The sequence below is a fragment of the Macrosteles quadrilineatus genome, unplaced genomic scaffold, assembly GCF_028750875.1.
Source record: "Macrosteles quadrilineatus isolate MER2022 unplaced genomic scaffold, UCM_ALF_1.0 Scaffold_1__1_contigs__length_201487025, whole genome shotgun sequence".
NCBI classification, from domain to species: Eukaryota; Metazoa; Arthropoda; class Insecta; order Hemiptera; family Cicadellidae; genus Macrosteles; species Macrosteles quadrilineatus.
In genome coordinates this window covers 141,388,034-141,445,805 of record NW_026542594.1, presented here as the reverse complement: position 1 = coordinate 141,445,805, position 57,772 = coordinate 141,388,034, and the positions used below count along the sequence as shown (strand labels likewise).

The window sequence follows — 57,772 nt, the reverse complement described above, 5'->3', positions numbered from 1 at the left end:
GCTATCGCAAAACTTTGACGATCACGTTTTTGTGATCGCAGGAGACGATTATGATGTCTTCACGGCCGCAAGAGATGTTCATGATTTTGCCACCATCGCGCCAGAAATGACTGGGGTCATTTTCAGCGTGCCACGCTCAGGACTCACACCGTACAGATGGCAGGAAAACTTAAGTCCGGCGTGATCGTTCGTGCTTGGAAACCGCACCCATATAAAAACATGGCTTCAATTTAAACTTGATTACGTAATCACGCTTGTCCACGCTCACGCTGTCCGCCCGGCGTGATCTTAGAAACCGTAGCTTAAAGCATGAAATTTTGCAATTTCTTTTCAAACTACAGAACTTAAAAAAACAAATAATTTTGTACAGCGAAGCGTTGTTGTAGGCATAATGGTTGCAATGAAAATTCCATAAAACTTAAAGTTTAAAATTCTCATGTTATTCTTATGGAAAATAAATAAACTGTTGTAGTTTGCCTGTTAAGGATTTATTTTGATTAAATTTGTTTATATCATACCAAGCTACTAACATTTCAATGAAAAAATGTTGTTTCCCTGTTGCAGCAAACCTAACTAGGTACTAATTAAAATTAATGTTATCTAAACTAGCTGTTACCCACGGGCTTTACCCGTTTGACTTCATAATTATTAATAAAACCGCATTGATTGGTTAACTTAAGCTGAAATAAACAAAGCAGAATACAGTAATAAACAAATAATCACACCTGATTTTAATCTTACTAATATTATAAATGTGAAAGTTTGTGTGTTTGTTTGTTTGTGTGTTTGAAGTTCAATCACGCATAAACCACTGGACGGATTGGGCTGAAATTCGGCATGATGATAGCTTACATTCCCGATTAACATATAGGCATATTCTTATCTCAAAAATCCTTTCGGGCTCCGCCCCAGTGGCTCTGTAATTCCCCATGTTAACCTTATGAGTATTTATATTTAAAGGGAATTAAAGAATTTAGTCAGCTGTTTCAACTAAAAAAGTTGGTTCTATGATATGGAAAAGCATTAAAAAGTTATAAGATTTACCAACAGGGTGCAGCACTATATTTTTTTGCATTTATGAAAACAGCTAATTTGAACTAAGCAACAACAAAAAAACTGTGATTCGCAATGAGAACTGTCAAAGTAGGATTGTTTACAGTTATGTTTATGTTTTTCATTTAATGAATAATTTGTGATATTTTGCGAATTGTTGATAATTTATTTTTCTCTATTGTTTAGGTGAAGTGGTAGAACATTATGGCTATGGTAGATGTGTAATACTAAGGAATACTGTAAATTTAAAAAAAGAAAATTTTATCAAACTGTGTCCTCCCTTATTGCAAACGCAAAGCTTGAGTATAACTGCAATAAGCATTTTATACTTATATTCCAACCCCGTACTCTGCTAGTAAGGTAATAAATTAAAAGAATAACATACAAATAAGTACAGCTGAGGTATTTTTAACATAAAGTATATGGAAAGTTCCCTTTAGAAAGGAATTACGACCTTAAAGGGCAATTTATGAAATAATCGATAGTTTTTTGTGCAAGGTTTATCGTCATGCCGAACATTTTAAGTATATGGTTTATGGGAATGTGACTTGTAGTTTTCTCAAAAGTGCATGGGTCCTTTGGGATTCATACATGGATAGAAAATATATCTGACACTTTTAAGGGAATATGTTTGCTAAATGGAAATTCGGATAGTCTGCAGGTTTGCAATCACTAAACTCATTAAAGAAATATATTTAATCTAATTACTTCCAACATCCGTTTCAATAAGAACAATACCCAGGTCCATTGGCAGGCTGGGCTCCGACTCCTCTCCTCTTCATACGACAAACGTGTTCATTGAGTCTTGGAGCTGCAATCTCGATGTTATTGATCTGTACAGCCATGAGAACAGGTTCAAGAATAGGTAATCCTAACAATGGGCTCTAAAAATCAGATATTTGAACAAAGAGAGCCCTATTGGCGAATGAATTAGTGAAGGACTATTCATAATGTTGTCTTACGATGTATAACTTCTTTAATTAAATACGTTGATGTATTGCAAAGGCTACAGTATTTTACTGTAAAGGGATCTTCACTAGATGAAGATACAAAGTCTGAACTACAGTGTGTATACTTTTACCTAACCCGCCATGTTAAACTTCCCTATCCCAAGCGTGATGTATATAACTTCGTTACTTCTCGAGTGATGTAAAGTTGAAAAAAACTCACTCAGTGATGTAATGAAACCCATTTAAATAACATTGAGTGCTTAACTTAAAAAATATACCTCTATGGAGCCAACGACGTTCAACGCTAGAAATCAGCTATGCGCTTGAATTTTATTGTTATGTTTTGAAGAATTTTCCTAACCTAGCTTTTGTTTGTAAATGAACGTTACTGTTAGAAGATGAGTGAAATGGATAATGAAAAATATTGTTCGTAACCTCCTGTATATTGTCGGGTCAGGTAAAATCTTGTACGTTACACGTTACGCAAGAGCGTGTTTACATCACTTCGGTAAATTATGCAACTCGCTTCCGCTCGTTGACCTGCGTGATGTAAAAACGCTCTTACTACACTTGTAAGGTAAATAGCTATTACAAGGGCTGAAAATAAACAAATATTTGTTTCTAATATGTGTGTCACACCTCTACTGGGAATTTTATTTTTATTTTTTCAAGTAGCTACTACAGTCTTGTATCTTTTTTCCTACCGTTTGATAATACTGAATGTATTTCATCTTTACTACCCATTACCCCCCCCCCCCCCCCATTCCCTAAGACGCTAGACACGAACCTGGGATTGTTTTTCATATTATTTCAAGTAAAGCTAGACCTAGGGGTTGTGGCAATATCACTTGGTTAAAATGCATTGGTTATTTTTGGCGGGATTTGAACCCGGGACTGAAGTCCTGCGCTCTAACCACTAGACCAGCTCACTCCCGAATAATAATGAAAACCTAGCAGTAAATAGGCTACTAACCAAGATTTACCTCATTCAACAGCAGATGAGTAATCAAAGTGATTCCATTGAAAACAACACGAGCTCAAGTTTTAAATACACATACAAGGCCAATCTGATGAACTATTTTTTTAATACTGCACCATTTTGTAAACTACTGATTTGCAAACCTCGTATTTAGGCCTAGTGTACTTTTATGGCTCTGCTCCTATTTTAATGAAACTGCTATAAAAGTTTAAAGTAAGTTAAATGATTAGGCTACTCCGTCAACGCATAGAAAAAAAATTGTAATGACTGAAAGTTTATTACATTCATCGATAAAGATGTATTTATTGTTGTGAAATGTACAATGAAATTTTATAGCAAACACAAATAAATTTGAACAGTTATTCAATCATGTATACAGTATATCAATGGGAGCCATCATTTCATTCAGCAAAACTAGCGGACGAGAGAACAATTTACAGGAGATTATTCGAGTCCAGCTAATTCATTGGTACCCAGAGAATAAAAAGAACTTATTTACACTGCTGCTTTTGCTAGTATGACAAAAAATAGGCTATATATTTTCTCCAGGACTAGAAGTACCTCATGATATACCTTTTCTGAGGACCAGAGACGCTCGGCCACTGCGCTTGCTCGGGGCCAAATCCTAGGAACAATGTTGGTTTCGTCCACCATCTCTCCCCACATGCAGGCCTCACCCCCTACCACAAGTTCTTTTTGATGCTGAGTTCCATTGAAGTCTGTTGGGTCCACTTGATAGAAGGTTTGCCATTGATCATTGATATGGTCCAGATACCAACCCTGGGATAGCAGGGCTTGCAGACCATTGTCTGTCACCTGTTGATATCCAAGTGTTGATTAGTTTACCAACAGTCTTGTCAGCTCCTGAACCACATATCCTGGACAGTGACAAAACTTTATATCTTACAACAATTATTTATTTTTCTTTCACTAGTTTAAAAAGTTATTATTTTTAAATTCACCTTGAACACGGCATGGTATAAATTTCCATATTTTATCATCTCGTATATTGATTCTATTAACAGCTTGAAATGTGTTCGAACGCAGCTGTTTTGTTTACAACTATACTAGTAATAGTCTAAAATATAATAATCTATCTATATATTAATAGGCAAGCATGTTTCTTTAAAACCTTTTGTTCTCAGCTCGTGTGCATCGCAGGGAAAATCTACGCATACTGTTGGAAAGAATTTACCTGTAGATGTGCAGGATCCCTTTATAAATTAAAATAGGCTAAAATAAGCACAAAAAATGAATCTAAAATTTTGAAAAAATTAACATGGATCTTATGGGTTGCCATGCCATGCCATTCGGTGATGAAATAACAACGAAATATAAACAGAAAATCAAAACAAATTGAAGAAACTCCAATCACATGTTTTATTCACAGTGTGGGATGAAAATAAAGAAGTCTGTACATTAAATATTTTTGGTCGAGTTTCGACCACTGGACGACCTCTAGTTATTATTAAATAGTAGGAAATAATATCACAACTGGAAAAAATTCTGTTCCATAAAAAATTATGTCTGTGGTTGAGCTTAGATTTCAAACAAGGCCCAGTAAAACTTGACAATTTCCGGACCTTACCAAAATGCCCCAAACAATTGAGAAAATCTGAGTAACAAAAATGTCTACATCTGCAGTGAGTTAGCCAAGAAAACTTAGTATTTTATGTTTTAGCTCAAATAGTAATCTTCAAAACCTCTGTTTATTTTTGTTGCCAAATATTTCAAAAGATATAACTAACCGCTTGAAGTAATTCGGTCCTATTGCCATTCCATATGTGGACTAATGTGTTCTTAGACAGATTGGCATTATGAACAAACACTTCTTGCCAGACGATGCCATTGATTCCAATTTGGTCTAGAATATTAATTATTTCCTTGATATAGTAACCTTCCAGCTCTTCATAGGTGGTAAGATTTTTTTCCTTCATAAATTTCTGAACAGCGGGATTTGATTTCCTACAAAATATGAGTGTTTGAAATCTCAAAAATATGCATCCTATATTTTTGATATTTCAATAACTTTACTGGTACTCTCAAGTGGTATTCACAATCAAGTGTAAATACCCCCGCCGCAGCAAACCTTCAGACTAAGCGAATTTTAACTTGTCTGATTACATTTTTACTCAAATATTTCTATAAATAAGACATACTTATTCCCAATTTAAATAACATTAGATTTAACGAGTGCTTAGGTTTGCTGCTACAGGGAAGGTAAAAAGTGTTTTTTGATGATACGTCAATAGTATAAGATGAAATTAATGAATTTGCCAAATTTAATCAATATATATCCATAAACAAGTAAACTACAACAGTTTTAATTTTCTCCATAAGAATAACATGGGAATTTTAAATTACACTATTTTTGAATTTTCTCCGTGATCGTTAGCATAGATTACACATACTCCCTTAGTAGATTTCTCATCCTAATGGAACAGCTGAAGACAATTTTATTGTTAGTTCTGTACGGTTTATGTAGAGGTCGTGTTTTGTTTAAAATTTGTTTCCCGTTAATACAGTCATTTAAAACCTCGTTTAACCAAATAATACGATCTAATCATAAACAATAAATTGTCCCCTAGTTATTTAACCAAACAGTAAAGCACAAATCAAGAAATTAACCCTAAAATAATAGAAACAAAATTTCGTCGACACTAGCGCCCAGTGTGGCGTACATGAACTAGACATGAAAAACGAGCTTCAAAATTTACAATGGGATGAGAAGTCTACTTGTGTTGGTTAGTCTATGCCGTTAGGCATACAACACAGAGCTTAAATATACTAAATTATTTCTTTTCTTAAGCTCTACAAAACGGTTTAAAAATAAATTGCAAAATCTTTTGTTTTTAGGGTCAAAATGGGAAAAACCCATTTTTACCCCATAAAACCCCCCATAAACCTCCGTTCCCATAAACCTCCGTTCCCATAAACCTCCGATTATGCTGGTTCGCAAACTTGTTCGAATAAACGTAGGTTTACACGTTTGTAGCAAATTTCATCAAAATCGGATCATTTTTGCTAGAGTTATCGTACTAACAGACATATAACTTATATATATATGAATTTGAACGGATGGTATTTTTGGCCTTTAGGGACCTCAAAACGAAAAATAAAATCAGTCCTGGGTCCAGGTCTTACTATGAGTACTGCGGTAATAGATTATTCCCTGTATGGAAAATTCGCTAAAAAGGCTGTTTTCCTACAATGTGTTTATACAAAGACTCTATGGTTTAGAATTTGAATGGAAAAAAATTTGCAAGTCTGATATAAGATATTGTCAATTAAATAGGTAACATTTGTTACAGTCAAATTTTATTATTAATTAAATTGAATTGTCAAGCAAATACGAGCTTATAGTTTACAAGATGGTTTTGACGATACGTTCCAAAGTTGTTTGTATAACCTGCTGCAAGTCATCCTGAATTAATATCCAATATTTTGTAACAAAGTATTATGATTATAAATATGCAAACGTAATCCGGAGGCTAACAACTCTTGGAAATGATATTATATGATTATGTTTATAATAATTTTCATGTAGGTAATTTAGTTCTAGGTAAACTTACTTGATTTATTTTAAAAACATAAAATGTAGTTTGTTAAAAATAATTCCTTTTAATATTTTCTTGCTTAGCACAACACTTTTTAGCAACAATAAAGATGTCAACAAAAACTAAAATAAATAAAATTTTAAATGTTGAAAAGTAGATTAAAAAAGATAATACTGTTTTACCAGCAGGTATAATCGACTTCGTCTCCTCCTATGTGGATATATCTGGATGGGAAAACGTTTTTTACTTCTGTAAGTAAAGATGCCATAAATTTATAGTTTTCTTGTCTGCTGGGATCAACTGGTCCAAAATTACCGTCAAATGATCCATTAACATAACATGCTGTTAAAAGCTTGCTTGTTCCTTTCCCCCATGATTGTGTGTGACCTGTAACATCAAATAATGTAGCGTATCATAGATGAAACACATTGCTTTGGTTCAGCAGAAGAACATTTTAAATATGTCCACCCAGTTGAGTGTATTGATGTCTTTAATATATTTTCAGTTATTTTACTATCATTAAAATTATTATGACTAAATCATCTACCTTATTAGTAAGCTATCACTAATTGTCCTTTGATATTATAACTTAGTAAAAGCATTAAGTGCTCAATCTAAAATTTATCCTCAAATAAAGAGAAACTTTGGAGTCAATATCAACACTCCAAACTTGAGATTTTACAATTTAATTTTAAGTCTACTGGCAATATCAAGAGCAAATCATTTAATTTAATTAATACTAGCTATTAGCCTGTCCTACGTACAGGAATCAAAGGTCGATTAAAACTGAATGTAATTCAAAACTGCTAGCTTACAGGTAAAGTTATTTTTTATTTACAGCACATAATACACAGCAGTAACAAGTTTCATAAAAATACAGTTAAAAATTCAAAGATGATCAAAAAATTTAAGTTTTATAACAAATAAATGCTTTAAATACCTTTATAATGAGTCTTCTTCATTTGAAATGATGAAATGAATTAAATAACCAAGTAATTCAGTATGTTAAATAGAACTATTTCCAAAACCATTTTTCATTACAACATGTTAGTTTGAAATAACTGACTAGATTTTTATTTAATTGCTAAACTTGCTATACAGTGTAAGCTACATTAGGAAGGAATCTATTCACTTGAAAATATATAATAAACCAAATCCTGTATTGCAGACTCTCACTAATCCAGATCCAAAAATTTTAACAGACAAAAGTTAAGAAATTTATGCAACAATCTGTAAAACTAACTCCTTATTTCACATCTTTAAATTTGTAGTCTTGTGTAAATGGCATGCCTCTATATCATTTGTTGACACACTGTTTCACTTTTTTGGTCTTAAAACTTTGGTAAACATCAGGTGCTGGTGAACATTATTTACGGGTACAGTAGGTACCCGTAAATAATGTACACCTGATGTACAGTAGGTACTTTGTTACAGTATCATGTGCATTACACTACAGTGCTCTGAAGTAGTACGTATATATATATATACGTACTGCTATAGTTATAGCATATGTAGTATAACTATAGCTATACTAACTATAGTTCATTAAGGTGCTACATCCAATAGTCAATGGTGCTACGGTATCCAGTTAGATGTAAAGGTTAACCTTACCTGGGGAATCAAACTCAGGAAGAACTCTGATTCCTCGCATTCTAGCAAAAGATATTATTTTCTTAATCACTTCTTGTGAGTAAATTGCCTTCTTGGAATCATATGCACCATTATCACTAAAAGCAAGATCTATAATATTACTCTATTTCACAACTTAATCAGCATTTATTTGACGTATTATAACTTTTTTCACCGCATAAAATACTTAGTGATCGCAAATTGCTGGGTGGCTGAGCAATTGATGACAGTGCTTGCCTACTCATCAGAAGGTTGCTGGTTAGGTCCTCAGAAAAGTCACTAGTTTTTATGTTTCAATGCTAGACTCATCTGTAACTAAGCTTTTAATTCATGGTTTTGGCTAATGATAGAAATACCTGGTCTCAGTGAGTCCACATTGCATCTCACTCCACTCTAGATTCATCCTTCATAAGCTTCCTTCATATCCTACATATACATTTATCCTTCACTCACTACTTGGGTTAAAATGCACCCAGTTGTGTCTCATACACCATACTACCTTAATTGGTAATACTATTTTATGGTAACATGTCTAGTACTGGTACTGTCATGGAAAATATTGCCTGATCGAGTCATTTACTGTTGATTATTATATACAAAAATAACCAAATGTTAATGCAACGTCACATCCATTTTTATATATAGACCTACAGATAGATAGCCATAGTGATAAATTTATCAAAAAAGTTTGTTGAAAACTTTTACTTGCTAAGCGATTAAACGTTAACTCATAATATCATTAATTTCTCACGTAAGGTCTAAGGTGGTTTTTTTTTATTGTACTGTAATGAGATATTTAGATTACCTTAGGTTAGGGAATGTGGTACTCTGATAAGGGAAACTCTGATCATCAACAATGTGCCAGTGGAATACATTCATTTTGTTCATCTCCATGCCAGAGAGGATATTGAGTATCACACTGACAGGCAGATAATGTCGTGAAGTGTCCAGCAACAGTCCTCGGTGACTAAATCGGGGATAGTCCAATATATCCGTGTGATTTACCACCTAATTTACAAAGTTTCATTATTATTACATGATAAATCTATTAAAAACCTACACATCAGTTTACATTAAATTCATATAATTTACTGCTTATATTACAGTATTGTCGCGATCATCCCACCTGCGGATAGCTCGGCTGTGTAAGTTTGAATAACAGAAAAAACTCATTGTAAACATGTGAAAAATAATAAAATAAATAAAGTTTCTCTGTTAAACCTGTAACAAAGGCATCAAGTTTGTCTTTCATTGATAATACTAAAATTCAGAAATTACATTAAAATATAACCAAGAAAAAAACACCATTACACTAAAAAAAATAAAAAAAGTAAATGTCAACCTCCCAGCTCTCCTTTAGATCTTAGACTTAAACATGAGAAGTAGCAGAGAGGTATGGGTCATACGGGTATGAGGAGTGTATATTCTGGCCGAGTAAAGACAGATAAGGCATAAGGCGTTGTCTTAGCATACCCTCTACAAGGAAATATGTAGCATCCGTTTTACAGTACTCAAATGTCCCAATGTCCGCAGGTAGGGCTAATTTTATGTTTATAATTTTATAATGTTCAATAATAGGTATAAAATAAACATACTGCGCTCAACATACCAAGCAGCCTTGTTGTTTGGATGGTACTAACATTTGAGAAAACGTCTCCAATCCTCTCAAGATTCCCCACACAGAGCCACTCTTCAGAACAGCTGACTCAGCATTCACATGAAGTTCATCTGGAGTTTAGAGTAAGAGTGAGATACTGATTTATGTTTTGAGTGGCTTTTAAAGGAGTTGTTTCAATGTAGTACTGCCAGAGTTTCGGGTGTAACAATTAAGTGCTAGCAGTTCTTAATTGCTAAATTATTAATTTTTTTGTTGCTAATTTATTTTATAAATTATTATTAATTGTTTCTAATTACCATTAGAGTACTACACTTTTATTATACTGTAGGTTTTTAATGCACTTGGGAAGGCAATGAAACATTCGTCCTAATAAAATGTTGGTAGGAAATTTTAATAAAATATACCTCCTTTATGACATGATTGATGACCGATGGATTGATGCACGTCCACCTTTAACTCCATTAGGCCGCAGCCTTCAAAGTGGCGTGGCAATGTCGCAGGTATGGTTGTAACAGTTGTTTTGTTTTAAAGCAGCTAATTGAGCGGAGCGAAGCAAAGCTCTTTGGGATCAACTTCAATGCAATCTTTATAACACTTAATCTCAATAACAGCTGAACCAACGTATTTTAGCCAAACTTACGAATGTTGTTTTGTCAAATGATTAGATGGTTTAGACGTAACCAATTTCAATTTTTGATAATGCCTATATAATTTTAAAGTAACTCAAAGTTTTTAAATTTTAACATTGGTCTTATGGGTTGCCATGATGGTTACAAAATAACAACGTAAATGTAAACAAAACAAAGAAATCATAGCTTATGTTCAAATCAAGCCACAACCTAAACACAGTTCAAAGGAAAAAATTGGATGATGACAACTGATTAAACAATACAGAGAAAGTCTTTAGGTTTACATTCAAGCAATTTGGAAACGACCACTGATCGAATAGGTACAGTCATAGATAAATCATACTTTCTTAGGTACAGTATTTAACAGATTTGATTTACGTGGCTAAATAAGGTTATAACATTTTATCTTAAACAATTAGTAGGTGAATCACACTCGTGGATCAATCTCATAAATGGCAAACTTAAACAGGTCCGACGAAGGAAGTGGTGAAGGAAGTTGTAAAAGGCTAAAGGTTCTGAGTGTGGGAACCCTTTGTGGCAGTTAGATTAATATGTATCCGTATCGGCAATCCTAAAATGCTATGGGAAGGGAGGAAAACAGGTCCACAACGTAGGAAGTAGTGAAAAAAGTAGTATAGGTTAGCTGTGCAGATTGTGGGAACATTTGTATTTTGTATTATATCTATAAACATTTTTTAATTTATTACTTTACAACCGTGAAACATGATTGCTCCGCTCAACTGGCTTTCACTGCTCTGAAAGCAATCCTAGTGGTATTTGTGTATTTACAAAACCTTGGTTACTGGACTATGACAATGTTGACTCCCCGTTAAATGTACAGATATAGATTTTCAATTCATATTCTTTTGGTTTTCAATTCCGGACGTTTTATTTTTAATATTTTAATAAATTTATGTTCCTAAATTTCCATTTAAATCGATAAAATGTGAATTAATCAGCTGATGTCACCTGTCTGTCATGTTATACACACGTCTGGCTCTCGCACGGCACTAAACAACACATCGATGAACAACACTACTTGCGGCCCATTCTACCAGGCCGCGGCCTGGAGTTAAAGTCGCCCGATTGATGCCAGCAATCTGATTGACTTCCTAGAATGAGTTTTTGAATAATACTCATAGTTACAAAAAATCTCTCATGAATATTAAAAACATGATGTTAAAAATCACCAAAGAATGATTTAAGCCAAATGGTTATAATTTTATTTTACTGAAATCATTGGTACAGGTATCCATTGTTGAAACAAAATCCAACAACATTCAGTAAAGAAGTGAATTCAAAAATGTCTGTTTTCACAACATTTTATGGTTTTCTAATGTTCTTTATGTTAACAAGAGAGGGTAATTCAGTGTTTGTGATTAAAATGATTTTAAAAGTGCAAGAGCCATATGCCGAACCCAAGGTTGTACAAGTACAACGGAGAAATAAACTGATGACAATGCAGCTATTTAGTTGCAAATGTCTACACACAATATTCAGTCCCACCCACGAATACGGTACTATGGTCCCGCCTAAAGCTGGGTTTTCCTAGACCTAGACGCGGAGTCGGCCAGCGGAGACCGGACAACGGAGAGCGGAATTGAAATTAACATGGCATTCCGCTCCGCTGCTAGGAAAACAGTAACATTAAATTACCTAAGACAAGCTGAGTCCGCTCTCCGCGTTCCTCCTTCCGCTGGCCGACTACGCGCCTAGGAAAACCCGGCTTAACCTCTGCTGTATTATAAGCTTTTGTAGCTTTCGGTGAAAAATTGATGTGAGTGATTTAGTTACAAATATGTGGTAGTAGTAAAATACAAACAGTTTTCCTTCATGTCGGCGTCAGGCCATTGCTGGCACGGACTGGTCAGTTCCAATTGCAGCTGGTGCAGGCTGTGAGGAGAGTCACATTCTGTGCTGAGTGTAGCTTCCTTGGCTTGGCTGATCACTTCCGAGTACCTCTTGATGGCTTCCTCAATAATGTCACATGTTTCTGCAGTCACCTACAATGAGTAGAAAGATCGTTATTTTTTATTTTAAAGGTAGTTTTACAATATAGCCATCAGTATTTAGGCCTATACTTTTAGAATAGGTACAGCATTTCCACAGAATTGTTTTTCTATCACCCACAAATTGGGCTTCCTTGCACTGATTATAGTACAGAAAGTTGCTAAGTGCTGCATTTACTTTACTTTTGCCGCAATATTTTTTGCCGCACTCTTTTTTTCCCGAACCCCTTTTTTGCCTAACTCCAAAATTCCAACCAAACAACACAAAACAGCGTGTTTTTAAAAGGCTCGTAGTTCCAGTTCGTGTACGCTTGGAAATAGGTTGGCAACACTTATTAATTACTACGACTACGATCAGCAGTTATAGTTATAGTGTTTCCCATTTCGTTCAACGAAACGGCACACGGAAGATTTCTCAGGTGCCGTTTGACGTCACTTTGAGGGAACACCAATACCGCAACGATACGGTTTGGAGCCAGCGGCCTCGGTGGTGCAGTCCAGCCCTGGCAGTGGATAGCGTTGCGGGCTGATAATCCGAATGTTCCGGGTTCGAATCCCGCCGGCGGCACTAACTTTTTATCAACATTTTTTTCATATCAGCAAGTTTGGTTGGTTTGGTTAGGTTATGACAGTTTAATTTTATAATTTAAAAATTATAAAATTGAATTTTAGGCTATTATAATTTTATTTTATGAACAAAACTATTTTTTAGATTAGTAAACCTTTATTCGATTTTTCCATTATCAGCACGTTTGGTTAGGTTAAGACAGTTTAATTTAATAATAGAAAATTATAAAATTGTCTGTTTCTTCAGACGCAGCGGTTAGTGACGTCAGCAGTTAGTGACGTCAAACGGCACCTGAGAAATCTTCCGTGTGCCCCACCGTTTCGTTCAACGATTGGATTGGATTTAACCTAAAAACTTGTTGTATAGTTTTTGGAAGACTAATTATTTAGGTATATGCGTTATAGTAACTATGTAGGAAACATATAATGTGTAACACGAGTGCAAAGTGTCCTTGCTGCACTCGAGAAATTTTCCACAATCGCCTGCGTAAACATTTCTCTTCGCACACGCACACTAGTTACACAAATAACTATTTCTAAACGGTTACCTAGTTTTTCAACCTAAAATTGTATTACAGTAATGGTAGCACAATTAAATCAACTGTTGATTGAATAGATCGCAATTTGCACGTATTCAGGTTCCCCATGTCTTTTTAGATTATAGAATCAAGCCCTTTTTGTGGGTCTTAACATTCTTACATTCCATTGTATGTTTTGGCAATAAATCATTTAATTTCATTTCAACACATTTAAAAGAGTGTTAAGGATAATTCTTGGAAATGAATTCGTAGGATACTATGTTTATGTTTATTATCCATCTTTTATAATCACATAGGTCATAATAATTTCATCACTTTAAAAATAAATTTAAAAAATATTTTGATGATGAACTTTTACTGGAGTATATTTAACCTACGAGATTATTATTATATGGTTTTACTCTAGCCCTAGCTAGAAAAATGCCTGAGTTGATGAATAACTTTTGCATTGACTGTCACTTTAGTCCTTTAGTAAAAATTAAAACCCTTTATTTACACAACCTGGAATATCTGTATCATTATAAAATAAACAAAATATGCAAGGTAGTTTGTTAATTTACGATTTTTTTTAATGTTTTGCCTTAACTATGATATAAATAATCTTAATGTACAAGAAGGTTATTACAGTATAGTAGCCACGGTATGCCCTCTGTTTGTTTAATTTGAGAATAATGAATAAATTAAAAACAAATTAACAACCAGACACTATATGTCATGTTATTACGATGATTAAGTACTGTTATATTAAACAATTTGTCTTGTTGAAGCTAACTAAATTAGAATAAGCACAACTATGTGTTGTATACAAAATACTTGTTTCAAATTACCTTTAGTTCAAAGCCTTTTCCGACCGTCCTAGTGTTAACTGATATCCTAACACTTTGCGGCAGCGGCCAAACGGCGCCCTCAGTTGTATTGGGGTTGACAATACAACTGCAAACACTAACGTAAAATGTGACTAGCAAGCAGACGATTGTATAGCGTGATCGTTGCATAACGTGTGTTGGTAGTCAAACTGTGTCCTGCGGAGATAACGAAGTAGACGTAGGATGTGAGGGCACAACACGAGGACCGTCGTCTCCTCCCAGAGATAGCCTACAGCGGACAACGGCGATAGTGACGTTAATTATGTTGGATGACCCCAGACCCCACTCGACCCCAGCAATATCCTCCCTCGGGTCAAACTGTAACACAATCGATTTGTATCCTCTGAGGACTAGGCAGTGGGCGGCATAGGACTACACTATCGGGGGAAAATATGTAGCCTACACTCGAGTTTGATGGATACATTTAAATATTTCCAATACATTTCGCGTGGTGACAATAAACATTTTACCGTTAGATAGACAAATTTAGATGAGTGAAAGACTACAAAAGTACAGTTTGTTTAGGACTAATTTAACTCTAACACTGGAGTTGAAACTTCAATTCCAAAAACAAATTAACCGATCGTTCTGAAATGTTTATGGCTTAATATAAACATAATCATAACCTGAAACTGTTATCCCGCATAATGTTTATACTGTATTGCTGTTATGTACTGTTGCTACTCTTATTGGTGTATTAAAAGTGCCAACCAAGTACGTCATTGCCGCTCGAGAATAGGTACAGTACGTTACAACCCACACACTACACGTGCCAAAAACAGACGAAACGTGCAAGTGTGTGTTCAACGGTGTGCATGGAACGGTGGAAATCAAAACGAGTTTGATTTTTGGCGTGCCGTGGCAAAGCACACCGTTCTCGTTCTGACAGTACGTTTTCTGTGGTTCTGACATGCTAGTGTGTAGGCGGTCCCGTGCCACGTGCTGGTAGTTCAACCACTTTGCCACTTTTGACAGGGTTTGACACTATAATAGTCCTTTCTTATTAGTGAATCGACGGCATTTTGTCTTTGGCAAGACTATCGAGATTATAACACAATGGATCGCGCGCCGTATGTGATGCGTGAGCCGAGACGCATTCATGGATCTTTATATAATATATCATAGAGCAAACATCCTCTACCACAGTATATTGTGAACCAAATGCCCTGCTGGCGTATATATGTACGGGAGTGAGGTGTAAGGTTTGGACTAACCTAAGGCGGCTTAGTGCTGTCTATTGTCTATTTTAATGATTAATTAATTATATCCTTAAAACATGCCATATGTGTGTGTGTTTTGCATTTAATTTGTACGAACTGACGATGTAATTTAGCACTTTGCAGGCTACACTGAAGATCAAGTGTGTGGGCAACAACGTGCCGTGAAAGGGCAAACTGAGCCTTCGTAATGGTTGTCCAGGGTATAGATTTGAGTTGGGTGTACGTTCTTACCGGAGTATTGTAACAAAGTTACTCAATAAATATCGTCCCAAGATTAGGATGTTATACGAAGTATACAGTAGTATCAAAGCATAATCACACTACGGCTGAAAATATGACTTTCAGCCACGTTTTTAATTTTTAATCAAAACACACAGGTAGGTAGTGTTGTATATCAATCTTCTTAGTTTTTCTGTTTCTACTTTACGAATATTATATTTATATGAAGGGATTTAAGAAATAAAAAAAAATACAATTGTTTTGGAGGTGTTCGTTGGTGAATGGAGACTCATCAAGGAAACGGCTTCAAGCGCCGAGGCCGAGGGGAGTGCACTGTGGACCCGGGTAGCTGATACCCCGTTAGGCCCGTGTGCGCCAACTTACTGGTTTAAGGATACGCACTGTAGAGTGTAGATGGCCATACGAAGATGAGAACATTTCGCGAGAGCGGCAGTATGACTGTGTTTGTGGTCGTAATACACACAATATTTACTACCACCACCATTTAACCATAACACACAGAAGAACTTTTATAAAATGCCGTATATAAAATGCAGCAAAATGCTATGTTTGCTTTTCCTCAACCAATCACTTTCATATATGCATTACTGGATGTTCTATTTTATAGAAACGCCAAAAGTGAAATCAGCTGATTTACCGAGCAGGATTGAATAAAGCGGAAATGAGCTATTATGTATACTGTTTACAGATGTGGCAATATGATAATTTACAAAAGTCACTATACTACTAAGACGCTAAAAAACATACCTCGCTAAACATTTCAACGCGACTGTCACTGTCACTACATAAGAAATAACAACAATACATTAATTAGATTTATAATCCGAATAGAGTTGGGTCTATTTACTTCTATATTAAGTTAACACAAATTTCCCCCTTAACTGTCTCAGTCTTGTCTTCTAATTCTTATGACAATTCCCTGCCGAGCGGGAGCGCGCGCGATACGGCGACGTAGCCAAGGGGAAACATCCAAAATACACTTTACCATAGATAAAACATACTTACCTTCTCCGGCAAAGAGTATTTTTTTGTTGACACTTGGCAGTGGTTTAATATGTTTCACAACATGTGCAGCAATTGATTTGTTAACTAAATTAAGCACAATCCGCACTATAGTTCGGCCGCTTAGAAAACGACCTGCGCGCTAATGCTAAACCAATGCTGGAGGAGGTCGCTTTCTAATCGGCCGAACTATAAAAAGTAGGCTATCCTTTTCTATTATTGGAGATGACTCCTAAAAGTATTTCTTAATTTCTTGATGATTACACCTGTTATCTACACAAACTGTCAAATTGAATCTATTATAGACCTAGTTTAAGATTGTTCTAAGCTAAATATTGAATCATCTGGCCCATTAGCTCAGTTGGTTAGAGCGTCGTGCTAATAACGCGAAGGTCGTGGGTTCGATCCCCCCATGGGCCATCTAATATTTTATTCGTGGTTATGTACATGAATGAGTATGGGACAATATTATTTATAATCGATTTAAAATCCACCTTAAAAGATTAATAAATAAGTAGTTTTATTTTCTTAATCATTCTGATGACCCAAAATAAACTGTGTAGTTTGTTGAACTATGCTTTAGTTTAAAGACGGAAAATGGTTTATAAAAAAGCGTAGTCTAATAATAACAGTTGCGTACACACGTCATATACAGAGTGAGGCAATGAAGCGCCCCAATTTATAAATAGGCTAGTACAAATTCAATACTATTTACCCTATACATATTATGTGTAGGGTAAATAGTATTGATTTTATATTATAAATAGCACATCAAAACACAGCTTATATTTTGCCATTTTAACTTAACAAAGTTATTTTTCCATTTCTTGAAAACAAAATCCTCTAAAAGTGACGTCCTTGTCCTAAAATCGATCGCCACTAATCTTTTTTATGTATTCATACCGTCTCAACAGTACAAGTGTAAAAATACTATGTTACAGGTGTTATTAGACGTATACTTTCGGTAAATTTAATAACACGTACGATGCTATGCAATATATGTAGATAAGAGCTTAACTTCCGGGAGGACATATTATCATGATTATGATTATCAGTCAGCAGATTATCGTCAACAATTCCCGGGGCGATTGTGTGGAACTGTCCCATCCCCTTACTAGGGCAAGTTGTCTTTAAATCTTTGATACTGATTGTTCTTGGAGAATTAATAAAACCATGTCTACTGTATAGATGGTATAGGTGTATAGATGGTTGGAATTGTATATAGAAATTGCAACATTTCACAAAGACACAAAACGTGCTCACGATTTTGTTACGGTTAAAGACAATAAGTTATCTAGAATAAATAAATTAGTTAGGTATCTTATATGGTTCTAAGTAACTGTTTTTAAATACTGAAATATATTATAATATAATATTTTTTAACACAATTTCTAGCGGTATATTGCTTGACGCTTACAATTAACTAACTCTGGATAGAAAACGTTTGCATTTTGCAAACGAGCAATCAAACGCCGCTGCGCCGTGTCATATCATCAGACCTACTTTGCATAATCTCATCGGTTTGATTCCACAAGACACAACTGATGATAACTGGTCATCACCAGTTCTATCTATGAGTCACTCAGACCTTATGTGTACAATTATATTTAGTTACTGGGTTTGGATCCAGAGTCAGATGTCCTTGCCCTTAGTAGTATCCCATGAAGCTTTGTGATACATGTATGTGTAAGACAAACTTATATGGTTAAGACCAATTGAATAAATTTAGAATATAGGCTAAACTCGAGAGTATGCATTTTGGTATACGAAGTTGAAAAGCGTTTTCAAGCCGATAAACGATAAGTACCGATAAGTAAGATACATCTCTTATACTGTAATTGTAAAGATAATTGTTCACACATTTGAAATTCCTTATGTATTGGTGTATGGCTTGAACATTATGTCCTCACCAATGAAATAATAATGTATGCAGGGAGTATATTTCAACTCCTTCTGTCAGTCAGGGTTGTCAAGTTATGTTTTTAATGTAGGCATAGTATTGTTTTAAGAAATAACTACTGTACTTTCATAGTTTAATGGTTGGCAATTATTTACCTGCTATATAAGATAAAGATATTGAATCATTGTTGATTTTACTCACGATAAATTACAAAATGCGAACATCAAATGTGACCTTTCCCTAATTTGGGGCTAACTGTTAAAACAAAACTTTCTCTTTATATATTTCTTCCCCGAGGTACAAAAAAACCCTAACAGTCGTACAATCCAATTTCTTCCACTAGACTTACTGTTGTTACAGTATAAATAAAGTTAATAAGTAAGATTTGATAAAATTCTATGCTTACCTTAAAACTGAAGTTAGTAGGATCAAGCGTGATTTGCACATGTTTGTAATTGACAAACCTCGGCTCTGGCCAGACCCGGCCTTTGGTGAGTTGTTGGTCCAGTGTGTGCGAGCGAGAACATGCCGTGTGAACCAACAACAGAAGAACTGCGACAAGACAACGTCGATACTGAACTGATCTCATCGTGCGACTAATCCAAAGAAACAAAACAGTTCTGCCACTCTGCTTAGCTTATCAGTCAGCTGTCAGCTGTAACTACTGTTGTACTTCCCCTCCAAGCCAAACACACTACTAGGCGCGCGGCACGTCATTATAGTCACAGACAAGGAAATGCAAAACAAAGAGGAACGTGTCACTGTTTTGCCAAACTTAAACTTTCTTGAACTGATAAACGGTTAATCAACCGTGTCTATTATCAAGCGGTTAGAGTGTTAATTAAAAACACATGTACTTCACGAAACATATAAAACTGTACACTGTACTCTGTACTCTGCATTCCAATAATATGTCGAGAATTCGAAAAAGGAACACAGGATGTCGGGAACTTGAACTGAGGTTACAATATTTAACACTTGTATAATATACAAGGGGGCCGTGCTCAAATTTGCTAATTATTTTAATAAAGGTCAAATATTGTTTTCTACACAACACGAAAATCTCCACATTTTGATAAAAGCGTTGAATGAACCTACCAAAAGAATATTATTCGCAAATGAAAGGGCAAGATGTTTGAACCTAACAGAATATTATTAAAAAAATCGAGCCGAGTAGAAGCAGAACCGACGTAATTACCGAAAATCGCGCGACCGATTACGACGACTATATGTTTTTGCGATCGTGGGAGAATACGACGTCTCCTCACCGGCTTGATCAGGCCCGTTTTTCACCCTATCAGCGCCCTAGGCACAACTAATAGTAGTGCCCCTTTGCCCTTTGCAATACCGGTATATATGTGTATGTCCACCGACGAGGAAATCCGGAATCATGCGTGTTTTTTTTTTACCGGGAATTGTGAGTGAATTTTGTACTTCCACCTGTAATTTTCAATTTATCGCGATCGATCATGACAACGGTAGCGTTTCTGTAACCGCGGGAGACGATAATATGTCTACACACTGCCACGAGAGATGATCAGAATTTGCCGTGATCGCAGAAGACGATGATAATTTTCACACGACCGCGGGGAAAAGTCAGAATCTTTCCGCGGTATGATCTTCACAAGACTGCGGAATAATATGATTAACATTTTGCCGCGATAGCGAGAGGCGATGTCTTCACGACCGCGGGAGACGATTACGATCTCTACATAACAGAGGGAGATACAAAAATGATATCTTCAGGGCCTCAGGGGATTATCAGAATTTTAACATAATCGCACAAGACAATGATAATCCGCATGACCGAGGGAAAATATCAGAATTTTGCCTCATTCACGGTAGACGACGATAATATCCTCACGAAAGCGGGATATGTTCTTATACAGCCGCGATCATGGAAGACGCTGATAATGTCTACAGGACTGCAGGAAATATTCAGAATTTTGCCGCGATCGTGAGAGACGATAATGATATCTACACGAGCGGGAAATAATTAACATTTTACTGCAATGGCGGGAGACGGTTACGATGTCTATACGGCCACGTGAGACGATAATGATGTCAAAATGGTCACGATGGATTATCAGAGGTTTTCCCTATCGCATGCAAATACAACCATCAAATTATTTTTGTTATTTTCCAATTTTTGGCACCCCCTAGGAATGTGCCCACCGTGCCTATTCGGTAAATCGGCCTTGAGCCTGATAATATGTTTTCCTACAGTTACCTGACAATGGACAATTATTCGGGCTTTCTTGAACTGATTTTAGCACGGAAAGTATCTAATTTCTGCATTTACTTTCTTTTGCCGCTCCCCATAGTATCCCAACCAAACAACACAAAACAGTGTGCTTTTATAAGGCACGTACACTTGACAATAAGTACTACGGTTTCGTGTTTACATTCTATTTTGGTACAACGCTTGGATTTAACCTAACCTAAAAATATGCTCTTTAGTGTTGGAAATACTAATTATTTATATGCTTCATATATAGTACCTGTAGGAAAAATATAATGTGTAACGCGAGCGGTAAGTGCCTTTGCTGCACTCGAGAAACTTATTTCCACACTCAACATTTTCTCTCACATGCAGCAAAGTGCCTCAAATGAATACAAACCCTTTGTCCAGCATCTATAGGGAGTTGAGTATGCACTGAAAGTGTAACACTTTTTGACTTTTGATTGTTGTTGGGGGCATCTTGGAGATGACAAAAAACGATGTTGTTGCCCTCCCAGCAGGTGCACAACTTGGTGTTGAGGGGGGGAAGTAGCTGAGGCGCGTTCTAGAACATCGCTAATAACTCGATAACTAGACTAGACACAATAGAAACAAGCTCTAAACATCATTTTATTACCAACTTCATCTGCTTTAACAGAATTACAAAGAAAAATCCTGTGTCTATGATATTAATTGAGTTTATCATTTAATTTTATAATATATGTAATAAAAACTCCAAATAACGTTAAAATATCCATTTAAATCCCTTTAAACAACAAACAGTACAGTTTGCCATCATGCATTGTATGTTTAATACACTAAAGTCACTTTATATGGTAATTATATCAAAATATTACAAGTTAATGCGAGGTTTCCGATGAAGCGGCATGGTGCCGCGGGTGACGCCGCCGCGTGGCAGAAATCAACGTGTAGTACAGACTTGTAAAAATTGGGTTGTACCAAGCAGCATACCAAAACCTCACTACACTGTAGTGTAGTGGGGTCTTGTATGTACTGAAAGTGTAACGCATATTGATTTTTGATTGTTGTTGGGGCATCTTGGAGATGGAGATGACAAAACCTATGTTGTCGCCCTCCCAGCAAGTGCACAACTTGTGGAGGGATGGGGAAGTAGTACAGGAGGTGCGTTCTAGAACATCGCTCACATCTCGTGAACAAGACACGATAGAACATGTTTTGAACGGCATTGTATTAAAAACCTAATCTGCTTTAAAAATGTTACCATGAAAAATCCCATATACTGATAATAATTTAGTTATTTAACATTTTATTTTAAATTACTAATTTAAAGTCAAAATACCGTTAATCTACCTATTTAAATATAGCTCAACAATGAATCGTAGTGTGTTTGGAGTGGATTGTATGCATAATATACCCAAATCACTTTATATGGTAATTATATCCAAATTTGAGGTTTCCGATAATGTTGTGTAATGTTGACGTGAGCATCGCCGCTAATAAATTTGTCTGCCTTCAAGGACGTAAGTAAAATGCCTTGAACACAGACACCTTCAAATTTTACACCTGCGCGGTGCTTTATACCATTGACTATATAGTCAATGTTTATACCTAGGATCAGATAGAATTATTATGCTGTATGCATAAACTTTGAAATTTTGACTTTGAAAATTGTTTCTTGTAGTAAACAGCAGGTAAGCCATGCTGTGAAGAGCCTCATGTTTGCCCTGGCCCCCTGTACCTCCCCTGTAGCCCCTCCACAGATTGTTTGTGCCCACATGGATATGAATTACATCTAGGTCTTTGTGGTTTACACATTTTAACAACACCTTTTTCAACCTGTGGATACGAGCACCTAGACTACCTACATTCTACAACTGCTCCTTTTTTTACAAATCAGGCGCAGACGGATCATAGAATCACCTATAGCTAAAAAAAAACTACTAAAACAAAACTTTTTTGGATTCTGAACAACTGGATTGTAATTGTGACTAATTCCATCATCCATACTTTCACAGGCCTCTAAAAGACAGTGTGATGGTATGGTCCCAGCTTTCAAATGTGGCACACTTTTCTTTGCTTTGAACACATTTTGTGTAGAACATAAGAATTTGAACAGATGGTGTTTTTGGCTCCTGGTGCAAAAAAACCTGGACAAAAATTGGTCACAGTCAAGGTCATATCATGAGACCTATGGTAATCTTATCCCTACACTAGAAGTTCGCTAAAATAATGAGGGGACATTTAATTTTAACTGAGTTCCTTGTTTCATCATGCTCAAGCAAACTTAAAAAAATCATATTTAACTCTAAGCCTACTTTATTGATATAGCCTAAAGCTTCATTTTGAAAAGAATTTGAAAAAAATATGCTAGCCAAATCTGCACCATATCTTCATGAATTACACTCATAATACTGTGCATTGTATTTTTATTACCTTATAGCAAAGGTTGCCTATAATAGAGAATGATAGCTTTCCATTGCCAGCATTGTTGGAAAACCAACTTGTTGTTACCAAATTGTTACCAAAATATCTCCACAATGAGTTTTCTGTATAAACAACAAACAGGGAATCTAAAATAAAGTTAACACCATTGCTTAACAGCACCTTGTTTAAGGCACCAACAAATAAACTTCTTTAATAGTAAATCCAGTTTTGCTCATATATAATACAAAAAAACTAATCTTCAGCTGAAAACCCTATCCTACAATATCAATTGTTTTTGTCTTTATTTTATAAAATCCACAGTCAAAAGAACTTAACTCCACTGTTTCCATCAAACATTATGAGTTCCGCTTTATTTTGTTTTTCTAACACCTTGATGATTTTGATTAGGACATCAGAATCGATGTTGGTGAATTCTGAAAAAAAAATTGTCATGAGAAAATATACAAACAATGAAACCATTAGCATAGAAGATGACATGGGGTTTAATGTTCGAAATTGGTCATCAGATGTACAAGTAATTTTATTAATCGTGAATGTGTGTATGAGTAGATAAAACGATAAAACATACTCCCTTGGTAGATTTCCCATCCTTATCGAACAGCTGAAGCCAATTTTATCCTTAGTTCTGTCCGGTGCACTGTAGAGGTCGTGTTTTGTTTACAATTTGTTTATTGTTATTTCAGTAATTTAAAAAACTACTGGTGGTGAGTCGGTTGCTCAGTTGGTAGCGTCGCGGACTTCGGGCCCAAGGGAGTAGTGTCGTGCATTCGGATCCTGGTCACTGCCACTAACTTTTATCAGTGCAGTTCACCTTTGTACTGTACCGGCTCACCCCTTGCTTTGCTGGATACGTTCCACGCACAGATCTGTAGTCTATGTGGACAGGCAAATGCAAGGTTAAAAGAGGCCGCCAACCTCTTTAAAAAAAAAAAAAAAATGTAAAACTCCGTTTAACCAAATGAAACTATATAATCATAAACAATAAAGCATCCTCTAGTTTAGTTAGTTATATAACCAAACATGAAATCTATATAAATAAAATTAGAGTTTTGTCTGAACATTGCTCAGAATGATATATTTTTAGGTTTTATACGTTAAAGAAGCCGAAAAAAGTCTTATCTCTATTTCTGTCTGTCTGTCACGGCCATAGAGGAATTTTACGTGGCCTTCTCCTGAAAAATGAGACTATCTATCAAGATCCAAATCGATTGGCGAGAGTGTCTTTAGCCATTAAAATATGGCCTCAATACTTGCACCATAATCAAATTACTTTTGTAAATCAAATTACAGAAGTTCAAAACACCGATTTTGTGTGGTTTTTGTCAAGTTTTCTCCCAATGTTTATCACAAAATCATATCAAGATTATTTATTCTAGCTGTCACTGATAAGTTTAAATTAAATGTTGTTTACGAATACCACAACCATTTCCGACCATGTTTTGAAAGCAAATCCAAACCAAGTGAGATTAAAAACGTTTTTCCTTACATAACGGATTTAATTAATCGCAAGTGCAATAATGTGTAACCATAAATGAAATTAAATAACAAAGCATCATCCAGGTCAGGAACAAGAGATTCTTTGTGTATAAAATTGTTCTTGAGTTTTGATAACCGTGAAGAAGACCTTGAATCAGTGGTGTATATGGCTGGGAAACTTATATTTTTTTAATCATTGTCGCCAATAACTTACAAACAATTAACTCTAAAATATTATAAACAAAATTTCATGGACACTAGCCACCAGTGTCACCGGACATGAACTAGACACGAAAACCGAGCTGCAAAATTTACAATGGGATGGGAAGTCTACTTGTGTTGGTTGGACTATGCAGTGCTCGATTTGCAGGCGAACACGGCAGAACGGAGTTTCGGTACGTCTCTTTCGGAAACATCAAAATTTTAGCTGAAATATATACATAAATAGGTACTAATCACATTAAATAAGTTACAGTTATGCCACCTATTTTTTACAAACCAAGCACCGAGTCTATGGTATTATCTTCTATAGCTTATAATAGAACACTTTATACAATACTGTAAGACTTTTCTCTCCAACATCCCTTTTTCACCCGTCCTACCTAATCAATTATTGTAACGATCAAGGTGTCATTTTAAAGCTTATAATCTAGCAGAGGGACGAATGGTAATTGGAAAGGCAATTTCCTTTAGGGCTTCACCGCCTAACCTTTGATTTATTAATAGTGCGGTTTCAAAAAATCCATTGATGTGGATTAACTTTATTTATAGGCCTAACAGTTTAAATGTAAACTGTGATTTAACAGCTGATCCTTCAGTTTATTGTTAAAAAAGATCACTTATGGCTTTTAGTAGAAGGAGATCCCCAATACTTATAGAATTAATTTTAATCGGCACTATGACAGACTTTTTTACTGTAAATTAGCTATGAATGTTTTTCAATCATGATGTCACATGGTGGAAAGACCCTCCTCAAATACTCCCACCACTGGATTATTTGAGAGGAATCGTCGGTGGCCTAGCGTTTCCTTCATACCGTTCAGCTGTACCGCCTCGCACACTACGTGACACTTTGGCTGTTTGGGGTGGGATGCGCATGCACACACCTTATTTTCTACGCCTTGATAAATTAGTACTATTAGTAGTTTTATTCATCTGAAAACTGTTTCAAACAAACATAATCTTAATGGTAAAATAAGAGTGGTATGTGTATAAAATAAGTGTGCATTATTTTTCTACCCGAGTTTTGAAGCCTATTACAATGTGCAATCTGCGCACGTGGAGAATAATATGACTATGCTACCAGCTGATGAACTTATTTTTTACATTATGACAACAATGTTATAGCTTAGAACATGTCCAAGGACACCTTGAGCTGATTAAAATGTTGTAAACAATACAATACTACACATTCAGCTGCTCAGGGCTAAAATAAGATTATAAATTGATTAGTCTAGGCTACTTTAAAAAAACTGATAGTGATATACTGTATGGGTAGCGTGGTACACACTTGTTTATAAGTGGGCGAAATAAAACTAATTTTGTTGTAAGAATATTACTGGCTTATGGCCATAAGGTATTTTATATGTTTATGTGTTTATATGTATTTTACCTTGGTCGGGAGTGTGGGCGATTTCATAAAGAGTACAAACTGAATTCAATTGACCACTTTCTTGTATCCAACTGTAGATTATAGAACCCCACTCAGCAAGTGAATGCCAATAAATATGCCATCTGAAAGTATTAAACTTAACATTAATTATTTCACCAACTCTCAGTGACCTGGTAACATGGCAGTTTTTGGAATCATTGCAACCATCTTATGAGTGTTGTGGTTATGGATGTTTGTGTTTTTCTCCATTCCTGCCAGCGAAACACGGGTCTGACTTAGGGGAGGTACGAATGAGGCATTTAGTTCAAAATTCCTCCGCGAACAGCGCTGTAGTAGAGAGCACTTTGTCAATGAAGGTTTACTATTCGCAAAAATAGTTCTGTTCATAAAATAAAATTATAAATGCCTCAAATTCAATTTTATAATTTTTTAATTATAAAATTAAACTATCATAACCTAACCGAACTAACCAAACTTGCTGATAATTAAATCATATAAAAAAGATTAGTAATAGAAAAAATAATTATGTTTACTAAATAAAACTAGAAATTGCTCAATTAAAATTTTATAATGACTTAATAATAAAATTAAACTGTCATAACCGAACCAAACCAACCAAACTTGCTGATAATGAAAAAATCTGAGACAAAAAGTTAATGCAACCAGCGAGATTCGAACCCGGGACCTTTTGCACGCCAGCCCGGCACGCTAACCACTAGACCATCGAAGCCATTGTCCACAATCCGTATTGTTACGGTAATAGCGTTCCCTCAGCTAATAAGAAGCCCACAGCTGTCATCGTAGCCTCTTCCGTACCTCCCCTGAGTAAATACCGCGAAACACCAAGCCAGTGTAAGATCACAAGTGTAAACACACAGGGTGCTGCCATCATATGATTGTAAATCTTGTACACAGGGCATCCCTTACAGAGTATCCTTACTGGCAGTACAAATTGTTTTTTAAATCTCTAAAATATACTTTAAATTAATGAAATTATACTTGAATATATGTCAAATTCTGAGAAATATTATAAGTAATACAATACAGCTAATTTGATGGATTTACTGTGTGACGTAGATACAGCAAAACTTTAAAACTTTTTTGATGAAATCACTAACTCGACAGTCAACAGCTGACAGTGTGCACGACTAGCTGGATATTAAGTTCAACTTTTCAAGGAGGGCTGATGATTGTTTATTAGATTCTTTGAAAACTGTTTACTCAATATGTAAAACTACTCATGAAAGTATTATATTGATATGTACAAATTAGTCTGTTTTGTATTCACTTATTAAACCCCATTAACAATGTCAATGTTCTGGATGACTTGACAACCTCTGGGTCCACAAACTGTCGAGTTAGTGACGTTTTACTGAACTATAGATTTTGATGAAATGGAATACACTTCCCGTTATTCTATTTGAAAAAAAGCATAGGTACCTAACGTCATAAATAGGTTTATAATTTACATTGGATTTGTTATCTCATTCTGTAGTTTTGGACTGTATTAGTTTGTTCGTTTTTGATTATAAAGCTTGTATGTAAATAATGTACTGTATAGTTTAAAACAAAAAACCTTAAAAAATTATGGCTTTTGTTTTATTTTACTACGTCCACTTATATAATTGATATTTTGATTGAATATTCTGTACCGGTACACAAATATACTGTAAGATGTATAACAGAGTACAGCAGCATTACCTTGTTCTTTCTTTATTAAGAGGATCAGCTCTCCCGCCTCTCTGAAGAGCTTCTAAAACAATAAGAATTCCTTCCGTGGACAGTTTTCCTGGGAGTACATGTTAGGGAAAATCTTTCTGTTATAAATGACACATCACTCCGAACGCGGTAAATCATGCTAGAACCATTAACATCTTCCCAAGTAAGTCAGATCATCAGCAACAAAAATACAGAGTAAGTAAAAGAAAACATATACATATACCATCTTTATATTTTAAAAATGTGGTTTTTCTTTTCTGAGTTCAATTGGCTCTTCTACACAACCGATTTTCATGATTGAGGTCTCAAATTGAAGGTATACATACACGCACAGATTCCACATCAAGCATTGGCACATATTTATTCACAGTCCCACTCGGCTTATGCGTAAACAAAATTTGCTCCCCATGTATTTCTTATGGGAGTTAAATTTGGTTTTTCTTTTCCAAGTTCGTTTGGCTCTCCTACCTGACCGATTTTTAAGATATAGGTCTCAAATTGAAGGTATGCAGGACAGATTTCATATCAAGCATCAGTGTTTATTTATCTACTGTATTATTCGACCAAAAAACATAAATTTATTTATTTTTGAATTCTTACTTTAATTTAAGATATTTCACCAGTTGTATTTATATACGGTGTCGGTAATCCTATATATTTTGGTCTAAGAACCTTCAGTGAAATACCGGCTTTAATTTAAGCTATTAGTTATTCAAATAGGAAGATTTCAAGCAAACACAAGGTCAACAGCTAACATAAAAATTATTTTTATTAGGTTTTTCTATGCTTAAAAATCAATAGCTCCAGTACCTATTGTTTTTATGTTTTTTTATATCTTTAAGACTAAAAATAATCAGTAAATTATAGGCTTTAATTTGAGCTATTGATCGTTTGAATCAGTTAAGTTCAAGAGACTGTATTACTCAATTAAAATCAATGATAAATTTGATTTTTTCCTGGATATGACATTTATTTCAACGCTGCAGAGTAGGGTTAATATCATACATCATCATTATCTTAGTCTATCCTGATTATGATAGACTAACATAATCATTAAACTTACTAATATTTTGATAATTTTGGCACTTTAAAAACATGAAATTAGCCTATTTTGAGCTCATACGTATTTTGGATTCATAAGGGCGGCAGATTTTGTTTTTGCCTCGTAGATTAGCCGCCTCCACTCTTCTCTATCCTCCGCCATCCGGATATTCTCCTCCGCATCGAATCCCATCCTTTTTTACTTGGTCATGCCATCTTAATTTAGGAATACCCAACAGACGTCTTCCTGTAGGTACGTCCTCACAAACCTCCTTCCGTCTTGTGCCAGACTTACTTACTTACTTACAGACGAGACAAAAAGTCAACTGAGATTTGTGACGCCCCATCAGTATGTTAGTAAGTAAGTGCAGCAGATTTGAGCTAGTTTAAAAATTAGCTGTAACATATATATTAGCATAGACAAATAAATTATATATAGACCAAAAGCAGAGCTGCGGTTAGCATATGTTCTGGCGTTCATTGAGTGCCGTGTAGTCAAGGCGCACACTGTTGCAGGCATACGGCTCTTCGCCTGCAGCGCTGTGCGCAGTAACTACAAGGCACTCCTTGCGGCACATCGCGGAACCTTCCTTTGACAGTCTATATTTCTTCTATTTGTCTACGATATTGTCAATATTAGGCTACTTATTAAACTAACTAGACTTGTTAATATTTACTACTAAAATATTATCTTGGTTACATAAAATCTGCTGTAAACATTTAACAATAAAAAAGGATACGGCTAATTGATGCATTATTGAACAATGGAGATGTTTCGGCTTCCCTTAAATCCAAAACATACAGTTTTTCTGAGCGATGGTACTCCAGCACTAAACTTTTCCAGGCATCCAACTGTTTTTTTCTTGTTTCTTCATTAGGCTGGATTCTAAACAGAAATTAAACTTAATATAATGTGACATAGCCTATTTAATAAACTTACGAGTTATCTGAACCAAGAATTACATATTGTTGATGATATTCTTTACAACCAGGCCTTATGTTATAAATTAACAGAAAAAGTGGTAAGGAACCTATCAAATAAGTTACGTTTACTATAACTTAAGTTAGATAAGAATTATTAGGAATAAGTTATTCAAATTATAAATATCCATTTAAAGATTATTTGGGGTAGGCCTACAGTTTCTTAACTGGGCTATGCTAATATCGATTGAAACTATCAAATTGAAAATATCTTTTAATAAACGATATAGGCTATTTACTATATCAATTATAAAATTAAAATAACTTAAACTGTCATAATCTAACCTAACCAACCAAACTTGCTGATAGTGACAACATCGAATGAAGGTTTACTAATCGAATCAATAGTTTCAATCGGTATTTAGCATGACCCAGTTAAGAAACTGTAAGTTACCCGAACAAGTAATCGATATATCGATCGATATATTTGTTCAAATGAGTGTAGGACGGATACCAAAGTGCAGCCCTTATACAGTTAAGGACACGGAATGCTCCATATAGGTCAAGACTGCCCTAAAAAAATGTTGTCTATTTTATCTTACCATAGTCCAAGCCTAGCTTAGAAAAGCTACCCTAATTCCCTAGGCCTAACCTGGTAAAATCTAAAACGAGTGCACTATGCCTACCCTTGTTTAAAGGGCATTTGATATTGACTGGAGGAGCCTAAAACGGAAACAACTAATGATAATGCACTACTTGTTGGGGCTGCACTTTACTTGACGTCCTACACTCATTCGAATGAAAATATCGATCGATATATCGATTGCTTCATTCGATATATCGTTTGGTTAGTTAGGTAAGGTTAACCTAACCTAACTAACCAAACGATATATCGAATGGAACAATCGAATGAAAATAGCGAATCGAAAAAACAGTCGAATGAGTGTAGGACGTCAAGTAAAGTGCAGCCCTTGTTGGTGAGTTATTGGTAGGTTCACATCAATAATGGGTACAGTTTCTTAACTGGGCTATGCTAATATCGATATCGATTCGATTAGTAAACCTCCATGCGATTTTTTCACCATCAGCAAGTTTGGTTGGTTAGGTTAGGTTATGTTAGGTTAGATATATTTAAAAATATCGATTATTAATCAATATTTCCAATTCGATAGTTTCAATCAATATTAGCATAGCCCAGTTAAGAAACTGTAGGCCTACCTCCAATAATAGCACTGTGTCTAATACTGTATCTTTTGCGGACAAGCTTAAAGGAATACCCTCAGCTGTAAAACCATCTGAAAGAAATGTGAGTACAAATGTAAGTAAATCCACTGAGTTTGAGAAGGTAATAATAGGGACTAGGCCTAGTGATAGTTCAGGGCTTAAGACCTCTCTGTCGACTAAACTAACGGCAAAATCGAACAAATCATGGCTCTTCTTGTCTAGAATCTCAGTGGAAGAAAATGCTGATAGTGTTTTAAGCTTTTTGCGTGGGCAGGGTGTAGCGGATGCTGTTGTTATGAACTCAAAACCAAATACAGTTCATATAGGTCTTTTAAAATAGGCCTACATTCTGACCAGTTAAATCACGTCCTGAGCCCTGTTTTTGGCCATTTGGTGCACTGATTCGAAACTTCACATTAAAATCTGTAGGCCTACCCAAGCAGTCAAACCCTTTTTTAGGGGATGCGAGGCCGCAAAGAAACCAGAGGTAGGTTCTGTCCAACAGGGCCATGTTAGGGTAGACAATACGTATAAGATTGGCCAATGGAATGCACAGAGTATCAGATCAAAGCAAGCCCTACAGTCTATCCTTATCGAAGAAGAAATGATTGACGTGTTGTGTTTATCTGAACACTTTCTTGTAGCGGACGAGGTTGATTTCTATAGGAGGCTATCAGACCTTAGGCTTGCTAAAATCTTTTGTAGAGCTAACTCAAGGTGCAGTGGGGTGGCCATTTATGCGAGGGAGACTCTGATTATTGAGGAGATTGATTTATCCTCCTTCTGTGTGGAAATTGATTTTGAAGTTGTAGCGGTACCGGTAAATATTATGTGTTTAAATACTGTAGTTGTATCTCTGTACCACTCACCGAGCGGCAACTTCAAAAATTTTTGTAGGTTACTTGAGGGATGCTTGTCTTTCCTTACACGAAATCTTAAAACTAGACTCATCGTTGCTGGTGATTTCAATGTCAACTTTCTAGGAGATGAACCCAGAGCAAAGACTGTCATTGGGCTACTAAAATCCTTTGGCCTTTATACAACCTGCACTGAACCTACGAGAGGACCATCCTGTCTCGACAACATTGCCACCAACTTTACTGTGGATGAGAGAGCGACCAAAGTTGTGGACCCTGGTGGAAATGATCACGCAGCCTTGGTAATGTCCGTCAGTCAACTGGACCGTCGTTAACAGTGAGGTGAGTCAATCTTTGCCCTCTTGGCACTCATCGTATGTTTGTAGAATAAGGCTAGGCATCTCAAATCCCCGCACCCTAGACTTTTTTAGGGACTCTTTATCAAGTGTACAATGGGAAAATATGCTGTCAACCAGAGGTGAAATGTGTAGTTTTGAACGGTTTTTTGAGTTCTTTCGGGATATTTTTGATGCTTTCTTTCCAATTTCTGAGCAGAGATTTAAAAATAAGAAAAGAAGCCCAAAGCCCAAGGTTAAATATGGAGACTGGTATACAGCTGAACTCAATGATCTGAAGGAGTGTATGCTTGCCCTTAAGGATAGGTTTAGGGAAGACAATGAGGTTGCAACCTGGAGGATGTACTTGGCTCTTAAGAAACAGTACAAGGGAAGGGTGGAGCTAGCCAAGAAAGCTTATAATGCTAAGTGTATTGAGGAGGCCCCAAACAGGTGCAAGGCTGCCTGGGACCTTGTGAATATTCACCGTACAGCACCCAAACGTGAGGTTGTTTTTGCCAGCCCGGACGACTTTAACAACTTTTTCAGCGATTCTGTGAGGGACATTGTTGATCGCCTGCCCCCATGCGTCGTCGATCCGGTTGACTTGTTGGCAGACAGAGTTCCGACTCGAGACAATGTGCGGTTGAATACCTGGAGACACCACTCCTGAATCCATCAAGTCTATTGTAGGAAGTTTTAAACCCTCTACCAGCCAGGATGTCTATGGTATGTCCCCCAACCTCATCAAGACCATTATTGGTGAAATAGCTGCTCCCTTGTCCTTCTGTATTAATGATTGTCTTGAGATGGGACTTTTTCCAGATAGTCAGAAGGTCTCAAAAACTGTTCCTGTGTTCAAGAAGGGGGATGTGACAAGCCTTTCGAGCTACAGACCAATTTCCATAGTACCCGTTTTTGAGAAGGTGATGGAGGCGGCCATTAAACCCCAAGTGGAGGACTTTTTTGAAGGGAACAAACTCCTTACTGAGATGCAATTTGGTTTTCGTCATGGAAAATCTACGGCTGCCACTGTAGCTGCAGTGGCAGAACGAGTCAGTGCTGCTTTTGAAGACCATCGCTCAACTGCACTTACTCTCTGCGATCTGAGCCGTGCCTTCGACACTGTGTCTCATGAGGTGCTCCTAAAGAAGCTCTACTTCTACGGGCTGAACGGAGTCGTCCTATCTACTCTTCGATCCTACCTTCTAGATCGTACACAGATGGTGACTTTGGCAGGTGCTTCCTGCTCTTGCAGAGCTGTGGAGCATGGAGTCCCTCAAGGATCCATTTTGGGACTGCTTTTATTCATAATTGTGATGAATGACCTGGATGATGATGGCGGTACCCTTCTTTTTGCGGACGACACCACCCTCCTGTCATCTGGTTCAAATCTTCAGGAAATAAATGAAGATATGGAGCTTCGACTGCGAAACGCTTCAGCCTGGTTTGTAGCAAACCGTTTCCAGCTGAACCCTGACAAGACCCAGAGGATGGTTTGCAGTCTGGCTCACATTCCTCTTGTAGACCAGAGCCAAGTTAAGCTCTTGGGAATTGTATTGAACAATAGGCTAGGTTGGGATCAGCACATCGACCAGACTATAAATAGACTCTCTTGTGTCTGCGCCCTCCTTCTAAAGCTGAGATCATTTGTGACTGAGGACTAAGTTTACCTTAAAATGGTCTACTTTGCTTTATTCCATTGCCACGTTACATATGGACTGCTTTTGTGGGGACATTCTCCAGGCACAGTGGACATTCTCAAGATCCAGAAAAGGACCTTAAGAATCATCACTTTTAGTGACAGACGGGCTCATAGTAGGCCCCTTTTTGTCAGACTAGGGCTGCACTTTACTTGACGTCCTACACTCATTCGATTGTTTTTTCGATTTGATATTTTCATTCAATTGTTTCACTCGATATATCGTTTGGTTACCGTAGTTAGGTTAGGTTAACCTTACCTAACTAACCAAGCGATATATCGAATGAAGCAATCGATTAATCGATATATCGATCGATATTTTCATTCAAATGAGTGTAGGACGTCAAGTTAAGTGCAGCCGAGACTAGGAATACCTACTGTCTTCGGTCATTACGTTCTCCTGTGCCTTCTTCATGTTTGGGATAAACATAGAGACCTTACGTCCCGTGCCATGGTCCATCCCTACAACACCAGGCAGAGAAACATGCTGGATGTTCCCCGCGTTAGGCTCTCCAAGACAGCCGCTACATACCAAATTCAGGGGCTTAAGTTCTTTAACAAACTGCCAATGGCCATTAGGGGCTGGAAAAGGGGTTATCTCAAGGACAAGCTAATGTTGCTAATTAAAGAGAGAGCCTACTACAGCATCTTTGAGTTCATGGATGATAAGGAAATAGCAAACATGCGGTAGCCATCTTTTCCATCATCCCTGGAAGTCATTTTTAACTTGTATATATGAATATATATATTGATTTTTATATCTAGACGGTTTTACACGTTGTGGACTTATTTTTCTTTTGTGCGTGTTAAAAGAAATGTTTTATTTTTTTGTCAAGACGCAATCTATCCCTTTTTTGGGTAAAAGATGAAGAAGGAGTAAGTAAGTAATATTTATAGGATAGTCCTTCATACTTACGTAAAAAATGGTGGAAAACTATATTGCCAAGGCCATTCCAAGGTACCCATTTCACTTTTGTGTCACGTTTAAGAGCACTGCAGTTTAGGCTTCATATAAAATAATTTGTTAATCATCAAACATACGATTACGATACGACCGAATGGGCTATAAACTTAAGCTTTCAGAAGAGATCACTAAACACATATGACGATCTGTGCTGTTATCAGAAGTAGTGTTTGTTCTGCTTTAGTATCAATCCAAAATAAATTAAAAACTAGAGCTTAATAAAATAAGAATTTTATGAAAACTCCAAATAAGTTACAGCAACTCACTGTATGTTTTTAATCACTGGTAAAGTTAGGTTATCAAAATGACAATGACAGTTCATTAGTTCAATGCAAGACTCAAACCATCTCAAACTACTCAAACTCAATTCAAGTCGGTGCCGTGAGTGATGATGAGGGTCGTGCGTGTCGTCGGACCGGAGATCGGACTTGGCTCGGACGTCGAGTCCGTCGAGTCGTCGTGATTCGAGAATTGTGTGTGAATCACTCTCAGTGTTGCCACCTCGTTGTTGCGATTTTACCCTAAAGGCAGGCTAAAATTACCCTAAATTACCCTAAATCTACTTTGAGCTACCCTAAAAATTACCCTAAATGTTAATATTAGTGTTTAATGCTATCAAACATTGTTAAAATAATATAAATCTTACATAAGGTGTTTAATTATACTAAATAAGGTTTCAATATCAATCAATATACGTAAAATTATACTCGATTCTCAAAAACAACCCGAAAGAAGAACAATGTCGATATTCAGTGCTCTATCGTATATATGAAAAATATCGAATCAAGAATAATCGTATTTTTTACTGTATCCTGTATCGACCCATTACTACTTTTTTTGGACAATCATACCTTTATAATACAGTACGGTACCATCAAAGCCTAGATCTACAGCAGTAATCTTTTGACACAAATCGTAAAATAATCCCAGTGTAATTCAATTCAATCACATAATTAAATATCAAGAAGTAATGAATAATATTTCATGGGTATTTTATTATAACGTGTTATAGAATCAAATACAATCTAAAACAGATAATTCACAGCTGATAAGATCGATTAACTTATTATGAAAAATGAATCATAGCATTGATTTAAACCGGTTGAATCGCATGTTGGTTTGGCCATAATATGTAATAATTTGCCAATTTTTAAGGTTTTTTTCATGTTTTTGGTTAAATTTCCATTGTTATGCTAACTTTTTTTTACCCTAAAATTACCCTAAATCTACCATTACCCTAAACTTTACCCTAAGACTAGTAAATTACCCTAAAAAAGGGTAATTACCCTAAAAGTGGCAACACTGATCACTCTGCACTCACAGTAGTCACTCACATCGCTCACATCACTCTCAGACTCACTCCACTCCCACTGACTGAGCGAGCATTCAATTCAGTTATTCAGTACCGATTCAGTGCCATCTCACAGACTAGACTCAACTCAAACACTAATTTTGTTCATGGTCTGCTGGTCTGCTGTCTGTGTCTGCTGCCTAACGATACATCGATGGTAAACAACGCCGTCTACGCCTAGTTACGGTGTACCTACAATCGGTTTTAGTCACTCACAAAAATAATAGCCTACCAAAATTGTATATTTTATATTGTGTCGTGTCCTTACTCCTTAATTGTTTGTTAAACCGTGTATGTATGCGAAGAGTCAATATTGAATTCAAGGTGTATTGGTACATAATTGCTGCAAATGTTGAATACCAGATAGGCTAGGATTGGTTATTAGGGGAAATAAGACTTGTTTATTTGCAATCCTTATTCTATGCGTTAAGAATTTTTGCTAGGCTTGCATTGAGCGTTTTGTTATCAAATGGCTACAACAACAAATGGAAACGGTAATTTGGTGGATGAATTTGAAGAGGCTTTTCAGGTAAGTTAAGCCTAGCCTAATTATTTTTTTTTTGGTATAGACGGGTACAGTTTCTTAACTGGGCTATGCTAATATAGATTGAAACTATTGAATTGAAAATATTGATTAATAATCGATATTTTGAAATATATCTATTATTAAATTAAACTGTCATAACCTAACCTAACCAACCAAACTTGCTGATGGTGAACAAATCGCATGAAGGATTAATAATCGAATCGATAGTTTCAATCGATATTAGCGTGGCCCAGTTAAGAAACTGTACCCGTATAGACTTCTGTAGGCCTATCTGTTGGCACAAACAACCGAATGAAAATATTAACATATCGATTATTCGATGTATCCTTTGGTAAGTTAGGTAAGGTTAACCTAACTTACCAACCAAATTATCTAGGCCTAAGGCCTACTTACCGAATGATGCAATCAAATAACCAATATTTTCATTCTGTTGTTTGTGCCAACAGATACGGAAGTGTACCCATATTTTTAAACATGGTTTAGGGCTAGAGCTCTAGGGCCTCTAAGTAGAATAAATGGGTACTGTTGTGTATTGTAAGTTTATATTGAAATAAATAGATAAATTAATATATAGATGAAAAATGAGCCTTATTATGTTACTAGTTTATTTACATCAATTGAATCACATTTTTGAAAATAACATATGATTAAATTATTAAATGCATAGCATTTGAAACATAGAGATATACAACAGTTTCTTCCCCACTAAATTTGATTCATAAGTCCAGTCTTTTCCGTTGCTTTCTCGTTCTGGCTGATTTGCGAGGAACATCTGTTGAAGCATTGTCATCTGTTTGAGGATAATTATGTTAACTGGGTTGAAACCTGATTTCTGAATTTTCGGGTTGAAGCCTGATTTCTGAATTTTCAAGTTGATCATTGTTATCTTCTCTGCGTTGAAGCCTGATTTCTATATTTTCCAGATCATTGTCCTTGAATGTCACGTTCTGTTGTTGCGAACTGGTATTTACTTTAGGAGATGAGCTGGAGGGTGTTTTGGCTGTTGTTTCTGGCACTGATGTTCTCTTCAACTGATCGATGTGTCTCTTGCCAATGTAACCGTTGTCCAGTTTGACTTTGTAGTGCAGAGCTCCAAGTTGAAAAATAACTTTTCCGAACTTCCAGCCGTCTAAGGAACGTACTAATATTCTCTCCCCCACTTTAAATGAGCGGCTTACTTGTTGAAAGCCTGGATGTAATGATGTGTTTTTCTTAGAGGGTTTGAGAGCATCTAGTTTTGTTCTGATCTTTCGATTTAAATACAGTTCAGCCGGTGATTGTCCGCATTGTAGAGGTACAGCTCGGTAGCGAAACAGTATGTCTTGAATTTGTGATTTAATATTCTTTCGAGGATCTTCAGCACAATTTTTCAACGATGTCTTTAACGTTTGCACATAGCGTTCCGCTAACCCATTGGTTGCTGGGTGTCCTGGGGCGATAAATTTTTGAAATATGCCTCTTTGTCGGCAAAAGTCTGTAAATTCTTGGCTAGTAAAAATGGTGGCATTATCAGAAACTAGTACAGCAGGATATCCATGTGTAGAGAAGATGTCATTTAGAAATTCTATTGTCGTAGCCGTGGTTGGTGCGTTTTTGGTTATTCGAACTTCAGGCCATTTAGATTTAGCATCAATCACTACTAGGAAATGGTGTCCATTAAATGGTCCTGCGTAGTCCATGTGAACTCTTTCAAAGTTTTCCTTAGGGATTTCCCAAGGGTGAAAAACTTTTGTTGGCTGTTTTGACTGTAAAGCGCAAGCTGCACATGATCGAACTTTATTTTCAATGTCTTTGTCAATTCCGGGCCAATAACAGTGGAGTCTTGCGAGTCGTTTCATTCTTACCATTCCTATGTGTGTTGCATGAAGCTCTTCTAAAACATGAGAGCGTAGTGATCTTGGAATGTAGACACGTTCTCCTCTGAATACAATTCCTTGATTAGTTGAGTAAATTGGATCATTTGCACCTTCTTTTATTTGTTTCATAAGATCTTTCATTCCTGGATCGTAAGCAGTTTCTTTTGAAATTGAATCACTCGTGATGTTGATTGATGAGATTTGAAGGATTGAATTCTGTTCTATTTCATCTTCTTCTTTATTCAGTGCTGTGTCGATACCACGATGTTCCGTTGTTTGAAAAGTCCTGGATAGAAAGTCTACATTTTGGTGTTGTTCTGCTTTCCGATGTTTGATGTTGTATTCAAATCCTCTGAGGAAAACTGCATAGCGTAAAAGTCGACCAGCTGTCATTGGAGGAACATTCTTTGGGTGAAATATTCGTGTGAGTGGTTGGTTATCTGTGATCAATTCAAACTTTCTTCCATAGAGGTAGTTGAAAAATTTTCCAATAGAAAATACAATAGCGAGTGCTTCGCGATCAAGTTGGCTGTATTGGGACTCTGATTTTGAAAGTGAGCGGGAGACAAATGCAATGGGCCTTTCTTCTCCATTGATAATGTGTGATAGTACTCCTGAGATCCCATGTGGGCTTGCATCGCAGGCTACGGATACTGGAAGGTCCGGGTCAAAAGGAACTACCACTCTATCTGAGGCTATTTCCTTCTTGATGTTGATGAACGCTTTCTCACAATCTTTTGTCCAGTTGAATGGTTTATTCTTGATGAGTAACTGGCGTAGAGGGTAAGTTATGGTAGAAGCTGCTGGAATGAATTTTGAATAATAAGTTACAAGTCCTAGAAACTTTCTCACTTCCTCTACTGAATTTGGTCTTTGAATATTGAGGATATTTGACACTTTTGCTGGAGACTTGGATATCTTGTTGTTTTCAATAACATATCCTAAGTATGTGATGCTTTCTTGGAAGAATGTGCATTTATTTCTGTTGAGGTGAAGATTGTTGGTTTGAAGTCGCTCCAGACAAGCTACAAGGTTGTTGAAACATTCATCCAAAGTTGAACCGTAGACAATTATGTCGTCAAAGTAAGAGCTGACACCTGGAAGGTCTTGTAGAACTTGTTCCATTACTTTTTGAAATATGCTGGGTGCAGTCTTGATTCCAAAAGACAATCTGTTGACTTTGTAAGTACCTTTATGGGTTGATATTGTTTGAACACAAGCACTTTCTTCATCGACACCTATGTGTAGGTAAGCTTTAAAGAGGTCGAGAGTACAGAAAAACTTGGCGTTTCTCAGTTTGTGGAGTGTTTCGTCGATCCTAGGAATCGGATAGTGTGAATCGTAGAGTTGAGGGTTGACTGTGACTTTATAGTCTGCGCATAGCCTAAGTGTACCATCAGGCTTAGGCACTACAACTAAGGGTGAACCCCAGTCGCATGATTCGATTTTAGTGATGATTTTGTCTTGTTCGAGTTTGTCAAGATCATGTCCCACTCTATCCCGGAGTGCATACGGTAAAGGTCTAGGTTTGAAAAATACTGGTTTGGATTGAGGTCTTAACTTTAGAGAGCAGGTGACATTAGGAATATGTCCTATTTCTGGTGAAAATATTTCTGGAAATTTTGATTCTACTGCAGTAACTAGTTTGTCTGTGTCACTGGAAACTAAGTTTACATAAGTACCGGTATCTTTTGGTCTCTGGGTGTCAAGATCGTTCAAGTGGACTCCAAGTTGTCTTATCCAAGTCCTACCTAGTAGAGGGCTGTACATGTCAGGAACTACAAACAACTGCTGTGTAGATGAGCGTCCATTGTATTCAACCTGAACATTAACTAAGCCTAAGGGTTGGAAAACCTCATTTGTGTAAGAACGAAACCTTATATTTGTATTCTGGATTGTGTTTTGAGGAAGATTAAGTCTATCAAATTGAGCCTTTGGTAGAAGGGTATGAGCTGCGCCTGAATCCACCTCAAACTTTTGTGGTTTCCCATTGATTAGAATAGTTGTGAAAAATTTTTCTGTGTCTGATGAATTGTAGTCAGATACATTGAGAATTTGAAGTTGCCCTATTCCATAAAGTGAGTTTAAGTCCTGTGAATCATTTGGAGTAGTACTTATTGTATTAACTGTAGGCCTGGATTTCTTAGAGAGTAGAGTTGATATACAGACCTTGGCTATGTGTCCATCCTTGTCACAGCTTTGGCAGTGAAGGCGTGATATGTTGGTTTTACATTCCCTGGACGTGTGATTTGCTTTACCACATCTTAAACACAGGTTTCCAATTCCAAGTGTTGCCAAATCAACCTTATTTCGTCTTGTGGAAGGGTGATTTAGTCTGTTGTTAGATCTGTTGTTGAGGTAGGCTGTCCTTCTTGGTGTGTAATTCTGGTGTGTTGGTCTTGTCACTAATTTGTTGACTTCCGCCTGTGACGATGTTTGAGGACTAGAAAAGTTGTTCAGAGTTGCACTGTCTATTTTTGAAGCTTCAATTGCTATTGCCTTTTCTACGGCAATGTCAAATGTTAAGTCCTTGGTCTGGATTAATTGTTCTCTAATTGAAGAGTCATGAATTCCTCTGATAAACTGTGATCTTAAGAATAAGTCAGATACAGATGCTTCACATGATGTACAGGTAAGTTTGCAAGTTGCAATTTGTTTCCTAAGAGCTGTTACATAGTCTGTTATTGATTCATTTTGTGCCTGGATTCTGGATAAAAACTTATGCTGTTCTACAATTTCATTGGTTTTTGGAAAGTAATTGTCTAATAATTTTGTAATTTCATCATAGGTTTGCTCATTAATACTTTTTGGAGCTGAGAGTGAAGATAAAAGGTCATATGTTTTAGAACCTACACTATTGAGAAAAAGCTGGGCACAAATAGTTTTATCATCAAAAGCATTCTTTATCTTTAGGTAATTTTCAAATCTTTCTTTGTATAGTTGAAAAGTTTCTTTGTTTGAGTCAAATTGTTCGAAATTGGAAATTAATGTGATGTTGGATTGTTGAGTCTTTGACATACCTTGAATAGCTGAAGACAAGGTCTTGATTAATATTTCAAACTGTTCTTGGTTCATTTAGAAAAAATATATAAAATAAACTTTAAAACAAATAGAAAACACGTTAGGCTCTCCTCGTCGCCATTTCTGTTGTGTATTGTAAGTTTATATTGAAATAAATAGATAAATTAATATATAGGCTAGATGAAAAATGAGCCTTATTATGTTACTAGTTTATTTACATCAATTGAATCACATTTTTGAAAATAACATATGATTAAATTATTAAATGCATAGCATTTGAAACATAGAGATATACAACAGGTACCGTTTCGGTATTTAAGTTATTACGTATATGTGCCTCCAAACAAATTTTTAATTTGTAGGCCTATATCTTTCTTAATAGTTTTTTACCTCCTGAATCCATATTTACCATTATTTTTCACCGCTGATGAATATTTCTCAAGATATCACCTTAACCCTCCGAGTGTCCCTAGTTTTGGCCTTAATGTTTGCCTATTTTTTGCGCATTTGCAAGGTTTTATTAAAACGGATCTGAGAAGCTTAAAAACAATGTTAATTATACTGTTCTATATACCATTTTGTTTGGAAAATCATGGGCTTCAATATTATACATAAAACATAAGGAACATCTGTTTCAAAACATTTTTTTAGGTAAAAAAAAGTTATTTTGGAAAATTTTCAAAAAAAAAAAATAAGCTCAATGAAATTGTATAAATTATAGGCCTATAAATATTTGAAAATAATTAGCCACTTTGTTCTAAAATGAGGATTACAAATATATAATAATACAAGGAAGTAGATTTGCAAATAAGTAAATAAGCTATGGGCAAAAAACAGATTTCAGTACATAGCACTTAGCTAAGAATGCATAGCCTAACCATAGCTAGGAATCTGGCTGATAATTTACATCAATATCACTAGCCTACCTACTTCTTCAGGATCATCAACCAGCCCTTCAAAATCACTTAAATCTTCTTATAATGCACCACGTATATCACTACTTTTGATTTTTAACACTAAAACAATGATAAACGTAATAAAACACATCAGTCATCGGTGCGAGGTTAACCAAGTTGTTTACAAATACGCACGTCAGCTGTCTGCTAATTATGATCGGCTCGAGAAAAAAAAGCGCTTAGAGACAGACCTCGGGAGAAAGCTTAGAATCTGCCAAATAAAACGATACCTAACTCCAGTTCAATCCGATTTTGTCAGTCATAGAGCCTTCGCCATAAACAGTGTTTGTGAGTCCAAAAATCGACACAAAACACTACAAAAACTGCGTAACACCCGGAGGGTTAAAAATATACAACATTACAATAAACAAGGTAGGATGGGTAGGCCTAACATTTACAAGTGGAACAACAATGAACTGTGGGTTAACTAAGCCTACAGCAGTTGGCTGTTTTCAACCACACGACAAGCAACTGGAAGTGACAACTTTTGAACTTTATTAACTCACTCTGATTCTGTCATCGGCATTATGCCTAGTGACGTCATTTTACTTCTATACAACTAGGCCTAGAACTCAAAACAAAAATACTCATACGTGCTGCGTAGTGCTAGTCTGCTACGCCGTTACAAGTTCAGGTTAAGTGAAGAGAGTAACATGGTTGATGAGAAGAATAACATCGTTGATTAAACATTTCAAGTGATTCTGTAGTCAATATTTCTATAATAGGAATTTTGTCACATTATGGAGATATAGATGTGTCTTGGTGTCATACTTACTTCTACCTTGAGTCCTGCTGAGCACATCATTCATATTATCGCAAGAGCTAATTCCATCTTAGGATTCATCCTTAGATCATCAAGAGACTTCAAGTCCCCACAGTCCCTTCTAGTGTTATATAAGACCCTAGTGCGACCAGTTTTGGAGTATGGCTCTATTATCTGGTCACCATATCAGCTTGGCCATATTGAAATGATAAATAAAGTACAGTTACGCTTCCTCCGAGTCCTAGGTGTCCGACTGGGCTATGAGTATCGTGCCCCACCAATCTTGGAGCTTCAGATGCGCTTCAACGTCCAACCTCTCCATCTCAGAAGAAAGCTGCACGACATCCTTTTTTTGTTTAAACTGGTCCGTAGTGAGATCGATTCTACCGATCTACTGGAGGGAATTAATTTCCTTGTACCGAGGAACACGATCTTCGGATACATTTGCTCACTTGTACTTACCAACTACTCTCTCAATTGTGGATTGGCCAGATTGCAGCGTCTTGGAAACGAAGTCGGATCACAAGTTGACTTCTTCAATGAACAGTTGTCTTCCTTCAGAAGAAAATGCTCCAACATTATCTTTGTTATGCCTGTTTTGTAGCTGATGTTTGTTTGTTTTTCCTAAATCTCTTTCATTCTTGTTATTCATTCATAGATTTATTGTTGTTTGTTGTTATTTTTTCACGTTGAACTTAATGTCATCATAGTTTATATTTTGTTAAATCTTGAGGAGATATTTGTCGTTGTTACTTTCAAAATCTATATGCTTTTTCTGAAGTCCAAATTAATATTAAATTTTGTTTTGTTATTTGTACAATACTTTGTTAATGTTATTATCTGTAATTTTTGCCACGTTGTTGTTTTTTGTTATTATTTTTGTTGCAATGCTGCTTTGTTTCATGGTCATTATGTTACTTATCTTGTATTTTTTTTTATCTTTTCATTCTGCTCATGTGCTTAAAACACATATTTTGTAAATGGTGTATCCGTTGATATGAATAAATGAATGAATAAATAAATACATGTACTGGTGAACTAATTACATGTAGTTCTTATTTTGGCATGTCAGGGTGGTAGGTCATGCTTTATGTGAATTGGTGACTGCATTAAGTCCTTTGAAGTTAGGTTAGATTAGGTAAGTTAAAGTTTAGGTTATAATGTATCTAGTTGTTAGTTATGTCGCCTGCAGACTGTTTTTGTAAAATTAAAATCCAGATTTTTTCCCAAATTTTTCTTAGGATTTTAATTTTACAAAAACAGTCTGCAGGCGACATAAACTAACAACTCGACATTATAACCTAAACTTTACCTTCCTAATCTAAGTTAACCTAACTTCAAAACACTTAATGCAGTCACCAATTCGTATAAATCATGACCTACCACCCTGACATGCCTTTTCTGACATCAAAAGGAGTTTGCTTATGTACATTCTAGAGGTTTGGTTAGGTTAGGTTATGTTAGAATAGCATCATTTTATTATGTATGGGCTATTAATTAACAGCTGTGTCTAAGGAACATGTCGGCCTTAGTCACTAACAAGTAGATTTTAGAACTTTCATCTTTAGAACTGCCATCTTGTGAATCTAGTTTTTTTAGACAAAATTGTATTAATGGAGAAACCGTTGGAATAAATAAATAAATAAACAAACAAGACTACAAGATCGCGCCACTCATCCTTCACTCATATCTGGGTTAAAATACGCACATAGTGGCGTCCCCATCTTAAATAATTGATAATTGATTGATGTAATTTTTTAACGGCAAAATATAAATCAATAAATCATTAATGAGAATAAAATACTGGTAACAATAATACATTTAAATGTTTTAGCTTATTGGTCTTTTATTTATTTATTTACGCCAAAATCACCATTTGTACAATCAATTACATGCATTACAATTTGTGGATCAATAAATACTATTACATGCTGTAAATTTTACATCTTGCTATTTGGTCATGCTTTATGAATACATGCTAACACTAATGATTCGCAACTGAGTAATGAAAAATGAAAAACAAATATATATACTATGAACATACAACATCGGCCAACAAGAAAAAAAAAACATGCAATGGTCTTGAAATTCAACTAACATTAACAGCCTGCTTCGCTAAATACAGGATCGAAAAGGAAAACATAAAAAATTTGAATATTTGACAGTGCAATAAAATATAAAAACTTAACAATAACAAGTAGCCTATGAACAATGAGAGTGTGACAATAATTGATTGTGACTAAAGTGCTATAATGGTGAATGTAACAACATTTTGAGGAACATGAACCGAGATGAAAGTTATCAAATATGAATTGAAAATTTAACAGTACAAATATAAATTATGAAAGAAAACTTACGGTAACAATAACAAGAAAGCAAAAAAGGTGATCGTTTGACAATGATTGGACTAGAATAAAATGATGGCTTATATAATATGAAACTAGGAGAATATGTGGTAATGGAGGAAACCTTCACTTTCCAGGTATTTGTCAACTTCTTGGAACCAGTTTTTTATTCCGGCTTCTGTCACATTAGCCCTGACCTGGCTCAATTTTTCAACTGACCCAATGTCCGGATGGTGTTTAAGAAAGAGGCTAAGCCATTTTTTTCCTGGCTTGCCATCTTTAAAGTTGTTAGGCAAATTCATTTCTTTTATGATTTGCTGGACTGACCTTATAATATCCTCTTTCCATACTGGAAATCCTCCCCAAAAATTGGTGCCGGACCCATCTTCCTTCCAAGTGGACTCTTGCCTTCTACTTTGTTCATTAATGTTGATCTTGGTACGGTACTTGATATCTTTTGCTGGCTGAAAATCCAGACTCCCCTTTCTTCACTGCCTCTACAACCAGCATCATATTAGTTTCACTATAAAGGAATTTCGGCCTTTTCTTCGGCGGCGGACTCATTTTGGCTCCTAGAAAGAAAACAAAAAAACATGTATTAAAATAAATATTAATAAGCTATTTACTAGGCCTAAGGTTTTAAAGTTAACCTACCTACCTCCCTAACCTCACCTAGCCTAGACAAGTTGGCACTTTTAAGGTAACAAATTCATGCTGCCAATTACTATTCTGGGTGGTTTCTAGTAAATGGCACAAACTGCCAATTACTGGGGAAAAGCACATTCTGCTTTCTAGTAATTGGCACAAAGCTTTTCCCTCCTAAAATTTAGAGGTTAAGTTATAAAGACATATTGTTAGTATCAAGAATTTAATGTAGAACCCAGTGATATTAATAAGAAAATGATAGTGAAATAAATAAGTAAACCACGGAAGAACAAAGTTATGCTTACCTTAACGGGCGAACTATAGTTTTTGACGAAAATTGTGTAGAATAACTTGGTAGAATTTTTTGCATCCAAACTGAGAACTGTAAAATGGCTGACGGATGCTGCAGTTGAAAAAAGTGTCCCCAAAAAACACTTACAAAGGCCACAGAGTATAAATGCAAATACAAACCTTATTATACCCATTATATTGTAATAGTGCCAATTACTGGGTTGTCGGTAGTGGCCTAGCTTCTATCACTGGTAATATAAACGTTCTATTACTGGTATTTTATGAGAATAAATTCTATTTTTATAATTTTTGTTGATGTGATTAATAGTTTATATATCGTAGTTGATTTATTGTATTTTCTAAACGGCACCAAAGTCCATTTGCTTTTAAAAATCGAATTATTGCATATTGAAATTCTGATTTTGCTCTCATGTCGTCTGTGGTTTTGTCTGTTTAGTATCAAATGTAAACAACTGACAGCTGTTTCCACTCCACACACCTTCCTCCCCTTTAAAGTGTTAGTCACCACTACAACTTACCTAAATAACTTACTTAATAAAATTGAAGCTTAATATTAAAGATTTAACTGTAAGGCCATTTATGAATCTCTTCGACAAAACCTGATTGCATTTTTGGATTCAGCGTGAAAAATACTGTAAGTAGACATGTAAAAATTACACGATATCGCGTTGTAGATATATCAAATACAGTAGAGTCCCGCAAACTCGGCACTCGATAACCCGGCAGTCTGGATAACTCGGCCATCACCTGGCTCAGAAAATTAGTGATTTTTTGAGTCTGAGTTAAACATGGACTCAAGCCAGCTCAAGTCAAATCATTCTCAGCTCGTACAAATGGTTTTTTGTACTATATCTGATGACTTGATACTAACTTGCAATAAAAATATAAATAAAAGAGGTAGTTAATAAGCTTAAAAATGGTATTGTTCTTGTTTTTAACCCTAGTTCCCGATAACCCGGCATTTCACAAACTCGGCACCCTTCCAGTCCACATTACGCCGAGTTTGCGGGACTCTACTGTAATTACCAAAATTTAAATTTTTTTTATTTGCTCGTTAACCATTAAGTTAAGCACATAAAAACCCTTCAATATAAATAGGCCTACTGTACTAAAAATTATTTCTTTTTAGGCTCTTTTTTTGCTCATAAAACTTCTAATAGATTATCTGATACAATAAATAGCCTAAGGGTGTATTTACAAAGTCAATTTTACCATTTTAAATAAACCACAATTATTTTTGTTAAGATTCTTTGCTAATCGTAAATAGTGTTATGGCTTATCCTACAGGAGGGTTATTAATGCTTTGATGACAACCATTCATAACATTTTCACTAACATTGTATGAATATTTTCAGTCATGCCTCAATGTTCTTACAAAGGAGGATGCTTTACCTTCCATGGAAAAAGATGAAATTAGGGTTGAAATGGATCATTCAGTAATGAGATTTCTTGATTTAGCAAGACAAATGGAAGCATTTTTTCTTCAAAAACGTTTTCTGCTATCAGCTCTTAAACCAGAATTAGTAGTGAGAGAGGTAAGTAAATGATCAAATACTTGCAACCTAAATTACCAATTTTATGCTATTTAAATTCCAGTAGGCCTACCCTATGTATTGTTGACATTCTATAGCCTACTTAAACATAAAAAAGTTAACAAACACATAAAAACAAACACATTTTTTACCCTCTAATCTGAATATAATTTTACCTCTAAGATTAAGATGATGTTTACAATCTGTTGACTTGGTATACAGGGTTAGGCAAAAGTCTGGAACCCCCCAGTAACTTTTTAACGCGTCACAGTGGGAAAACAAACTCGGCATATATTTACAACATAAGCAATTGTACTTTTCATCAAAGTTACAACTTTGATAATACTTTGATACTGACTAAAAGGGGAATTCTCTTTTTTTCATAATGGTATGCTGAGTTTAGTTTTCCTGCTATAACCTGTTAAAAAGTTAACTGGGGATATTTCAAAATGACTGCCATTTTGTTAGGGGTGCAATGTAGACCTCTAGTTTGCGCCATTTAATTTTTCTTGAGAAACCCTTTAAAATGAGGGGTCACATGATAGGTGTTTACATTTGAAAATTTAGGGCTGCCCCCAAAATACCCCATTTTGGGGGCCGGGTACAAGTTCTAACTTTAATGAAAAAGTGAATTTTTTTATATTGTAAACATGTGCCGAGTTTGGTTTTCCCACTGCCACACGTTATAAAGTTAACTGGGAGTGTCCAGACTTTATCTTGCTTGCTCATCTTAAATTAAAATGGCTGCCTTTTTAATTAAGGGTGCGATATTGACCTCTGGTTTGCGCCATTGAATTTCCCTTGATAAACCCTTTAAAACCAGGGGTCACATGCTAGGGGTTTACATTTGAAAATTTGGGGCTGCCCCCAAAATGGTTGTTTTGGGGGCTGGGGCAAAGTTGTAACTTTTACGAAAAAGTCCAATTCCTTATGTTTTTTAGGCACAAGTTGGAAAAAGTTCCTTAATGAGATGGATTTGCTTACTAGACCTGACGACAAATACAGAATTTAATCCCTCAGTCCCTACAAGGTATCATGGCTATCTATGTTATGAAGGCTTCTTGTTTTGAACTTCTAATTTACCTGTTGTATGAAAATTTTATTTCAATTTCAGGATATAAATGATCTGAGATTGGAACTCATGAGGAAGGATGATCTGATAAAGCGACACTATGAGAAAATCACCATGTGGCAGAATCTGCTTGCTGATCTGCAGTCTCAAGGCTGGGCCAAGAGTCCAGCTCAAGGACCTACAGGGATGAGCAACGGTCAACCTCCACCTCCTCAATCCCAGCCAACACCAGGTCCTGGGGCCATGTCAACACTACAGATGCAGCAGCAGATGCAGCAGGCTCAGCAGATCCAACATCAACAACAGATGCATCAACAGATGCAGCAACAAATGCAACAACAGGTGAACAAATCAGATATGTAGGCTACACTTGTATTATAAATTGTCCAACCGGTTTAAAGGCATTTCAAATGCAAGATATAAATTAACAATAACAAGGTTTTTGTTACCTAGAACAAGTTTTGATGTTGGGCTGACTTGAAGTTTGACGTTTTTTACTTATCATAATCAAAACTGTTGTAAAACATACACAACCAAAGAAGTAGCATTATAGTCTCTCGCAATTCTGGCAATTTTGTAGTTTTGATTTATTCAATTGCCTGTACAGTGTGAGCTTGTCATTTATGCTTGAGAGAAGCTCACTTTTAAAATTCCCCAAAATATAAAAGGAATTTTAAGGAACTTCATCTTAATCTCAATTTCTGTTATAATTTTTCATTATCATAGATAAACATTGAAAATAAGTTAGGCCTATCAAATTTGTAATAAAAGAATCTAGGCTAGTATATGTTTAATTTTAATTACTGTCCGCGAGAGTAAAGAAGTCCCCTGAGCTCCGGCCTATTCGTAGTTTGAAGGCGTTACGCTTGAACGTTTCGCGCGACGATTAGAGCCGTCTTCACTCTGCTCTGCTAGTTGTTAGGCTTAATTTTTGTATGTAATAACTGTATGATTTTTATAAATCTATGTCATAATATTTTTTGGCATAGTCATACAATCGAAGGAAACCCATTTTCCAGTGTTACTAAGGCTGATTAATAACCTTTCTTCTTTATGATTTTTGTTTAGTTAAATGTAACAATACCAATAAAATACAATACAATAAAATCCTTTTTAAATCCGAGTTTGAAAGCATTAATCCCAAATAATTAGTTGATCCATGAATATACTTACGATGAATGCATATTACCGGTATATAATATAAGTACACGAGTACAGCAGTTTCAATAGCATTCATCAATAAACAACTTACTATTAAAGTTCTTAATCCTATTACCATAAACCTAAGCAAAAAATCAAGAAAACAATTGTCAATATAGTATTTTACTTACAAATGCTCATATTGTAAGAGTCTAATCGATGTTCATTGGCAAAGGTTGGGCTAACTCCAAATCTTCTTCGTCTGTATCATGGGGTTCAGAGTCGGAATCCTCAGTCGATGAATCATCTCCGCCTCCCAAATTGATGACAAGTTCATCGACCGTGTTTTCCACTATGCCATCCGTCGTCCAGTACTCATTTTTTGTATGTTCTACATGTTCGGAATATTTTTTCCACAACGCAGGGGTAACAGAGTTAAGCGCCTTGTTTGCCATGTCAGTCAATGCGCCCAGGGACATGCTACCTGATAAAAATACTTCCGTTGGATATGTCATCTCAAACTATATCATGCTGAATATGTGGCTATTAAAAAAAACTAATGAAAGATTGATAGTTGTATAAATGTTTATAATGATTTAAGTCATAGTGATAGTACTGTGCAAAAATAAAATCAAATTACAAAAAATAAGGGTTTGTTTTTTTCCAGAACAAAAATTGTGTTAAAAAGTTATATTTTGAATGTAAAACCATTTAATTTTTACAGTGATCTTTTTCAAGAGTTTACCACGAATTTTGAAGTATATTTAATTGTTGTATACACATTATTTAAAACATTAAGTTTTAATCGTTGTTAGTTCTTTCAAAATATAAAATATTGAATAAAATAAGGACCGGTAATTAATTAAAGATGCATAATTAGTAGAACTAACATTTTTGAAACTAATGTTAAATAAAAAAATGTTAACATATATTTAAAGTAAGATAAATGTACCTGTTGTGTTTCTTGATCGAACATGTTGTTTAACTTTTGCCCAGACAAATTCTATGGCATTTAAGTCACACATGTAAGGCGGAAGTCTTAAAATGGTGTGGCCTTGTTGTCGTACCAAGTTATCAATTTTGTAAACTTTTTGTGGTGGTTTAAGTCTTTCAATGGCTTCTAAAAGTTCCGCTTTCCTTGTTGTCTTTTCTTCGTAGTCTTCGCCGTGTTTTGACAACCACTCAACCATTACTTTCTTTGTTGAAGACTTATTAGGGACTTTGTCTTCCTGTTCTCCATGGTACGGAGCGTTGTCAATGACTATGACTGAATTTGGTGGTACATTTGGCAATACACGTTCCCTAATCCATTTTTCAAAGTTGGAAAAATTCATTTGGCCATGGTAGTCTCCTTTGGCACTGTTTGCCTTATAAATAAGCCGACCCCCCTGCAAAAACCCTTCTTTTGACCCAATGTCTACGACAATCACGCGGTTTGACGTGTTCATATCAGGTAACACACCATCGACGTCTACACTTTGCCAACATTTCTGGAACGTTAAATTACTGTCTATCCAAGTTTTGTCCAGATAGAAAATTTTCCTTTTTTGTTCCCTTAGCTTTCTTATCTCTCGCAAATACTTAAACCTCCAATTAACAATGTCAGGCCTTTCAATCAAACATTTTCTTTTGTAACCACATTTCTTCCACCTGAACCCCATATCTTTTAAAAGGCCGAAGTGCCCATTCGCTCCATTTAAAATTTATTCTTTCTCTCAAAATATGTAATAGTTTTTTACATGTAGGGACAATTTTTTGGTTCGTGTAAAAATTGTGTATTACATCTACGATTACACGCCTATCAAAGCTATCTATTTGTACTTTATGGTGGTCAGCCTTCTTGCGTTTTTTCCCGGGTGTACAGAGTTTTTCATCCGGAGTTTGTTTGCCGGCTTTTCTAATTCGTTTAATAGTTTTTCTGACACTTTACAATAGTTTGCGGCACGTTCCGTTGCCTTTTCTATCGGCACTAATAACTTTTTGTCTTTACATTCGTTGTCACAACACTCGATCACCCGTCTAATTAAATCCCTCTCTCCACTATGTATAGTAGCACCACGTTTTCTTAAATCCATAGCTACAAAGACCGTCCAAAACAAAACGAACTCACTACGCGAACACACGAGACTACACTGAATCAAATGACGTGACCACATGATGATAATCCACTTACCAAAACAAAGATATGAGTAATTATGTTTACAACAGTTGTTTACAGGGCTTTTCTAATTCGTTTAATAGTTTTTTCTGACACTTTACAATAGTTTGCGGCACGTTCCGTTGCCTTTTCTATCGGCACTAATAACTTTTTGTCTTTACATTCGTTGTCACAACACTCGATCACCCGTCTAATTAAATCCCTCTCTCCACTATGTATAGTAGCACCACGTTTTCTTAAATCCATAGCTACAAGGACCGTCCAAAACAAAACGAACTCACTACGCGAACACACGAGACTACACTGAATCAAATGACGTGACCACATGATGATAATCCACTTACCAAAACAAAGATATGAGTAATTATGTTTACAACAGTTGTTTACAGACAGACATCGAGGCGAGGCGCTCAGATGCTTAGCGCCTGCAAATAGTGCGCGATAACCTCCAAACATAGCTGCGTATAGCTTTGGCTCAAGGGACTTCTTTACTCTCGCGGACTGTTAATACTGTCCGCGAGAGTAAAGAAGTCCCTTGAGCCAGAGCGATACGCAGCTATGTTTGGAAGGTATCGCGCACTATTTGCAGGCGCTAAGCATCTGGGCGCCTCGCCTCGATGTCTGTCTGTGTAAACAACTGTTGTAAACATAATTACTCATATCTTTGTTTTGGTAAGTGGATTATCATCATGTGGTCACGTCCTTTGATTCAGGGCAGTCTCGTGTGTTCGCGTAGTGAATTCGTTTTGTTTTGGAAGGTCCTTGTAGCTATGGATTTAAGAAAACGTGGTGCTACTATACATAGTGGAGAGAGGGATTTCATTAGACGGGTGATCGAGTGTTATGACAATAAAAATTGAGCATTTAACATTGTTTAATGGGTAATAAATAAGTGTAAAAAACAATATTGTCTATTGGGTTGGTTAAAAAATATGGTTGATCATTCAATGAATAACATATTTCTTATACAATACGTCAAAGGAGTTATGGTTACTATATTAACTGGTTTCTATTCTTTTGGAGGAATATGAAGAATGCTTTTGGAGGAACCTTTGAATATTATAAAAATCTTTTGGTGGTTCTTTTGTGGTAAACACTTCCACGATTTCATCAGTGTTATGCAGAATAAATCTATGTTTTTTTTTTAGAAAAACATCTGTTTGTTGAGAAGGCCCGTTCTTAATTCAAACGGAGGCCCACCATAAAGCTGTGTAAGTTTTATTTTTTCCTTCGTCACGTCGAAAAACATACCGTACTTCTGTGCAAATGAATAATCCTCTAGCATAAATTGGTCGCTGGGTTACTGTTAAATCTGGAATCGCATGACATGCGGATGTCAGTTGTGTAAGCCTTATCAATTACATACATTTTTAAATATAATCTCTCTTCGGAATGTTAGGTGTAGTAGAATATACTTTTGTAGTGAACCTGGCTTTTATTCTATAACTGTCAGGGGCAGTATACAGACCGAGACCTTTCTCTGGACACCTATACCAAGTTTCTACGCCCAGCTTTTCTCTTAAATTAGTGGAGACAAAAATTCCAATTAAATATTTAGATTTCCCCATGTCAATCTCATGGGAGAAAACCCAACTTTGATGGAAGATCCTGCCCAAACTAATTCAGATAAAAAAAAAATGAAAACCACTTTGTAAAACTACCGATCAGGGCTATTTTTTTTACTCTTTAATCATCAAAATAGGTTCAAAAATGAGGAAGGAGTTCTGTTCACAAGCAGTATTTTCTAGTGACACTAGAAAATGGGTTTCCTTCGATTGTATGACTAGGCAAAAAATATTATGACATGGATTTTTAAAAATCAGCTCTTACATACAAAAACTAAGCCTAACAACTAGCCGAGCACATTGAAGACGGCTCTAATTGTCGTGCAAAACGTTCAAGCGTAACCCCTTCAAATTACCAGTAGGCCAGAGCTCAGGGGACTTCTTTACTCTCGCGGACAGTATATTGTCCAGTTCCTCATCACTGAACAGGAATATGTATTCAATGTGAACATAAGAGTTGTTCATAATATAGGTCCTAGGTAGGGCTGTAGTGGCTAATTTTTACAATGGTCATTTGGCTATTTTAACCAAGCATTTTGATCTCACTGCGACATTGCACCTTATACCTAAAATCTATTCTTCAAAAAAATTATAACATAGAAACAAAGAAAACTAGTTCTGTGTTGGTTCTTCATGGAGAGAAGGCAGACACATTTTCCATGAGATTGCCCAAGTACATTGAAGCAGTTAGTGTCTTGTTTTTAAATCCCCCAGCATTCTGCCCTCATACCTATATCTCCCCTTGGACTTTGAAGTTTGGTAAAGCTACTGCTTTCTGCTTGTTTCCATTGCATAGTTTACTTGTTGACAGGTTGGTCCTAATCCAATGATGTCGCCTCAACAAGCTATGTTCATGCAGCGAGGCCCATTCCCAGGCCAGGTGGGGCCGCAGGGAGGCTTGTTGCAGGGCCCGCTGGCCTACTTGGAGAAGACCACAAGCAACATCGGACTGCCTGACGGGCGCAGGTGACGCGGGCGGGGGCGGGGACGGGGGAGGGGCCGAGGAAGGGCCCGAGGCAGAGGGACTCTTGACTACAACCCCTCTGTTGCTCCTTGAACTGTCTCCCACCCCTCTACTGACATAAGGAGCCTTGAGTTTTTATAATGCAGTATTTGAATAAATATTGGTCCTGCCTAAAGGTATTGTGATTTTGAATTAAATGAATACTTATTAATATATTTTGTCACTTTGGCTTACATCTAAAATGTCCAACTAATATTACCATTAGGTTTTCATATTCATATTCTTTAAACTATACGGACATTTATTAAATTGTTTTTAGGCTTTTGAATTAAAACTAAAATCGGTATTAATATACTAGGCCTAGTAAGTAAGATGTATTATTCAAGCTCTAAGGCTCCAGTTCCTTTTACTGGTAGACATTCCAACATGGTAATCAAAAATAATTTATTTGAGATTTTCAAGATTTGAATGCCTTTATCTTTAGTTTTGTTTTTGTCATTGATTGGAGATGTAGAATGATTAAGCACCACATTAATGCTTAAGCTGTTAACCAACATTTACCACCAATCTGTTGCTGGTTCCATTCCATTTGAAGCCCAACTGTCTTCTACATCTCAACTCATTAGTTGTGTTTGTTGTTGATTGTTTATCTGTTGTTGTGATGATTATCTGTTAAATGATTATTGAGGTTACTCTGTTGGAATGTTACCCTCTGTTTGCAAGGAATGTCCTAAACTGACATCAAAATGTTGGTCAGCCTTGTAGTTAGATATTCAGAGATTTATTTTTGTATTCAAATGTTAAAGTACAATGATATTCAGCTATCAATATTTGAATATTTTTCGATTTTCTATTTCAATTATTTCATTTGTTTTATTATGTAAATAGGCTGTTGATCAAAGATGAATTTGTATTAATTGATGTAAAATAAATTTTTCACTGAACATTTTTTTTTTGTGAATTGAATTTTTTTGGACATATGTTGTATTTTGTTTTTCAAACTGTACATAGTTTGTGTGTGTTCATGTTTGATTGATGGAAGGTGTATTGAATAGCAGCTATAGGTCGGCCGTTTAGAAAACGACCTGCGCGAAATTTTTAGCGCATGTAGGGGAGGTAACGGAGAGGGAGGGTACGTTCCCCCTCTCCGCCAATGGCCTTTTTCACAAGGTGTGTGGATAGTGACGTCACGTGCAAGCTGGACGTGTTTTATTTCACTAAATCATATGTTTTCTTGCAATTTCCCAAAGACTTTTGAATGACAATCATTACGAGTTAGCATTGAATATACAACACTATTAAGCGTTTTATATCCAATATAGTGTTGTATTCAATATTGAATATAGTCATAGTGTTATACAGTACAGGGTGCGGCAAAAAACCGAACCATTTTCTGCAGAGCACTGTTCAGCGACAGGTTGTCTGAAAGTGGTGTGAGTATGCTCGTTGGAAAGCCTACACAATGCAATTTTTTCTAGTCATAGAGCAGTGGTCGCCTGAGCTACGTGCGGTTGTTATGGAGTCGTTTTTAAAAAGTATTGAATTTATTCATTGCAACTCAGCAGCATAAGCAGTTTCGTGCATTCTTTCAATTAAGGCGACATGGAGATGTTCCGTTGCGTATAACAATAATGCGGTGGGTTACTAACTTTAGAACAACGGCTTCTGCGTTGAAAAGGAAGCTGAAAGGCCGACCAAAGTCAGATCGGATGCCAGACAACGAACATTCGACAGAGTTCATACTGCTGTGGAAAACAGTCCTCGCAGGCCCACCCGAACATGTCTGACTGCTCAGTTACACGAATTTTGAGGTTAATTTTCATCCCTACAGATTAGTTAGAATAATTATCTGTTTAATGGTGTTTATCCATACAGCGGAACCTCTCCATGCAGAATTAATAAATAAAAGCACGGAACTGCCACTGAGTTGCAACATAGACTAACGAAAACAAGTAGACTCCTCATCCCATTGTAAATATTGTAGCTTTGTTTTCGTGTCTAGTTCATGTACGTCCACACTGATCACTGGGGTAGACAACATTTTGTTTCTATTATTTTAGGGTTATTTTCATGATTTGTGCTTTACTATATGATAATATAACTAGAAGACCAGTTATTGTTTATGATTAAATCGTTTTATTTGGTTAAATGAGGTTTTAAATTACTGAAATAACAAGAAACAAAACATAACCTCTACAGTTGGACGTACAGAACTAACAATAAAATACCCCCGCCGCGGCAAGCCTGCAGACTTAGCGAATTTCCATTTGCCCGATTGAACTTACACT

At 36.0% G+C, this 57,772-nt stretch overlaps 3 protein-coding genes and 1 non-coding gene across 5 annotated transcripts; 2 read left to right on the top strand and 2 right to left on the bottom strand.

Moving 5' to 3' along the window:
• Window positions 1-1,734: 1,734 nt before the first annotated feature.
• LOC128982929 (beta-hexosaminidase subunit alpha-like) lies at window positions 1,735-19,358 on the bottom strand. Of its 2 annotated transcripts, none has more exons than XM_054402003.1 (9): window positions 19,165-19,358; window positions 12,238-12,418; window positions 9,778-9,896; window positions 8,974-9,176; window positions 8,151-8,266; window positions 6,722-6,926; window positions 4,731-4,947; window positions 3,556-3,798; window positions 1,735-1,886 (listed from the first exon to the last, which is right to left on the bottom strand). In XM_054402003.1, exons 1-9 carry the CDS (start codon window positions 19,345-19,347, stop codon window positions 1,776-1,778), a joined length of 1,578 nt encoding a protein of 525 aa, XP_054257978.1. In that variant the 5' UTR covers window positions 19,348-19,358; the 3' UTR covers window positions 1,735-1,775. The 2 variants fall into 2 exon arrangements, with proteins under 2 accessions (XP_054257978.1, XP_054257979.1); XM_054402004.1 differs by lacking the exon at window positions 19,165-19,358 and adding an exon at window positions 14,358-14,625.
• On the top strand, window positions 17,205-17,278 carry Trnai-aau (transfer RNA isoleucine (anticodon AAU)). The gene has a single exon. It is a non-coding gene; the product is annotated as a tRNA-Ile (tRNA).
• A 4,193-nt stretch (window positions 19,359-23,551) lies between the features above and the next one.
• On the bottom strand, window positions 23,552-35,644 carry LOC128982928 (vacuolar protein-sorting-associated protein 25). Its single transcript, XM_054402002.1, has 5 exons — window positions 35,210-35,644; window positions 29,995-30,140; window positions 28,196-28,283; window positions 26,495-26,616; window positions 23,552-23,819 (listed from the first exon to the last, which is right to left on the bottom strand). The coding sequence occupies exons 1-5, from the start codon at window positions 35,257-35,259 to the stop codon at window positions 23,707-23,709; spliced, it is 519 nt and encodes a 172-aa protein (XP_054257977.1). The 5' UTR covers window positions 35,260-35,644; the 3' UTR covers window positions 23,552-23,706.
• A 1,105-nt stretch (window positions 35,645-36,749) lies between these two features.
• On the top strand, window positions 36,750-56,667 carry LOC128985908 (mediator of RNA polymerase II transcription subunit 28). Its single transcript, XM_054405889.1, has 4 exons — window positions 36,750-37,137; window positions 48,409-48,588; window positions 49,700-49,999; window positions 55,332-56,667. The coding sequence occupies exons 1-4, from the start codon at window positions 37,078-37,080 to the stop codon at window positions 55,488-55,490; spliced, it is 699 nt and encodes a 232-aa protein (XP_054261864.1). The 5' UTR covers window positions 36,750-37,077; the 3' UTR covers window positions 55,491-56,667.
• Window positions 56,668-57,772: the final 1,105 nt, after the last annotated feature.

Coding starts and splice junctions, on each gene's coding strand:
- LOC128985908 (XM_054405889.1), top strand. CDS start 37,078: ATGGCTACAACAACAAATGGAAACGGTAATTTGGTGGATGAATTTGAA. Junction 48,589..49,699: donor CAGAATTAGTAGTGAGAGAG/GTAAGTAAATGA, acceptor TTTCAATTTCAG/GATATAAATGATCTGAGATT. Junction 50,000..55,331: donor AGCAACAAATGCAACAACAG/GTGAACAAATCA, acceptor ACTTGTTGACAG/GTTGGTCCTAATCCAATGAT.
- LOC128982928 (XM_054402002.1), bottom strand. CDS start 35,259: ATGGGTACCTTGGAATGGCCTTGGCAATATAGTTTTCCACCATTTTTT. Junction 30,141..35,209: donor AGTTTTCCACCATTTTTTAC/GTAAGTATGAAG, acceptor ATTTCTGTTTAG/AATCCAGCCTAATGAAGAAA. Junction 23,820..26,494: donor CGCCCACACTCCCGACCAAG/GTAAAATACATA, acceptor TTTTTTTTTCAG/AATTCACCAACATCGATTCT.
- LOC128982929 (XM_054402003.1), bottom strand. CDS start 19,347: ATGAGATCAGTTCAGTATCGACGTTGTCTTGTCGCAGTTCTTCTGTTG. Junction 6,927..8,150: donor TCCTGAGTTTGATTCCCCAG/GTAAGGTTAACC, acceptor TTGATGTTACAG/GTCACACACAATCATGGGGG. Junction 1,887..3,555: donor GTCTCTGGTCCTCAGAAAAG/GTATATCATGAG, acceptor ATGGCTGTACAG/ATCAATAACATCGAGATTGC.